At 38.1% G+C, this 72,089-nt stretch overlaps 1 pseudogene; it reads left to right on the forward strand.

Annotated features, from left to right (window-relative positions):
• Positions 1-28,844: 28,844 nt before the first annotated feature.
• On the forward strand, positions 28,845-28,944 carry LOC122124935 (annotated as a pseudogene).
• Positions 28,945-72,089: the final 43,145 nt, after the last annotated feature.

The raw sequence follows: 72,089 nt of genomic DNA on the forward strand, positions 1-72,089 counted from the left end.
TGTTGTTGTTGTTCTTAATGTACTATGTGATTTATTTTTATCCTTTTGTGTTTTCCCCACCTATGTTTTATCCCCTGTAGTCACTGTATTTGATTTTGATACCTGGGGTATTTTAAATATGTTGATCTGAACTGGGGAAGGGGAAGGACAAAAACAAAATAGTGAGACAAAGAACAAAAGGAAAATCTATGCAACAGTGATATTCACAAAACAATAGGTTGGAAATGATCTTGCAAGGTGCGTTGGGAGGGAAGAGGGAGAAAAATGGGTGAAGGGGTAACAAGTTAGAAAAGAAATTAATTCATTACCTTAATTATGTAACTATAACCCCTCTGTACATTACCTTGACAACAAAATTTAAATAAAAAATAAAATATAATATATGAGAGCAGCAATACAGTCAGTGGCACTAGGGGAAATTCTGAACTACACAAAAAAAAATAGAACAGCTGTGGAGAGCAGCAATTTGATTTTAATGTAGGAAGTAATAAACTAGCATACTAGCATACAGATTTTCAGCCTCATGTCAGTCACTAAAAAGGGAAAACAAAATGCATAATCAGCAAACCAATACAGATAAAACAGAAAACTAAACAATTGAGGTGAAGAGATGACATGGATCAACAATAACAAATGACACAATTAGAAAATATTAACAAGATGGTAAGTTTAAAAAACATTACCCATAATTCTATTAAATGTTGTTTACATCACAATTTGTTAGAACTATAATTCAAATCACAGTTTAATAGTATATCATTTTAATAATAGTTTATTTGTTATTGATTACTTCATATTGAATGTTTAATATATAATTTTACTTTCTTCAGGTATAGAAAAGAAAAAAGTGAAACTAATTTTAATAAATTAATATAATAATTCAAAGTGTATCCTACACTCAGCACTCATCTTAACATGAAAAAATAAATTATTGCACATGACTCTTGGTATTAGGTGGAAGGGATCAACATTGTAGTAAAATTCACACCACACATTACAGGAGGGATGACTCCTCTAATCTAGATTAAATTGTGGAAATTTGAATTTTACATGCATGTTTAATTCCTGCCTAGGTGACATCTAAAACATATACAATCATATAAACGAGGAGTATTTCAGATGGTACTTAAATGTTACATTCATTAATCAAATTTTTATTATTTTGTACCAAATAAATATTTAAAGAGAGACTGAATTTCTGAGTAGATGATGGTGTATATGTGCCAGATTATTCATATTGAGGCTTTTATATTTCTGACATTGTTTCTAGAGTCGGATTTAATTTTCCATAAAGGGTTAAGTGCACTATATTGGATATATGAAAGTAAACTGAATGTTTATTCCATTAATCCTTTGCCACTTGTCTAATCCTAATATAATTTATCCATGTGTTTGAAGTAATGAAAATAACAACAGATAAAAGCAAGATAAATCAATCTGTAGTAGACAACTATTTTCACCTTTATTTTCATAGTTGGTCCTCTTTTACACTACAGAATATTCTTGGGAAAATGTGCTCCAGGCTGGCCACAACTGCAGAATATTATGGTTTGATGTATCGTAAGATAAGGAAGGAAGGGGACCTTCCTTCTAAAAGTCTGCTCCATGGGATGTGATCTGCTTCATTGTGCTGAATTGGAAATGAACAATGTTCACTGTCAACCTTGAAAAGTCATCTTGATAGACCATTTCTATAAGTGGTTACAGAGGATTATTGATGGCTTTACAAGGATGCCAGATTGCCTCATTTTGAGACAATTAACAGGAATTTAGTCAGCTGTTTTTTGTATCTTTAGGAGAAAAACCCATTGACTCTAGGTCAGGGGATCACTGCGACCCAGAGAAGCAACTACCTTGAATATTAATCCTAGACCTCTAAAACAAAAAAATACCACACAAAACAAACAAATGGCTGGGAAGATGGCTCAGTGGTAGAGCGCATGCCTTGCATGCCAGAGGCCCTGGGTTCGATTCCTCAGCACCACATAAGTAAAAAGAAAAAAGCCGGAAGTGGCTCTGTAACTCAAGTGGTAGAGGGCTAGCCTTGAGCTGAAGAGCTGAGGTCCAGCGCCCAGGCCCAGAGTTCAGGCCCCATGACCGGACCCAAAAAAAAAAAAAAAAAAAAAAAAAAAAAACTCAAGTAAGCACAGCCAGTCAGTTCTGATCACAGCCTAAATGAAGTCAGGCAAAAACCAGAAACTGAAAGTTATTTAGCTGATAAATAATATATTTTTTATGAGGCAGACTCAAAGGAGACTCCAGAGAGAGTGTCAGAAAGACTGAACAGAGAGACTAAAATTGATCACACAAAGATTAGAAAGTAGAATTCCCTGTAGAACAAATAAATCATAGAAACCCTATGCATGTAAGAACAAGACAGAAAACCAAATTCTAGAAATGCACATTTTCTTAGAGGTCAGCTTAATGAATTATCAATGGAAATCTTTGAATTCTTAAATATTTAACATCATGTGGGAGAAGGCTGAAGAGAATGAATATGTCATCAGTCACATTAAGAAGTAATCAAGCAAAGATTTGTTATAAAAAGAGAAAACAATTATTCCAAAAGTGGGAATCATTTGTTTTGATGTAAAAGTTCTTGATTTAGGTGCTAGCAATTTCCATACAATTGTTCAGTCCCACAGCTGAGTTGATACTGACTGCAGTATTCCTGCATGAAGGAAAAGAGAAAATTTACAAATATCTGATGAAATGAGTTGAAGGTGAAGTGTTCTAATAGTGATATCTAAGATTTAGACAAAAGTGAAGAGGTGGATTTTCTTTTCTAAAAATCCTCCATTTTTAGCCTGGTGCCAATGGCTCACAGCTGTAATCCTAGCTACTCATGAAGCTGACATCTGAGGACTGCAGTTCAAAGACAGCCTGGACAAGAAAGTCCCTGAGACTCTTATCTCCATTTAACCACCAAAAACCAGAAGTGACACTGTGGCTCAAGAGACAGAGTACCCACCTTGAGTTGAAGAGTTCAGGGACAGTGCCCATGCCTAGACTTCAAGCCCCTCAAACAACAACAACAACAACAACAACAAAATCTCCCTTTTCTTGGACTGCCAACATCTTTTCCTAATACTCAACAAAGAAGCCATTTTGTCACCCACTACCTTTAAGTCCTATGCTAGCTACTGCAAATAGAATGATTTGGTATCTTATGTCAAAGGGTTCATATTTGTGGAAACAAATGCCAGCAGTAGTAACTTGTTTTCCAGTCCTTGAACTCTGGACCTGGGCACTGAACATGGTTATACTTGTAGCTTTCATGTGAGCTTGTTTGTTAATTTTTGGATTACTGCCCATGAGGGGAATTACAGGGTCTTAAGGGAGATATATATTTACTCTTTTCAGGAAACTCCATACTGCATTCCAGTGTTTGAACAATTTAATTTCCAACCAACAGTGTAATAGAGTTCCCAACTGGCTGCATCCATGCCAGCATTTGCTATTGTTAACTTTCTTCATAATGACCGTTCTAACTGGGAAGAGGTAAAACGTGTCTTGTTTACTTGTAGATACCATAACTGAATGAATCCATGAAACCTATATTATTCTGTCTGCATTCCTTTCTCGTTTTTCTTAGCAGAATTTTCCTAAGCCTTTCATTTTTCTTAAGACTGGTAAAAAGTTATCCTTTCTAATGGGTGAATAGAATTCCATGGTGTGTGTGTGTGTGTGTGTGTGTGTGTAAGATGACTATAGGCCCATGAGTTCATTTCTAAACCTTCTGTTTCATCCGTAATTTTGTAATTCCATATTAAATTTGAATTGCTTTCTCAAATGCATTGAAGAATATTGTTGGGATTTTGATATGTATTGCATTGTTCATAGTTTGGGGACAGTATTGCAGTTTTCACTATATTAATTCTTCCAACCAGGAGCATTGAAAGACTTTCCATTTACTTGAATCTCCTTCAGTTTCCCTTTTTATATTTTTAAAGTTTTCACAGTAGAGGTTAAATTAATTAATTCCCAGTTTTGTTGTTGTTCTTTTGTTTTGTTTAGATTTGTTTTTATTTTGAGGCTAATACATATGAGGTTGTTTTTTGGATTTCAGCCTAGTTCCCATTGTTGGTAACACAGAAAAACTACTGATTCTTGTGGGCTATATACCGTGCTACTTTGCCGAAGGTTAACATCACTTTTACTATCTTAAGGCAGGAAGCTATAGGGCCATTTCATCTGTAAAAAGGGATAGGTTTACTTCTTCCCTATTTGAATCCTCTTTATGTTTTTCTCTTCCCTATTGCTTTTGCTAGATAGTCCACTACCATATTGAAGAGTAGTAGAGAAAGTGGACATCTTTTTCTCATTCCTGATTTTAATGTCTTCATACTTCCACTGTTACGTAATTGCTAACTACCACTATCATATACATATTCAGTAGTATACTGAGGAACGTTCAATGCATTCCTAGATTCTCATAACTTTTTAATCATAAAGGGGTATTGGAGGTTGTTAAAAGCTATTTCTACTTCCATATAGAAGATAACATGTTTCTTGTCCCGGCTTCCGCTGATGGTTTGTATTATGTTTAGTGACAAGAATATTGAATCCAATTGTATCCTAGGATGAATCCTATTTGATCATACAATATGATTTTTTTGTTATTGGCAGAAATTGGTTGGTGAGAAGGTTTTAAGATGTTCTGTATCAATGCTTATCAAAGAACTGGTTTCATAGTTCTCTTTCTTTGGTGAGTCCCTATGTGATTTGGGGAAGAGTCTAATTCTAGCCTCATAGAATGTGTTTTGATAATTCCATTTCCCTTTCTATTTCATTGAAGAGTTAGTTCTAAGTATTGTAAGTTCTTTGCAGGCCTTAATTTCATGGTAAATTCATTGAGTCCTAGATTTTTCTGCAATGGAAAGTGGTTTATTGACATTTCATTTTCATTACTTCTTATGTGTTACTTCTTGGTTCAGATCAAGTGTAGGAAAGCATGAATTTCCCCAGGATTCTCCAGGTAATTGGCATAGAGTTTTCAAAGTAGTCTCTTATAAACTTCTTAATTTTTTCTTATTTATGTTGTGATGTCTCATTTTTGTCTCTAATTTTCTCTATTTGGGTGAGTTCTCTTCTTTGGGGGGGGGGATTTTATATTATGAAGGTGATATACTGAGGGGTGGGTTACAGTTACATAAGTAATGAGTACATTTTTTTGGGGGGGGGAGTCTGGTCATGGGGCCTGAACTCTGGGCCTGGGCGCTGTCCCTCAGCTCTTCATTTCAAGGCTAGTGCTCTACCATTTGAGCCACAGGGCCACTTCTGGCTTTTTTCTTTTTGCTTATGTGGTGCTAAGGAATCGAACCCAGGGCCTCAGGCATGCAAGGCAAGCAATCTACCACTGAGCCACCTTCCCACCCCCATGAGTACATTTTTAACAGTATTACCCCTTCCACATTTTGTCCTCCTTCCCCCAACCCTGACATCCTACTCCCCCAAAGTTGTGAAGTCCATTTCTAACATATCGCCTGTATATCACTGTTGCTTTGGTTACAAAATAATTTTGCAGGTTTTGGCAAACACACAAATTGCCCACCACCTCCCCTGGTAAACTAGGTTTAAAGTCACTAAGTCATGTAAATGGATAATGCCGCACTCATTATTCTGGACAACATCTTCAGGTTGTTTGATGCTTTAATTTGTTGTTGTTGTTGGTGGTGGTAGGAGGGCCTGATCTCTGGGTCAGGGCACTGTCCCTTATGAGATCTTCAGCTCAAGGCTAGTGCTCTACCACTTGAGCCAAAGAGCCATTTCCAGTTTTTTCTGCTTATGTGGTGCTGAGGAATTAAACCTAGGACCTCATGCATGCAAGAGAAGCACTCTACTACTGAATCTCTTTCCCAGCCCTAATGCTTTAATTCTTTAAATTTTATTTTCTTTTTGTCAGTCATGAGGTTTAATCTCAGGACCTGGGTGTAAACATATCCCTGAGTTCTTCAGCTCAATAGGAGCCCTCTACCACTTGAGCCACAGTGTCACTTCTTGTTTCCAGATAAGCGTCTTTCAGACTTTTCTGTCAGGGTTTGCCTTGAACCATGAATTTTTAAATTATATTTCTTTAACGTGTTTATTGGAATATTACAGTTTATCTGAAATTTAAATTTTTCTGTAAACCTTTGTCTTCAAGTAATCCAATACCATGAAGTATTACATTTAGAATCTATTCTGTAGCACATCCCTTTATTTATTTTATTGTGAAAATACCATACAGAGGGGTAACAATTACATGGACAAGCTAATGAGTACATTTCTCATCAAGCATTGTTGCATCATCCTTTTTTTCCCCTTCCCATCCGTTCTCATCTCCCCCCCCCCCCCCCCCGGCTCTCCAAACACCGCCCTGCCCGTCCCCCACTCTCACTGGCCAAAGTTGAAAGTTATTTTTCTACATAATGACTTGTACGTCTCATCGCTGCAATGCATCCACCAGTATCCCTATTTAAACAATTTGTTTTTTCCCATCCCCTCCACAAATGATAACAACATCAAATACAGTGAAAGCAGGGTTTATACCGTGGGGGAGGGACATTCAAAGCAACAAAAAAATCATCTTATAAATATGTTAGGAACAATCGCAATAAAGAAAAAACTCATTTGAATCCTTATCTTGGGGTTCATTTGGCCTAACATCAACTTGTCTGAACTTTTCTGCTTGTCTCAGACACAGAGTGGTTATTGCAAATAAGGGAAACCATGGGATCTATGTTTCTTTGGGACTGGCTTACTTCACTTAACATAATGTTTTTCCGGGTCTTTCCATTTCCTAACAAATGGGGCAATGTCATTTTTTTCTGATGGAGGCATAGAATTCTACTGTGTATATATACCACATTTACTTGATCCATTCATCTACTGAGGGGCATCTGGGTTGTTTCCATATCTTAGCTATGGTAAATAATGCTGCAATAAACAGAGTTGTGCTGGTTGCTTTAGTGTGGTCCTGTTTGTGATCATTTGGGTAAATGCCCAAAAGTGGGATTGCTGGGTTATAGGGGAGCTCTATGTGGAGTCTTCTGAGGAACCTCCATACTATTTTCCAAAGTGGTTGAACAACTTTACATGCCCACCAAGAGATCACTATAGTAAGGTATCCAAAGGTAAAACACAGCTCATACTTGAGTGAGACTCTAAACATGTGAAGACTATGACAAATGCCTCCATTTAATTATGTATCATGTTTCAACACTTAATAAAATATTAATGAAAAATGAGTTAATGTCCTAAATTATTGTGTATACTTTTATAATGTATGTTCAAAATGTAATAAATATTATGTGTATAATAATAAAACAATAAATTAATGAATCAAATAAAAATAAAATACAAAATCAAAATCAATGGTAATCATAATATGTAATAAACATACATATATAAGTATATATCATATATTACACATGTACAGAAATAGTTTTTCCATTGCAGGGCCTTCATTCAGGCCCTGGGAACTCTAGCCTGAATTTCTTTTCCTCAAGGACAGTGAGATTTGCCTTCACCTATGGTGCAAAAGAGTTACCTGGACAGTGAAATCAAATCCCAGCAATAGCAGACATACTGGCACCAGTTCCAAGACTGAGACTTAATTTTTTAAATGGAAGCAGTTATGTTTATTCAGTTTCATATTGAGCATTAAACAAAAATGCAGTGGCGAATTTTGTACAGCTATTCAGACATCCTTCCTTTACCCCTAAAGTGCTTCTCTGAGAACTATATTGTTTCATTTTTTGTACATTTTTATTGTAAAAATGTTGTACAGAGGGGTTACAGTTACATGAGCAAGGTAATGAGTACATTTCCTATTGAGCATTGTTGCTTCCTCCTTTGTTTTCCCCCTACCATACCTTCTCTACCATCTCCACAACTACTCCCACTGCCCAGGTCAGTGACTTATTTTTTTTTTATTTTTGGCTTGGCACAGGGTTTGAATTCAAGTAGTGACAACACTGCACCTTCCCACACATTGCTACAGATTTACCAAGACCCTGAGTTCAAATCCTAGGCTAGGAAAGTAAACTGGCAGAAATTCCAAACAAGTGAGCTTTATTTTTTTAAATTTAATTAATTAATTTTTATTTGTTTTTTTTTTTTTTGGGCCAACAATGGGGCTTGAACTCATGTCGTGGAAGTCTGCCTTAGCTTCGATCACCCTAGGCTGGGGTGCAGCATCTGGACCCATATCCAATTGGGGGATCCTAGGCCCAGAGGGACTGCAGGAAGAAAAAAAAAAGCTGGAAAGCACAAAAAGTGGTGAGCTGCAGAGGGCTGGAGGGTTTTAGGATTTTTTTCTTTGCAAGGTGACGATCCTGGGTCTTAATTACCTGGTTGCAAAGTGGAGCTGACCTGCCATTGCTGAAAGCTGGCGGGCTATCAGGGAAACCATAGGCCAACCTGTCAACATAGGCTCTTGGTTCAAACCCGGTCCTGACACATAACAATGGTAGAAGAATGCAAGGGACTTGTTCCTATGCATATGAATGCCAATTGAAAGAGTAGTTCATGCACAAGTTGAGTCTAAAATTGGATGCAATAATCCTAGGTTGCTGATTGATCTCAATAGTTTATTAAGCATGAAAAGAATAATATTCCTTTAATGGTGGAATAATAAATACCTAAGTGTTGGTAGGAACGTAGTAGGTGTCATTCAGTCATAGATGGCTCTGGCACTGTTTACCAATGTTTATTTATTTGTATACCACCGTCTGCCTATCTATTTATCGCTGTTTTGGCCAAACCTGGGGCACAAACTAGCGCCTAGTCACCAACTGACAGCTTCATTGGCTAGAGGATGCCATGCTCACACTCACCCATTCATGAATTCGGCCTGCTAGGCCCTGCGTTCAGATCCTAGCAATACAAGGCATGATGGAGAACACATCTACAAATCTAGATGCTATGTGATAAGATGTAAACAATATAATCAATGGTATAGGTGTCATCAGAGTCAATAAAATATATGGTAAATAAATGAATAAAACAAGAAATAAAATAACCACACCAAACATGATATGGACTGAACATCTGTATGGAAATAGGAATCCTTTCTTTAAAAGGTATATAAGGACATGACATTTTTTACTTCTCATTGTTGCAACAGGTCCACCTGAATCCTTAAACGACTTGTTTGTCCCCGGGGAGGGGGGAGGCTATGAAGGGAGGTGAAGGGTAAACAAAGGAGGAGGCTGCAATGCTTGGTAAGAAATGTATGCATTTTCCTCCCCATGTAATTGTAACCCCTCTGTACAGTATGTTTTCAAATAAAATAAAAAAAAAAAAAAAAAAAGGTATATAAGGAGTATGTTTTCCAGGACTGAGGCTTGAATTCAGCCCCCCTAGGAGGAGGGAATGGCAGGAGAGCCTGGGATTCTCGTTTCTGGACCTAGAAAGAGCCATGGAATGCAATTGTTATCATCCTTGAATGAGTAGTTTGTGCATGATGGGAATAGAAAATGATAGGCAAGACTCATGGGGTATCAATTATTTGTAATGAAGAGTTGATGAAGCATGACATTAATCATCACAGTCATGAAATGGAGGCATCAGGAAAGATCCAAAAATCGGAAGTGACACGGTAGATTGGATTCCATCACAGGTCGCCTTCTCTCCTACTCTATACAAATACGTACTTATTTGCATACTAAATTCAGCTTATGAATGGATGACTGTTGTGCTCTCCTTCCCCCTCCCCGGGGACTCAAACTCAGGTCCTGGGAATGGCCTAGCTCCTTGGTGGTTCACAGGCTGCTGTGCTCATATGGACTCATTCGCCAATTGGGCTTGCTAGGCCCCGAGTTCAGATCCCAGCCTGCCAAAATATTCATACTGATGTCAGAAGCCAATCGTTGCACCTGTTTTCCTTTCCTGTTTAAGTCCTGGGTCTCAGCTAGGATGGAGAATGCATGGGCCACCCTGTGGCCATGGGAATAGGGTGTCATCCACGTCAGCCGAGTTATACCTGTCATCATATACTCAAGAAAATACACAATATATCCATGAATAGCATACAAAATAGCAAATAACTACACTAAAGCCACGATGCAGTCCAAACACATATGTGAATATACATCCCATGTTTCAATGATAAGTTGAGGACTATTGTGGCCTCCTAGGGCTCGATCTCAGCTCCTGGGAACAGACCAGCTCCTTAGTGGTTCACAGGCTGGTGTGCTCACGTGGATTCATTGCGCAGTTGGGCCTCCTAGGCCCCGAGTGTGAATCCCAGTACTGCCAAAAATTCACCCTGATGTGAGAAGCCAGTCATTGCACCTGTTTTCCTGTGCTTTGCAAGTTCTGAGTCTCAAGTAGAATGGAGTATGTATAAGCAACTCTATACTCATGGGACTAGGTTGTCATCCAGGTCACCACAGTTATATCTGTCATCTTATACTCAAGAAAATACACAATATATCAATGAATAAGAGACAAAATAAAGAGAATGACTACACCAAATGCAAGATGCTGCCCATCCATGTATGGAAATATAGATCCTTGGTTTAATTATGAATTTATGACTATATTGTCCCCCACCAGGGCTTGATCTCAGGTCTAGGGAATGACCTAGTGCCTTAGTGGCTCACAGGCTGGTGTGCTCACGATGACCCTTTCACCAATTTGGTCTGCTAGGCCTTGACTTCAAATCTTAGCACAGCCAAAAGTTTCATCCTGATGTGAGAATCCAATCGATCTACCTGTTTTCCTTTCCTGTGAAAGTCCTGGGTCTCAGAGAGGATGGAGAATGCTATATAGGCAACTCTATAGCCATAGAAATAGGTTGTCCAGGTCAGCACAGTTATATCTGTCACCATACTCAATAATATACACAATATATCCATGAATAAATAAAAAAATAAAAAAAATCTACACTGAATGCAAGATGCATACGACACCTGTAGGTAAAGAGAGATCCTATGTTTAAAAAAGATGGGTTTATTATTTTGTCCAGTGCTGGGGCTTCAAATTAGGCTCTGGACTGGAACTGACATTCTAGTCTTTAAGAATGGTGAGCTTCCCCTTCCCCCACTGTGCAACAAAGCTACCCAGACTTGAGTTAAAATCCCAGCACTAATAAAAGATTCCTCCTTATGTCAGAAGGCAATCGTTGCACATGTTTTCCTCTCCTGTGAAGTCCTGGGTCTCAACAAGGAAGGAGAATGCATAGGCAACCCTATAACCATAGGAACAGGTTGTTATCCATGTCAGCACAGTTATACCTGTCACCATACTCAATAAAATACACAATACCTCCATGAATTAGTCACAAAATAAGAATTACACTGAATGCAAAATGCTGTCCACACATGTATGTAAATATAGATCCTCTGTTTAAATAATGAATTTATGACTATCGTGGGGCACCCTGAGGATCAATGTCAGATCCTGGGAATGACCTAGCTCCTTAGTTGCTCACAGGCTGGTTTGTTCACCTTGACCTATTCACCAATTGGTCCTGCTGGGCCCTGAGACAGATCCCAGCATTACCAAGTGGATCATGAAGTAAGAAACTGAGTGTGAAAATTATTTTTCTTTTCTCTGAGAGTCCTGGGTGTTAGGCATGATGGAGAACATGTCTACAAATCTAGATGCTATGTGATAGTATATCATCAATGTAATAAATGGAGTGGGTGTCATCGTAGTTAATAAAATCAATGGTAAATAAATGAATAAAAAAATACAAGGAACAACCACACCAAACATGTATGGACTGAACATCTATAGGTAAGTATAAATCCTATCTTTACAATGTATATAAATAGTATGTTTTCCAGGGATGGGGCTTGAATTCGTGCCTAATGAACAGGCCTGACTTTCTTATCTTCAAGTATGGTAAGATTCCGCTTCATCCACAGTGCTGCAGGTGTACCCAGACCCTGAGTTCAAATCGAAAACCATGCAGAATAAACAGTGCAAATTGCAAGCCAGAGAGCTAATTTATTTTTTATTTTATTTTATTTTATGCTCAGCACAGCACTTGAACTCAGGTCGTGGCAACTCTGCCTCATCTTTGTTCACTCAAGGCTGGGATGGAGCCACTGGACCCATAGCTGCTCCTGGGATCCTAAACCCCCAGGCCTTGCAGGGAAAAAATGCACAGAAAAATGCTGTGAGACAGCTTTTTATGTTTTCTTCCTTTGCACGGTGACCTCCTGGGTCTAAATGACACTGTTGCAAAGGGTACTTCACCTTGCATTGCTGAAGGCTGGCAGAATACCGGGAAAACCATAGGCCCATGTGGCAATGTAGGCCCTGATTTTGAATCCCTGTCCTGACACAACCAATGGCAGGAGATACTAAGAGATTTATTCTCATCCATAGGAATAACAATGGAATGTTATCAATGTCACGGTTGAATGAGTTGATTGTGAATGATGCTTCTATAAAATTAGACAGCATAATTTCAGGAGGCTGATTGATTTTATTTAATATTATGAAGCATTAAAAGAATACTATTACAGGAACACAATAATTTCAAGACATAGATTTCATTAATAGTTTAAAGATGAAAATAATAACAATAATTACATGGAGGTATAATAAATATCCAAGAATTGGTACAAATGTAGTCTATATAGGTGAATAATGGACAGACATCTCTGGAATGGTATAAATATATATATTTATTAGTATACTGCCACCTGCGTGTCAATCTGTTCTTATTTTGTCAACCCCTGGGGCTCGATCTTAGGTCGTAGGAACTGCCTGTCAGCTCAATTTGCCCCAGGATGGCATGTGGACACTCACCCATTCATGAATTTGGCCTTGTAGGCCATGAGTTCAGATGCCAGCACTCCCAAACAATGAATCGTGGAGTAAGAATCTGATGGTGACATGTTTTTCTTTACTGTGAATCTTCTGAGTGTCAGGTATGAAGTGGAATACATATGCAGACCTATGTCCTATGTAATCAATGTAATCAATGTTCTATGTGTCATAATAGTCAATAAAATAAACGGTCAATACATGATTAAAACAAAAAATAAAATGAATAACTCCACTGAATGCAATATGGAGTCAACATATGTATATAAATATAAATCATATATGGAAATTATACATGAGTAGGATGTTTTCTAGTGGTGGGGATCAATTTCAGGCCTAAGGAACAGACTTGATTTTCTTGACTTCAAGGAGGAAATCTTCCCCTTCCCACACAGTGCAAGAGAGTTACCCAGACCATGAGTTCCAATCCCAGTTTTGGGAGAAAAAAATGGCTCCTTGATAGTATATAAGGTCCATTTCTTAGGTATTTCATTATGCCTCTATTTTATGAATGTGATTGTTTAAATGCTTAATAAGGTATTAATTAAAATCAATCAGTGTCTTATAATATAATTGTGTATCATTGTATCCTAGAATTATTCAAGAACTGTTCAATCATGACTTACATCACATTCCATTGGTAATCATATGGATAGGAACAAGTTTCTTAGGATCTCCTACCATTTAGAGGTGGCAGGACCAGGATTTGAATAGTGGGCTCCAGCTCCCATCACTTCAACCTGAGGATAGGGAACTCACCAGTCTGTCCACGAACATAAACAAGACCAGTGATTAGGCAGGCCCAGTGGCTCTCAGCAATCCTCCTTGTTACTTACAAGGCTGTGATGGGAGGATCAAAGTTATCCTAAGTAGGAAAGTCCTTGAGACCCCTGTCCAACTTCAGTGCCAACAAAGCCAGAAGAAGAGATATGTAGCTCTTGTGGTAGAGGGCTAGCCTTGAGCAAAAGCAGCTCATGGACTGTGCCCAGATCCTGAGTTCAAGGTTTGGGACTGGCAACAAATAGACACACACAAGAATCTGTGCAGCCATCTGGCTAAAGCAGGTTACCCTCTTGTCCCCAACTGAATTGGACATAGTTCCCTGGGAAAGTGGCTGGGGGAGTTGCTGTCATCTTGACTCTGCCCATGCTGCCTGCATCACATGATTCTGGCCACACCACCATTCTTTCATGTTTCTTTCTGACCAATGGAATACAAGAATGGTGGCCACGCCCACATTCCATGCTGCCTTGTACCCCCTGGGATTCTCTAGGTTGGTTGTCACCACTACCAGCAGTTGAAGAAGGTAGAGATGGCTGAGTAGTGAGCAAGAGTCTTGAAGCTACTTTGGAGTAGGAAATTGATGTGCCCTCCTGCTTCCCAGCCCCCTCCCCTGCTTCCTCCAAGGCACTGCATTTCAAACCTCAGGTGGTGGCAAGCTGCTGGCAGGCTTGCAGCCCTGACCTGGTCCCGGCCCCTAGTCCTCTGCTCTGGACCTGAGTGCCTGCAATGCCCCCTCCATTGCTGCTCACCCCACCAGGAGCATCCACCAACAACTTCTCCCAGCAGCACAGGTGAGTGGCTGCCCAGTGGGCCTGCACCCTGCGACACTCGTACCTGGTGACACCCCCTCCCAGGTCACGGACTTGCACCTCCCTCACACCCCACAGTCCAGCCAGGGTTCTGCCACTAATGCACCCCAAGGGTAGGGGGTGGGTGTCAACCCGGGGATCCCACTCCCATCCCCAGTGACCAATGTCCCAGGAAAAGGGCAGATGCAGTGATGGGTGAAAAGGGAGCACGACATCATCCCTGGCCTGAAGCAGTGGGAGATACAGAGCCATGCATCTGCACCCTTTCTCTCCCTAGTGGGAACTTGGTGGCTTTAGTCAAACGTGGGGAACAGCACCTCCACACCTGCCTTCTCGGGTCTTTTCCTTTTTTCTGGGCATGGGGGTTGTTGGATGCAGACGATAACCCCCCCCTTGCTGTGTGAGCTCTTGTCTTCTGTGCTTGGTCATCCTTTCACCTGAAGAGGGTCCCAGAAAAGCCCAGGAGGGAGGTGAAGGGCGCTGGGGGTCAAAGCAGAAGGTGAATATCTGGGAGGAATAACCCAAACCCCCCCACACACATACACAAGGCCTGTTTCCCTACCCCTCAGCTGTCAACAGTTCTCACAGGTTCATCACCTTTCCCAGCTCTGCCAGCATGTTCTGATGCTTGGTCCATTTGGTCTCCTCGTCCTCCCCAAGAATCCACCAATTAGCCCAGAAGCATGTAGGCCAGAAGGAAGGAGTATGTCGATGTATGTAGCCTCAGGACTCCATCCATTTCACAAACAGTGCCCCACCCCTGGTCAGACACCCCTCTGAGGTCACCATGACCCTCTGCTAGTTCCTTTCCCAGGCTCTGAGGAGACATCTGTCTCAGGACTCCTTCACCCAGCAACCTGGCCTAGGGTTTTGGTGAATGTAGAGTCAAGGCTGGTTGCTCCCAAGGGGAAGGATCTGACCCTGGAGAAACGGAGAGGCAGGGTGGTGTTGCATCATTTGAGTGGTGCTCCCCTTGGATGGGAGCCCCTGGTTGTCTCAAGGGAACCTCCATGCTCCAGCTTGTACATTGTCCCAGATGAGGAATGAACAGAGGCACTGCTCTGAGTCGTGTGTGTGTGTGTGTGTGTGTGTGTGTGTGTGTGTGTGTGTGTGCATTAGAGAAACAGAGACAGAGAAAGAGGGAGAGAGAGAGAGAGAGGGAAAGAGAGAGAGATCATCTTTCTACTTGTACATTCTGACAGTGCTCAGGTGAGTGATCAATTGGCAAATTTCAGGTGCTGCATGGATAAGTCTTTTGTCACCAGTCTGGATTTGTGTGTGTGTAGAAGTGGGTTACAACAAAGATGGTCGAACCTTTTGGTAACTTTTCCTGCTATCTTCGTGAGGGGAGGAGGGGTGCATGGGCTTCACGGCTGAGGTCCAGGGGCCTGGAAGGGTAAGGTGTTTGAAGGGGACTGATCACCTTTAAATTACAAGACCAAGGGATTTGTGTGCTCTGGAGCTCTCTACTCCCTTGGGCCTGGTTGGTGGCAGTGGGAGCTTGGTAGGACCTGGGGGTGCATCTCACAGGGGGTGGTTTCCCAGGGGGACAGAGTGTGTGGCCAGCACTTAGTAAGGATGTGCACCCTGTGAGTATGGAGTGCACCAGCATAAGTCAGACTCCGGGTCTTCTCATCATGATGTCTGATGGTTGAGGCCAACCCTATTTTAAATCTTGACCTGTGATCTTCAGATCTCAGACTCCTGAGTAGCTGGGATTACAGACATGATCCTCTGGCACTGGGCCTCTGATTCTTTTTGGTATATTAGGGTTTGAACTCAAGGCCTTAGGCTTGCCAGTCAGGTATTCCACCATGTGAGCCAAGCCTTTCTGTCTTGGGCATTTCCAAAATAGAGACTAAATATATGGTCATGCTGGGCTGGATCATGGTCCTCTTATCTGTGACAGGCATGCTCCACCAGGCCTGGTCCTCTGTAGTTGGGATAGTAGACATGTAGCACCACGTTCAGTCATCGGTTTAGATGGATTATCTCAAACCCTTAGTGCACAGCAGTCAATTCTTGACCACAGGGTAAGCCCTGGGTTAGGCTTCAACTATTGGACCTCAGTCTCCTCTTGGGACAGTTGTGAGGAAACAAGGGATTTATACAGAGGGATCTCTGGCACAGGGCACAGAGGGAGCAGCCATTAGATACGGTTCTTGGCAATTCTGTGAGCAAATGAAAGGAAGATACCTGGAAAAAGCTCACGTGGGGCTTGTTATTAATCGTGGAACAGGTGAGGGATTATGAAACAAAACATGTCTCTCTTTCATCCTTACCTTATCCCCATGAGAAAGGGGATCTTTCACTGTGTTCAGTTTTGCAGCTGGGGATACTGAGGCAAGGAGAAGCCAGGTGACATACTCATGACCTCCAGTTCACAGGAAGCTCTGCCTGACTTCTCTGCCATACTCCAGTCCACTTCTTGTGGTGAGAAGTCCAATTCTTATCAGTCGTGGGGCTTGAACTCTGGTCCTGGGCACTGTCCCCGAGCTCCTCAGATCAAGGCTAGCACTCTACTACTTAAGTCACAGTGCCGCTTACAGTTTTTTGGTGCTTCTTTGGAGATAAGAGTCTCACAGACGTTCCTGCCCGGGCTGGCTGTGAACCATGATCCTCATATCTCAGCCCCCTGTGTAGTTAGGATTAGAGGTCTGAGCCATGGGCACCCGGCTTAAGTTTAATTCTGACTTTTTTTATCTCTCTCACAGGAACTGGTGGAATGTGTGCTGGAGGAGGTGGCCCAGCATCCCCATGTGGTTGGAACCCAAGGTGGCCCTCTCATTCTGGAGGTAGACTGTGGGTTATGAGCTGTCTTGCTCAGCCTGTTGAACCAGCTCCATGAGGTAAGCCCCTCTGTGCCCTGGCTAGACTATAAAGACTATAACAGTTATTCATTGTCCATCCAGCCTTACTGGACTTAGTATTTTTTGTATGTTATTTTCTAGCACCTGGCCAAAATTATGATACATAGTTATGGAATGAAAATATAATGCCATCTTAAGAAAGTCATTTAGGGCTCTGGGAATGTGACTTCATGGTGTGGTGATTGCCTAGCTTGCCTGAATGCCTGGGTTCAATTCCTCACAGAAAAACACTGAAAGAGGTAGAGTGGTAGCCTTGAGGAAAAAAAACAGCAAGCTCAGGAATAATTCCCTAGTCCTGAGTTTAAGCCCCCTGGACTGTCAGAAACAAAACAAAACAAAATAAAACAGTAAATGCAAAATAAAGAACACATACTTGGAATATATAATTGCTCCTTCCATACTGATACCTGACAATAGTACCTAATTCATGCATTTTGCCTATATTAGGATACTGTGTTGAAAAAAAAAATGTTTTGTTCATTAGATCACTGCAGTTAATGCCAGGAATGTACTTAGATATCAAGGGAAGATGAATTCTGGAAATTAAAAGATTCCAGGCTTTTGAGTGGTCACTGCTAATCACAGAGAAGGCTAGTCTAAGTGAGATTTGGAAATCTTTTTGGTCAGTCATGGCACTAAAAAGGCAGAGACTAATTAACAATTGTGATAGAAGAGAAGGAATAAATCCAGATGGAAGGAATAAATGATAGTAACTAACATATACCAGAAACTGTTCTAGGGAAATATTTTTGGTTATTGAAGAACTAGTTATCAACTAGGCTTATACCTCATTGCCTTTAACATTGTAAATCTCTTAGGCTAGTTTTTAATCTCTGTGTGATAAATGTATCTCCTTCTATGCGTTCTTTCATACCTGATCTCCTTTGCTTTCTAAAAATCTCAGTCTTTCTATATTACTCTATGAATATTGCCTAATACTAAATAACACCTACACAGATGGCAGAGGATGCTAATGTAAGAGTCCCATAGCTCATGAGTCATTAATATAACAACATGGAAAAATAAGGACATATTTATTACTACCCCAATTTTTCTGAAAAGCTGCAATGTCATCATTTGGTTCAAATTTCCATTCTTTGTCTACATAGTGTCATTAAGTACACATAAATGCAAATATGAGCCAGGTGCTGGTAGCTCAAGCCTGTAATCCTAGCTACTCAGAAGGATGAGACCAGAGGATTGTGGTTCAAAGCAAGCCTTGTCAGGAAAGTCCATGAGACCCTTATCTTCAATTAATCACAGGAAACCCAGAATTGGTGCTGTAGCTAAAGTGGTAGAGTGCTCACTTGAGATGAAGAGGTGAGGGACAGCGCCCACAAAAAAAAGTGCAAATATGACTTTCAGTTTCCCCAAAAGGAATGACAAGGTCAATAGTAATCTTTCCAAGCATAAAAAATAATTACAAAATGATTCAGTGCACCCTCTTTCACTGAGTTATTTAAGTTATGGCTTCTTTGCTGGGCATATTCTCTTCTTTTAAAAATTGTCAAATATTAGCTTTATAATAAACTTCATCTAATATTTTTTTCCAAAAGAGAAGTCCATACTGTCGATATCACTTGGCTTTCTTACTATCCTATTTCAAAGCTAATCCAGGCAGGAAAGTCTGTCAAACTATTATCTCTAAATAAACACTAAAAAAGCCGGAAGTTGAGTTTTGGCTCAAGCAGTAGAGTACTAGCTTTGAAGATAGGTGGGCAAGAAAGACAACTGTTAAGGGACAGGGTCCAGCCCCTGGGTTCAAGTCCCAGAACCAGGACAAACTAAACAAACAAGCAAACAAAAACAACCCCCAGATATTTCTTTGGGACTGTCCTTAAAGGAGTACTGCTCTGAGAAGAGGCTGCTTGTGCTGAACATATTCACAAGATCCTGCTTTTTTGGAATCCTTATTGCTATGGAGAACTCAGTACCAGACTAAAGGAATTGATAACTGACTCCTGCCAAAAGAGAATCTTCTCAGGGGTGAAATATCCATACATAAGACACTTTTAAACCTCCATGTCTTCGTTTCTTTGCAGTAGAACAACTTTAAAGCAATGTTATTAGGGGCTGGGAATGTGGTTCAGTGGTACAGTGCTTGCCTTGCATGAATGAGGCCCTGATTTCTCAGTACCACATAAACAGAAAAAGTCAGAAATGGCGCTGTGGTTCAAGTGGTAGAGCACTATCCTTGAGATGAAGATCTGAGGGAGAGCGCCCAGGCCCAGACTTTAGGCCCCACAATTGACAAAAACAAATGCAAACTAACTAAAAAAACAACGTTAATTCCTTTTATTCTATGCTGGCCTTCACATGGCACATTATTATCTTTTGTAATACTCTCAACTAGAAGTTAACAGACAAGTTTATATGAATAAAAAACACACTGGAAAAAGTAAGGGACAGAGTTTCCTTCAAGCCTTGGGATTCTTTTCTTGTACAGTAAAAAGGAAAGCACAAGTTAATTTGAACTTTATCATTTCTCTGTGTTCAATTCCTCTCCTGGGATCAGTTTCCACAAAGTCCAGTAACAATCATTGGTGCTTCTTGAGGTCAAATGAATGTTTTCTGTCTTCATTGAAATAACACAAGGACACTTTTGGACATGAGGTAATAGGTGTTTCAGAGACAACTTAGTAAAAGAGAAAATATAAAATTTATATTGCTTATAAATACTTTATCCATGAGTATATTTAGTTCAAACTTCATAATTGCTCTGCAAATTAAGCCAAATTTTAAATGGGAAGAAGGTCCTCAGATCATTCTTTTTGTGAGTGTATTTTCTGTGCGTTATTTCCCTAGTGCACATGAATTAACAGTAAGAGAAACATTTGCAACAATAGGAGAAAGAGAAGTTCTGTGTTTAAATATAAGTGTTCAATACAATATAGAAGACTACAAATAAGACAACATCGAAACAATAAAGCCAAGTCCAATATGTAGATTTATGGGAGTGTTCCTAGGTGGAATATGAAGTATGAGGCCTTTCCCTTTCTCAATCACGTTTGCTAATCGCACAAATTTTTAAAAGTAGAATGGAAGAATAATTCTGGTTCCAATGAAAGTCAGATATAAGGGCATGGACTTAACTGGAAAAACAAGTCCATCTTGAGAGAGCAGGGATTATACTGGCAATGAACTAGTGGCTAAGATCACATTTCTTTTTCTTTCCTTTACTTGCATTTTGTTGTTGTTGGTCTTGGCACTTGAACTTTGGGCCTGGGCACTGTCCCTCTGCTATTCAGCTCAAGGCTACTGCTCTACCACTTGAGCCACAGTGCCACTTCCAGTTTTCTTGTAGTTAATTGGAGAAAAATGTCTCTGGGACTTTCCTAGCTGGGCTGGCTATGAACCCCAATCCCCAGATCTCTCCACCACGCAGCTTAAGATCACATTTCTAACAGTGTACACTCAGCATATGCAATGTGTATGTTCATCTATCTTTATATGAATTTTTGAGTTAAAAATGTGGGCTACAGCTTAGACTTTTCACTCAAAAAATGTTTGTAGTTTAAAAGTTGATAATTCTGGAGATATAAAACCTAAGAATGTAAAGCAGTCTGGGAAGTTCAGTTTGCATGCAGCCTGGGCAGAACAGTCTTTGCCAAACTACCAGCCAAAGCCTGAATTGGAAGAATGTCTCAGGTGATGGAATACCAGGCATGAGCAAGATTGATGAATAAGAGCTTGAGGCTTTTGCATACATACATACAAACATACACATACACACAGAGGCACTTATATGTGCACACAAAAATACACAAATGAAACAACTCTTAGAATATGTAGAAAAGTTTAAAAATAGCAATAGAAAATATGTCTTTAGTAAGAATTAAGAGATGAATTTTAGTATTAGAAAGTCCTCATGAACTTTCTTCAAAAAAGTTTGAGACTATTACATAGGTAGGGACGAGAGCTAGTAAGAGAGTCAATTAATCATTATTAAAGGGATCGAATGAATCAGAGATCCCAGCAGGTGCATCTGAAAATGATCATATCCTGTGTCAAATGTTAGAAGATCTTCTAAAATAGTACATAAACACTCTGAGCAGTCTGTCTAGTGGATAATATCATTGGAGAAGTTCAGAAAGGCTAGTCTATGTCTAGATTAAATAAACCAACAAACATGGCAGGGCAATGTGATACAAACCTGGAATTCTAGCACTCAGACTAAGGCAGGAGATTAGATAGTGGAATTAAATAGTGATACATTTCCTGGACCAGGTAGTATAATTTTGTCTAATAAAACAAACCAAACAACAAGAAAGGAATACACAATTAGAAGTTTGGGCTAATTTTGTTATTATGTTTTGAGAAGTCAAGTTTCCTATTGAAATGCAACTCGTATATAATCTTCAGTTTTGTTTTAAATGCACTCTTCATTACAGAACATTCCTAGATTCAAAATGGCTCATGATTCCCACCCAAAATTTGAAAAAGTAAGTAAGCATCATTCTGTTGGATTCCAAAGAAGTGAGGAAGGATTACAAAATCTTAAGCCTAGAGAAATTGCAAAGTTCATCTAAAGCAGGACTTTGTAGATCTTGCTAAATTAGAATTTAGAGTTAACATAAATATTTTAGTTTTGCTTGTAATTTCATATTTTATAGGATACTACAAAATTCTTTTTGAGTAGAGGGTTTAATTGACAAATTCACAAATGATTCTGGCATTCCATTTGCCTAGAATATGCTTTCAAGAGAGTTATAATTAGATCTTAGTTAATAGAAAATTCCAACCATTCATGTATAAAATGATAATGTAAATAATCTAGACAGAGTTGCCAACAAATCGATATTAACTTATAAATATAGAAAAACTGCAATTTTTGAGGGTTTTGTATAACATTGTATGAAGAGAATAATTGTGTGACTTCTTCTTTCTTCTACCTATATGTAACAGAGGAAGCAATTTCCTTAATTACGTGCCTCTGTATACAATGAGAAAAATGCTACATTTGGGGTTATTGGTTTGTCCTAGGGCTTGAAATCTGGGCCTGGAAACTGTCTCTGAGCCTGTTTATGCTCAAGGCTCGTGCGCTACCACTTCAATCTGAGTGCCACTTGTGTCTGACTTTTTCTGAGTTTATTGGATATTTGAACCATAATCTTCTGACCTTAGCATCCTAAATATCTGTGATAGTTTAAAAAAGTATAAATATAAATAACATTTGCAAGTGTTCTGATCTCAAGAATCTCACTGGGGGAAAATGGTGCAACCCAGTTAATTGTAGTATTCTTTCCAGAACAAGGAGAGAATCACATTATCAGAGGTGTAGTATTTTTTTTCACAATAGAGATAAGCTATTTATGATGTGAATTAAGGGAATATTAAGGTGCACTTTACAAGTTGGAAATTATTGGACTAGGATGACTTTATGGCATAAATCTTTGGATTGATAGTTCATAGAAATTATAGCTTACTCTGATAAAATTTGCTTACTCTTGAAGAATTAATTACAGATGCTTCATAATTTTATCCTCTACCAGAATGTGGCTATTTTTCTGTTGACTTCTCAATCTGTAACACTCCATTGGAAACTGCATCTATTGCAAAATTACTTAACATGCAAACAGGTACTGTTTTGAATCACTCAGGTATGGAATGTTCAGAATTTGAAAATGAGTAGTTATTAGTCATAGGAATTTTGAGGAACACATATATTCTGTCCTCTTAACAACTCATTTACTTTTAAAAGTTATAGGTTTCCATAGAATTAAACTATATTCGGTTTTAGTATGAGAAAGTACTAAATTTTTCCTTTTTTCAAAATATTGTCAAGTTTATTGTGAAAATAGTGTCTAGTTGGATAACATTCAAGTTGATGACTCTCTGATAAAAAAAGTAGTAATCAATTCAAATTAGATGCCAAATAGTATTGATTTTTAAAAAGTTACTACATAAAATATTTACTATAACAATACAGTGAAATTATTTTTTATGTAGCTTATTTTTTAATTTAATTTTATTGTCAAATTGGTGAACAATGGGTTACAGTAATTGTAAGGTAGTGAAAACATAACTTTTCAAACTTTTTATCCCCTCTTTCATTTTTCTTATAGTTTTCTTTCACCTCAATACTCCTCACAAGTTTTAATGTACATTTCCAACATATTGTCTTGTGAGTATTGTTATTGCATTGGCTTGCCCTTTGTCCTTTGTCTTGCCATTTTGTTATTCCTCTTCCCTTCCCTAATTAAGGTAAGTGTATACACAATACACAGGGCACAAAATCAAATACAGCCGATGCCAAGACATAGGTGGAAAACCCAAAGAAAATAGAAATCATATAGTACATTATAAACAACTGCAAAAAAATCTCTGTTTCCATACCTTGGAGTTCATTTTGCTCAGCATCAGCTTATATGTTCATATATACACATAAAGCCACTGGAAAATAATAGTTGCATGGACACTATATCATGTAAACAACATGTTACTGTTTTTGATGGAAAAGGTTGAATTAGGATTGGGGAAAAAGTGATTCTGATAAAGGAATTTCAAAAGAGTTTAAAAATTATGACAGGTATATTTTAATTGTTCAAATTTTTAACAAATTAGCCTATTAAGAAAATTGCCTGGGAAAATAGGCTTTCATGCCAAGAAAGCTATGGAGACCTAGTTAAGAGGGAGCAATGTGGGTAAAGATAGCTCATTTTCACACTAAACAAACTTTAGAAACCTTACTGTAAATCCTGTAGGTTCCCTTGAGAATTGTCCTTACCCAGGAAATATACTCTCACTGTGTGAAATTCAAAGTTCTTAAGAAAACTAAGACATCAAATTTTGTGAATTGACCTTTAATTACCAAAATTATTCTTTGAAAAAGATAATTTGGGTCAAAATATTTAGGGAGAAAGGGCCCTTCAAAATGAAAGAAGGTATTGGGTTCACACTTTTCTGTTTGTAACACTTTCCACAATGTCTTTGCACGTGAAGCACTGAAACACAGAAAAAAATCTGATTGGTTACGCCAATGATTACACATTTCTAAGTAGCTCACAAAAAATAATATCCTTATTAACATGAGGTAGTGAAGACTTCTCTTATTACATAAGCCAAAAAGTTTGGGATTAGAAAAAAATTGAGAAAATTGAAAGGGTAAGAAAACAATGTTCTTAGAAGCCCTATATAAGCATACTGACTTCAGCAGTGGAGGGAGGCCAAAAATTTTGATATAGATTGTCTTAATATTTTTGCTACCTAAAGTGATTTTACAGAGCCTATTTGGCTCACTACAATGTAGAACAGTTTGAATGAGGACAGGAAAATAAATTCTACGTCCAAATGAGGCAACTTAAAAGAGTTTTAAAAGAGAAACCATGAAGATGTAGCGGGGTGGGGTGGGGAGGAGATCTTATAGTCTTCCAGCTTCACTGGACTTGAAGTCAAGAAGCTGTGCTTAATTGGAAATCAGGGAAGAGCTAGGAGGAGGACATAGAATTAGGACATAGAAGCATTGTCCTTTGTAATAGACACTGTTACCCAAGGTATGGATGATTTAACTCTATTCTGTTCCATACATCTTGCTGAGCAAATGCAAGACCAAGAAAAAATAATCTATTGAAATAATTTTGCAAAGAATAACTTCACTGATCCTGATATGGTATCTAAGGAGAGTCTTAAGAGAGAACATAAAAGTGGAGTATACTTCGGTTTCCTCTAAGCATCTTGTTAGTAAAATATATCTTTGAGGTTAGAAGTGATTGAACCAAAAAGTAGTGGAGTACTTATTTTTGTGGAACTTTAGACACAAGAGGACTTTCAAGGTAAAAAAAAAAGTATAGCTAAATATTTGTGATCACAGCTTCTTGGATCGGTTTTTTGGAGACAAAGTTTTACATTAGAGTTTGTCCTCATTAACATAAATGTTGGATTTTCGTGGCAACCAAATGCAAGGGTGAAGCTTAATGGACTCCCTTGGACAAGTAAACAGCATGGTAGAAAAAAAATGGCAAATAATATTTAGGAAATTAGTTTGGCTAATTACTTGCCAGAACAAAGAATGAAAGATATAATTCAAAATCACTTGACTTAAAAATATGAAGAAAGAGTAGTGAAGAGAGATGAGAGAAAACATACAGGACTCTTCTGTCTCCAGTGGAGTAATGGATTCTTGATCTTGTTTCTTCCATTCTATCTTCACAAGCCATCAAGTGTGGCTGAGGACTGGAGTATCCATTTCAGACAAAGAGAACTCACAGAAGAAAATATTTGCAGCAGATGTAGGTGATTCACAACCTTAGACAATCTACTTAAATCTGTTCAAAATTCTCTGCTACCCCAAACTGCCCTCTTTGAACAGCTTTGTTTGCTATTCCCCAGACTACCCTTCATGAACTATTTAAAATTTTGAGAGGTCATATACTCCTCTCTAGAGATTGCTGTTTGGTTGTGATTTTTGTGTGTTTTTGTTTTTTGTTGTGTTTTTTAATTAAATTTCAAAAGGTTGTGCAAGTGTATTACAATAAATATGTCCATCTAATTGTCCAATGCTCCTTGATCAGAGTGACTCCTTCTATCATTCTCAACCAACCCTTCTCCAAGATGTATTTCAGATTTATCACTTCCTTTATCACATGTGTACATTGAGTATTCTAACTGTACTTGCCCCTTGTTCCATTTTTCATTCATTCTGTCTTTACTATTATTCCTCTCTGGTTTCAAATTCCTGATAGTCATTCTGTTAAACTGTTAATATTCTGAAAGTTTTATATACTATCCATGGAGTTTCAATCCTGCGTACACTTGAACTGATGTCAGCTTATATTTCCATAATTCATTAATCTGCAATAAAAATTTGCAAGACTGGAGACGTGAAGCACCTAGACATGATTTTATTCTCATCCATTTGGAAGATTAATCTTTAGTCAACAAGAAAGTTTAAAAATGGCTTAGAATATATTCCTAACTACCAAATTTTATAAATGGCTTTGAAAAAGGTTTATGATTATTTTATTTTACATGGGATAATATTTTCTACTACCTATAAGTTTTGGAAAAAGAAGAAGACTACGATTTACTACTATACAAGAATATGGTAGAAATAGAAGACAGATTTTGTTTGTCACATCTCTGATGAGTACCCATATTCATGACTTTAAGTCATATTTCTTCTTACTATGTTAGACTGATAGGTAAAACATAAAACAACATATGATAAAGCAACTATTTGTGACTTTTTAAAATGTACCTTAGGGGCTGGGAAGGTGGCTCAGTGGTAGAGTGCTTTCCTTGCATGCATGAGGCCCTGGGTTCGATTCCTCAGCACCACATAAGCAGAAAAAGCCAGAAGTGGCGCTGTGGCTCAAGTGGTAGAGTGCTAGCCTTGAGCTGAAGAGCTGAGGGACAGCGCCCAGGCCCAGAGTTCAGGCCCCATGACTGGCAAAAAAAAAAAAAATGTACCTTAGTAAGTGATTAAACTTACTTTATTAGCTAGTGTTTGGGTTTGAATTATGGGAGGTTTTTCTATTTGACACATTTCTGTAAGGCACCTACTGAACAACACAAATGGTGAGTGGTACTATTTCTACACTTTAATGAATGGTTGAACCTGTTTGGCATTAGTGCTGGGTAAATAAAACAACTCTATTGTAACTTGCACCCTAAACTTGAAAAATTTGTAATGTCAATATTGTCTACTTGTCAAATGTTATTTTGGTGAATGTGATTTTTAAAAGATAATTTGAAAAGGAATCTGTTTTCAGGAGATTAAGTGTAGGTTATCATTGGTTTGAGAATGATAACATTTTTATTCTACAGAAACAAGTTTTACTGAAGTACCAGTATTTTGAAGCATTAACGATCTCCTCAGTTAATGTTTTTGTGAATTATATTTGACCTGTAAGTCAAGTTTTCCTAGCCTTGGTAGACCAATTATGGATCTATCGTTCTAGGAACTATTTTTTTTGCCTACTTATGCTGGACTGAAATCTTTGAGTAATCATTAGAAGAGGGGTATTAAAAATAATTTTGTGACATTTGTGATCTTGATCACTCATATGGGCTGGTCATTTGTAAACTAAAGTTTGAATTACTGTACTTTCTCTCAGATTTTGTGATCTCATCTTTCATTTTAAGTTGCATTGCATTACACAATTGCTTACCACTAATTCTGGTGTCATAAGGAATTGAGATGGATTTTCAATTACTTTCTGTTGGCATGTTTCATGAGCCTAGGTGAGAAATCTTCCCCTTGTTATCAGATGAAGAGGATAACTAAGACCTGGGATCCTAGGACCCGTGGGTCCTGCAGAAGAATAATACCTTTTAGATATCGTATCAGCAAAATTTGGGTACAATCAGCAGAAATGCTTCAGAAATATAGAGAAAAACATTTTGCAACCAGTGAGTTAAAACAATAAACAGAGCAGCAGAGTAAAATCCCTTATAGATTAGAGGAAAACAATTGTTTTTTTTTACAATGTGAATTCAGAAGACCAAGAATAATTAGAACATATCACAAGTTTATACCAAAGACATTGCATTGATACTTTTTATATTCTAATTTACATTCTAAACCTTATTATTTATATTCCAATCTATTTATTGTAATAAATATCTATTTATTTGTCAAATTATCAATTAATTCTAGTAAGTTCCACTATGTGAAATAAAATATCAACACGTATAAATATAAAATATATAACTATAAAATATAATAAAAAAGGCACATGTTTTGCAATGTTCTGTTGTGGTTACGGTATCAAAGGCAACTGTCTTTTAAAATATTATTCCATTATTTCTACCTCAGTGTTTGGTAGAGTTGGACCTAAAGCTTTACCATTTGGAGATTTACAGCCTAGAGACAAGAGGAAACACTGTGATTAAAACATTACCAATTTAAGGCCTAATATCGAGGAGAAACATCTAGACTTCTCTTGTAACTATGAAAATATTTGATGAAAGAAAGGCAGTAGTGTAAATTCCTGCCTGGACGGATGGTAGACTGGCCAGGACATTTGGTAATCATGCATGTGAAATTTTTTTCACCTTCTTGGCTTTAGCTACTATTGAAATGTTAGGTATAAAAAACAATTATATTTTGATAAAATACCTTCTAGCCTAAAAGGTTCTGCCTTAACTGTTTATCTCTCTATGATCCCTTTTAACTAATATTAGTTTTGTTCCAATAAGAAAATCTATGCTGTCAGGGTAAGATATTCTGATTGGTCTGTTGGTACAGGGAAGAAGAGTAAAGGGTCAGGTAGACATTTGTACCAGTAAGACATCATTTAGGAATTTTTAAGCTGCAGAAGTTTAGAAGTAGCTCGTAAGCAAGGCTTACTTTGAATCCATTAACTCCACAAAGCTAACTCAGTTTATAAATAAGTACTTGAAAAACAATCACCTTTGGACCTAGCTATAAAGGCTTCAAAGTATGATCAAATTTAAAATGAAAAAGACTTAAAATAGTCATTGACAAAAAAATTGCAAATGTGAGCAATCAACCAAACAATATAAGCTTTTCCCAATATACACAGAATTTTAGAGAAGTAAGATCAGTAACATTTTTAGGAACAATAAGGTTTCCTAGTTACAAACAGTCAACCAAGGATATATGCCTGTATAAAGATTGCATCAATAACTACTTAAATTTACAGGATACTACATGCTTCAGCAGGACGTTTACCCAAATTACTACAATATAGAGATTATCATGGCATTTGCACAAGGATGATATGAGAATTTGTGAATTTTTCCATATTTTTCATTCTTGAGATGCAAGAAATGAAAAAAACAGTTATTAAAAAATTGATTACAAAAATACAAGTCGTTATGTCGAAAAATGAACTTTACAACTTTGTGCGGGTGGAGGGGTAGCAGGGAGGATTGAGTGGGGGAGCAGGGGAAGGATGGGAATGGATGGGAAGGGTAAATACAGGAGGAGGCTACAATGCTTGATGAGAAATGTACTCATTATCTTGCCCATGTAATTGTAACCCCTCTGTACAGTATTTTCACAATAAAAAATTAAAAAAGGCAAATGTAACAATATATGTAATTCGTTGAACTGAAAGTTAGCTTGACATCAGTGCGTTAAATCCTCACCTTAGAATGGCCTTTCCATAGCATAATCTTTACAAAACATTTGAAATTGGATAACATTGTCATTTTATCCCAAAGAAATAAAATACTATAAGGACCTAGGAAAAAAAAGGAATCTTAAACTTTTTCTATATGGAATGCTATCTGAAATAACACATTTATTAACGAACCTATATATTATAAAACAATGTATAATTCAAAGTATTATATCTAGGAGAGAATTAAATAGATTATGGACATTATACAAACAAAATACAGAGTATTTTAAAATATACTTTTTTCATACAAGCACCAGAAATATTTTTAGTTTCTGTACTACTCATTTCAACAGATAAGTTAAAGTGATTTCTGATTTAAAAATCACAAACCCTGCAGAAATCATTATAGATGTATACAAACAACTCTTGAATACATTTTGACATCAAAGTCAGGCAATTCATTGAAGAATACTATGGAATCCATGAATTTTTAAAGTAAGATATTGCTGTTGCTTTGTATTGTGAAAATATTTTGTACAGACACAAAGATGGATTGGCATTTTTGAAATTTAAGAATCTTAACCAAACCATTATGAGTTAGGAGAACAATTTTTACAGCCTTCCACAATTTAAAAGAGGTAGTGATACATATTTATCCTTTTGGCAATATTAAATGCAGTTTCTTCCAAGTTGTTCTTCAGACCTGGTTTGATGTAATGCTTCAATAGAAGGCGATCCAGCATATCTTTGCTATTTCTATTCCAAGCAGTAAGATGCAAGGGAGTCAAGAGGACTTTAGTTTGGGCATTGGTATCTGCCTCAATGTGAACTAAAAAAGCAGCCACTCTGGTATTATTCAACATATAAGCACTGTGCAGGGGTGTCTAGCCATTCACAGTAATTGCATGAATATCTGCCTTGAGCCACCAACTCATGGACAATGTCTAAGTGCCCACTGGAGGCTTCCCGATGAAGAGAGGTATCTGCACTGTAGTAAGCCGATTATTTTCAGCAGCCCAAACAAAAATTTGTTTTAATACTTCTCCATTTTTTTTTGCAAATGATACCATTCCTCACTTTTTCATCTTGTTCCTTGTCTTCATCAGAATTGCCTAACCAGAGACAGTGAGTACCAGTGGGAATGGGGTGCACAGGTATTCCCTAATAGTTCACGTTGGTTGAACTGGACAGAAAAATCCAGTGAATTTTCTACATCTGTTATTTCACCATGATTTTCTTTCTCTTTTTCCAATTTTACTATTGGAAATTATTCTAACTGGAGAGTAGGGAATTGATAGAGAGCAGAGGAAAGGTTTTCCTCCATATTCAAAGGTACAGACTGAAAATGGTACCAGTGGTGTCTTCATGTGCAGCTCATTATAGGAATGAGAAAATATGAAATAATGCCTCCTATGTAAATGATTTGGGAAATGGCAGAGCAGAAAGTGAAATGATGCAACCAAAAATATAAAAGCAAAATAAATTAGGATAATTATGGAGCAGTCACATTATCTATGAGAACCATGAAAGGGAGAGAGGAAGAGAGAGACAGATGTGCAATGACCATGCCTCTGATCAATTTATAGAGCAAACAATTTTATTTTTTAAAAGAGATGGAAATAGAATTTATGCATTTACTTGAATTTAGTAAATACATTTTTATTAGCCTACATAAAGAGACATAGCTTTGACCAAATTACAGACAAAAATCTAAATCCTTGATAATTCTAGTAACAGATCTGACTGAAATCAATTGAATCACACTTTTCCTGTAGAGTAAAGAATAGGTCCAGGCTAGGAAAGCAGCTAGAGAAGACAGGCCGATTGTATCTGTGACAAAACTTTGTGGAAAATGGTATCAAGGATTAATTACTGGTGATCCACTTGCACTGGAAGTGTGAATCTGAACTATTGCTTGCTGATTCTGAACTATTGCTTTAATAATTATAAGTTCCAAGAAGAAAAGGTGAGATTTAATTGATAGCAAAGGATTAGTAATTCACTTTGACTTCTCATTAAGCACCTTCAATCATCAAAATCACATGAATACAATAGACAGGCCTACTTTTTTAGATGAAAACAAGTATCTTTAAAAACAAGGTAATTAAGTATTCCTACAAAGGACTTCTATTTTACTACTTAATTATATAGTTTTTTCTAATGTTGGGTAACAAATAATGGATCTATTAGAAAGCTCTTACAGCTCATATGTTCAATAGTGAGTTCTCTTATATTATACCATGGTATTTTTGTTTATGGTTTTAAGAAGAAATTTACTAGCTTAAATTTCTGACAAGACAATATCGTCACTGTACAACTTGCTTCTGTACTCTAAGTTTTAAATTACTATCTAATATGTGTATTAGATAGCTATAGAGGAAAAACTAGAAGCCACACTCGTGGCTCATGTGTTTATCCTAGCTAATCAGAAAGATGAAATCTGAGGATTGTGGTTTGAAACCAAACCAAACAAAAAAAAGTCCATTAAATTCTGATTTGAAAGTAGCCAGCAAAAGCTAGAAATGGAGCTGTGGGACAAGCAGTAAAATTCTAGGCTTGAGAAAACTACAACAAAAAATCAACAAATTCTGGGACAGAGCCAGGCCATGAGTTCAAGCCTAGTATTAGCACCAAACAAATTAATTAATTAATTAATTAAAATAAATTAAGTGGTCACATGTGGCAAGGCAAGTAAAATGTAACACCCATGGTGACTGGATTGTGTATTATTTTGTAATAAGGCAAATTAACGTTTGTCCTAATCACTAAAACTTTATTTGTACTTTTTTGTACTAAACCCTGAATTTAGCATGCAAGTATATGTGTGTACATGTGCACACATGTGTGTATGTGTATATGTATGCGTGTGCTGTTGCAATGTTGCTTGCCAATGTGGACAAGGTGAGGCTCAAAAGAGCTAACTGTGTTGCAATGTTTTTATTTATCAGTGTTCTGTCATGTCATTTCTGTGGAGCCACCCTTCTGTACATTTTATTTGTCAAATAATAACATCATCATAATCAAAGCATATACAAAATTAAGTTAGATAAAAGAGACCACTTTCAGCTCTTATTATATGTTAGGTAAGAAGATACAGATATAATTAAGTAGTAAGTTATTGCTGTAAGATGACTGTCAGTACAAAATATGTATTTGACCTCTTAAATTGGTTATACTTTTAAGATATACTCATGGAGTGAGTTTCACTGACTTGACCAAACAGGTATTACACTCTGGTTATTCACAAGATGAATAAACTCTTTCCGGATTTCTGTTGAAAATAACTTTCTTTGTAACATCATATCTATTCTCACTAAGATAATCAACCCTGTATTTATTAGGTTTGAATATCCCATCATATTGACTGAAAACCAGTATTGTGGATATGCTTGCTAGATATACCTTTCAAAACAAACAAACAAAAAGCATGTGTCACCTCCAGATTGTGGATGAATTTGAAGTTGTTTTGTACATGCAATGGGATCTTCACTAAAGGCTCTTTCGTGGAAGTAACTATCACAACTTTAACAAATAAGGCTTTTCGAATATCTTTTCCAATATAAATAACAACCCCGAGAGCGTCTTGCAATTTCTGAAAAGCCTTTGAATATTTTTAGTATTATTTCAGTTCATTGACTATAGAGCTATAGACATTTCTGAAATAAATATTAAGATATGAAGATGTAAGTGGGTATATAGGCTTTTTATGCAATAGAATATTATGAAATATTATGAAATAGAATAAAAGGATATAAGTGAATTTGGTAAGCTAATTATTAGTATAACTTTGTTTTCTAGTAACAGTTTTTTTTTCTTATTTTTGGGTCCGGTCGTGGGGCCTTGAACTCTGGGCCTGGGCACTGTCCCTCCTCTCTTCAGCTCAAGGCTAGTGCTCTACCACTTGAGCCACAGCGCCACTTCCGGCTTTTTCCTTTTTGCTTATGTGGTGCTGAGGAATCGAACCCAGGGCCTCATGCATGCAAGGCAAGCACTCTACCACTGAGCCACCTTCCCAGCCCCAGTAACAGTTTTTTGAATGTAGATGATGCAGTTAAATTATTTCCTTTGTGGCTCTGTACTTCAGTTAGTTTTATAATCTTGATAATTATAAGAGTGAATTTGTAGAAAAATAAAGGTATTTGAAAATGAAGGATTAATCTTGTGTTTTCTGTCCTACTCCCAAGAAAATGAGTTATTTTCAATTGTTAATATTTTATCATTGAATCTTCAATATCACAAGAAATTTTGAAAAACATGCAGTAGTATTGATGTCTTTTTAAACCAATTGTATTCACAAGTTGGAGAGTCTTTAATTCATGCTTAGGTCTTGGTGTCCATGATTTTTAACCTCTCGTTCCTAACATTAATGATAGGTAAGACTGCATTTTTGGGTATATGAAAGGTAAATATTCATCTGGGGTCAAAGGTGATTTTTATATCAGTCTTGCTTTAATAACATTTTAAAGTAAAACACTTCTCTCAAAATGTTGGGTATAAAAAGCAATCAAAATACCTCTAATGGTAAACAACTTATGTGAGCTACAATGTGGAAATGATTGGTCTATAAGACCTGCAATCTGTTTCCATCAGGAATTGGGGAGATTATTCTTTCAGTATGACTGCGATGCAGTGTTGTTATGGGATAGAATATAATTTCTACAATTTTGAGCTAGAAATCAAGAATGTTATAGTTTAGCAGTTCCTTTCACCAGGGAGGTATGAATTGAGTATGAACTTGCATATTGCAGTTACCTATTTCATTTTTTTTTTTTTGGTTGGTCTTGGCACTTGAACTCTGGGCTTGAGTACTGTCCCTGCACTCTTCCGCTCAAGTCAAGCACTGTACCGCTTGAGCTACAGTGCCACTTCTGGTTTATTAGCAGTTTATTATAGATAAGAATCTCTCGGACTTTCCTGACTGGGCTGTCTTTGAACCGCGTTCCTCAGATCTCAGCCTCCTGAGTAGCTACGATTACAGGTCTAGCCACCGACATCCCGCTTAGTTTCCTATTTTCTAAGAAAGATAAAGTGACATATTATTAAAGTGTGGACAATAATTCTGGGAAATTTTCCTAGAATTAGTGGACTAAGTACTGGTATTTTAGTCACAAAATAGAATGAAGTTATTTGATATGGTGGGAATGGGCCGCAGGCTAAGATTTACCATTTGTGAAATGTTGTACTAGTAATTCCAACTCTGAAGACTTCAATATCATCATCTGAGAATTAGAAATAGAAGTCGTTCTACTTTATGGGATTATTGTGAGGATTAAATTAGATACCATAGGTAACGTACTTGGAAAAACAATCAGCATTTGATCCTTTCTACCTGTTATTTTATCATGTGATGAATTCTAACATTTTTACTGTGATTTTTATATTGTTTCTCTTTAGGATATGCAATGTGATGTATTGACATTCATTTTGTTGGTCACTTTTCTGTCATTTTGAGGAAAATAACTGCAAAGAAAATTTCTGAGAAGGAAACTATTATTTTGACTCATGATTTAAGAGAACACAGTTTAAGGTTCAGATGTCTCCACTGTTTTTTTTGGGGGGGGGGTCCGGTCGTGGGGCCTGAACACTGGGCCTGGGTGATGTCCCTCAGCTGTTCCGCTCAAGGCTAGCTCTCTACCACTTGAAACACAGCGCCACTTCTGGCTTTTTATTTTTGCTTATGTGGTGCTGAGGAATCGAACCCAGGGCCTCAGGCCTGCAAGGCAAGTTCTCTACCACTGAGCCACCTTCCCAGCCCCGTCTCCATTGTTTTTAATTATATTTTTATTAAATAGTTGTATGAAGGAATTTCCATTCAACAAATCAGTTTATAAGTACAATGGATCTTTACGTAACTTTCCAATACCCTTCCAAACCTCACCCCACTTTCATTGCTTCTAGTTTCTGCATTGAATGTTATACCTTCCCTCTCTTCATCCATAACTCTCTTTATTCCTTCCCTTTGACTTCCGCTCATATCTTCCAAATGATAGTTTCTTGGTATTCACTTTGTTGGAATAAAAGTTCAATTTTATAAGAAATTACACTTTTAAATACTCGTCTGCAAAGAGCATGCTTTGGTTAATACTGTTGTGTAAACTTGCATAAAGTCCTATGTTCCAAATATGCGACAGAACATGGGTCCTTCGTGTGTCTGGCTCTGACTTAGTTTACTTAACATATTTTTAGATCTATCTATTTCTTTGCAAATTACGTAACAGTCTTCATAATGGATGGGTGCAATCCAATTGTGTATATGTGCCCCACGTTCTCCAACCATCCCTCCACCATAAGACATCTGGGCTGTTTTCATAACTTGGCTAAGGTAAATAGTGCAGCAGTCAACATGGTTGTGGAAGTGATTTTCTGTATCTTTTGGAAGAATTCATCACTATCTTTCTGGGAGCAATCCTCTAGACAATTTTCCAGAATAAGCACATCCCTCCTTACATCTCCATCACAACGTTTTGCAAGACCTCAAAAACACACTACCCCCTACAGGTCTCAATAAGCTAAAACCACACTGGGCCCATATTCTTTCAATACATTTTTTTTCATGATTATACACATAATTTACTGAGAACCTTCTACGTACTTTTCTAATGTGGGAATGAGGGACATGACAATAGAGTAAAAGTAAGAAAATTTCAATTTAATTAGCTATTATAATATTTAAAAACATTTTCAGCTCTAACTCATAGCCTCACTTACTATTATTTTAATCTTTATTTGAGTACTTCATCAATCCCCTAAATTATAACAGGTGCGTTAAATACAAAAGCAAAAATTGTGGTTTGATTTTGATACTCATGTGTGAGGATGCACAATATGGGCAAATAGATAGATTGGAATTAATACCCATTATCCATTATGTTAAATTAAGATGGTTTTCCCAAACTGATTCTCGCAATTCATATTCCATTAAACAACAAGAAACTTGTGACAATTCCCTTTGTTTTGCTCCTTAATAACTTTTGTTTCCATTTTATTTTACAACAAAGGTTGATATTTCATAAATCTACTGTAGATACAAAGATACGATAAAATATTTCTGTCTGTATGCATTGATATATATGTACACACATCTATTACACAGGTTGTAATGATAATTTATAACTTCTGTAACTACATGATTTACTAAACTATTTAAAAAATAGACAGCTTATGTCTGGAATCCTGGTTACTCAGGAGGATGAGACCTGACGATCATGGTTTGAAGCCATTTTGGCAAGAAAGTCCATGAGCCTCTTATCTCCAAACAACAAACAGAAAATCAGAATTGGAACTGTGGCTCAAAGTAATAGAGTGGTAGCCTTGAGAGATAAAGCTCAGGGCATCACACAGGCTCTTAGTTCAAGAACTACAATCTAGCCAAAAATCTAATTTACACCTGTGTAAGTAGAATATTTCCATCACCCAAGGGCATATCCATACTCATTTGCAAGATAACTCTGTTATGTCTGGAGTTCCACACAACATTATAGCTTAAGTAGAAGGGATCACAACATGGGTTCACTCTATCTCTCTCATGGTTTTTTTTCTCCACTGAAATACTCAAATCTTACAATCATTCCAATTATTTAAAGTTATAGCTTTTTCTTCATTACCCATAATAGAGTTTGCATTGAGTGTCTTGTGTCTCCTAAATGGGTGTTCTTAACACTTTGTTATGCCCCAGCCCTAAATTACCCTGATTATTTTTCAGATAGAATCTGGCTTCCTCCTTGTGTATGATCTTGGGCTCATTCCACTTTATGTTATTCTTCCTGGAATTTAGAATAACAGGTGCATGGCATGGCTTTGTGTACAGATCTTTCTGTCCAGTCTGGGCTTTAACCACTGTCCTCACAACAGTAGACTCCCATGTAGTCAGGATTCTCAAAAGCTTATCATAGCTGATTTTTAAAAAAAATCATTGCATTTCCTGCAGGTTTTTAAGTACTGAATTAATTTGTGTTTTCTTCAGTTGTTTTGTTTCATTTGAATGTATGTGTTGAGTTGTTCCAAACTTTCCTTTTGTTTCTTTCACTCGCGTTCTTACCTAAGTGCTGAGAAACCAATTCTTCTTTCTCAAAATAGTCAAGGCGAACATTATTTATTCCAAAGCAATTTCAGTAATATTTAAATACTTTCATACATATGAATGTTATACGAATGCTAAGTGCTGAGAATGGTCTTTTTATTTTCACAGCAGTCTTTGTCATACACAGACAGATCATGAAATATACGAAGATAATAAAACTACACATGCTTGCCAGGAGGAGAAAATCCTATTATTAATTGTTTGACAAAGCCCTTCTCGTGAAAGAAATACGCTGTTTGATGCAGAATTTCACAAAATCATATAGCTAGGAAGAACCTAAACAATCATCTAATACTACAGAGTTGAGGGAGATGAATTGCCCTCCTGAATAATTTACTTTTGGGTCATATAAAAGCAGGCTTGCAAAAAGAGAATAGACTTTAGAGAAACATGATCAGTTGTATGTAAATAGCTGCTTAGCTGATTTTGTTAATTTGTGAACCAATACATGGCAATAGGGTACAACAAGGTAAAAAAAATTAAAGAAGGTAGCATTGAAATACTCATTGGTGTGTTTGTGTGTTCACGCACACGTGTGTATGCACACGCATATTTGCAGGAGCTCATGCATGTATTCATCATTCCTGAAGCTTGGTAGTGCCTGGGCACTATCCCTAAGCTTCTGTGCCCAAGGATAGTGGTCTACCACTTGAGCTCCACTTCTGATTTTTTGGAAATAATCACATGTATTTTCATGATTGGACTGGCTTTGAACAGTGGTCTTCAGATCTCAGCCTCCTGAGTAGCTAGCTAAGCTGATTCAGCCTCTGAGTAGCTAGTTAAAGTTCTGACTGTCCTTTATGCTTCACTGCTCTTTTATTCTTTTCCTGAGGTAATCACAAGCCTAACTCATATATATGTCGAGTTTTTAAAAAATACTGCTACTGCTTGGCACCAGGGGCTCCCATCTTTACTCTTAACTACTTAGGAGGCTTGAGAACAGAACCCAAGCCAAAAGTTTAGTGGACTTCCTTCTCACTCTATAGCTGGGTGCACTGGATCATTTCCACGATCCTGCACTATCTAGAGGCAAAGATTGGAAGGACTGCAGAATCCAGGCCAGCCAAGGTAGGCAGCTAGACAAGTTGGTGTGCAACTCTGATGCCATTGATGATGGGAAGGCTAAAAGGACAGATCAGGTGCATGTTCTTGTGGAAAGGGAACCCCTATCCTATAATTAACCACTGATGTGACGCCAGCCTAGCAAGAACAATACTCCAAGTTGAAATCCCCACAGTTACCCACAACCAAAATAGGTAAATACATTAACATCCCACAACTTAGTACAATCTGTTCTTTGTTTTAATATCATCTTTATCTGATTATCATATGATGTGACAGAATAGTTTCTTCATTATCTTAAGATATATTTTAAAAGACCTAGAGAATTCTTTCTCACTTATTAAGTGCAAACGAATGGCAATTCATCTCATTTGTTACATATTTGACTACCACTATAAATTCATCTTATGATTTTTATTAATAGTAATATATTCTGCTTTATTACTTTACTTGTAACATTTATAAACTTTTTGCTTCTCTGCTGAAGTTTAAGTATTTAAATAGTATCATCAAATTATATTCCTTGGGTTCCTAGGACAGTTTTTTACAAAGTTTTTAACCAATGGCTTCTAAGAATTCTTAATTAATATATTATTTAGTTTATTTTTAATTTCAATTTAATTTTATTGTAAAGGTAATGTACAAAGTGGTTACAGTAACATAAGTAAGGTAATGAGTACATTTTTTAATGGAAGGAACATTCTTATCCCCTCCATCAATTTTCTTGTACACTCAAAAAAAGAAATACTGATACTTTAGCTGGTGCTATTGATCAATGGGTACTTTTGCTTTCTTTGTTCATGCATTTTTTATTATAAAATTGATATACAGAGGGTTTACAGTTTCTTCAGTCAACTAAAAAATGCAATTCATTTCATTTTCTAAATTTCAAATTTTGAACTTAATTATTTTCTTTTGTTTCTTTAGAGTAATTCTTTTTTCAGAGTCGAAGGATTCGTTAATTCAATTTTGCATGAGTTTTACAATGTAAATTATTTAGACACATATATTTTGCTTTTAAAATATTTAACATGAATATTTAAAAATTATTTTCTTAATTTTTATATGGTTGGTGAATTTAAATAATTTTAATTTCTTATAGTTTTAAACATATTTGTCCTTACTGTGTTTCCAAGAAGTACATACTTTATTAAGAAGGCTTCATTACCTGGTCACTTTTTGGAAATATTTGTACTTGAATTAAAAAAATGTTTGAGCAGGGAATGGTGATTTGTGACTTCCATTTTCTAGCTATGGTGGGAAATATAAGCAGGGTTTGTGATTCGGGAGAGGCTTTGAAATGATGAGACCTTTATTATAAAAGTATCCAGAGTGAAATGATTAGAAATATAGCCATCTCTAGCGAGACATAGAGCATCTGGTTATCATATTCTAAATCTTGAGTTAAAATACCAGTAACATCAATCTTTTGTCAAAATAAAAGTATACATGTTTCAAAATGTTTATTATTTAAAACTTGTTTGCAAAGGTTCTCGTGTCTTCTATTTCTTAATTTTCAATTTAGTTGATCTATAAGAATCCAAGTATATTGTGAGTATTTTATTTCTAGTAAACTTTTAAATAGTATGAGCAATAATATGATTTCATATTAACATATTTTTACTATTTGTGATAATTACCTCTGTTTAATATGATAATATCAATATTCCAAATGTGTGTATGTTGTGTGTGTGTGTGTGTGTGTGTGTGTGTCTGTTAATGTGGATTTTTGTGTGTGTGTGCTTTGGGTGTACTTTGTAATGTTTGGGCGATCACACCATTGCTTCACACATGCTATGCCAATGTTTTACCATTGGGCTATAGTGTTTTAAATTATGACTTTTAAATTTTCATTTCCTATTACTTCAAAATTATATGTGATAAAATATGATCCATCTTCTATCCACGTTAGCAATTTTTATTGTTATTTTATTGTTATTTACAATATTTCTACTGCCTTTCCACTTCCAAACTCTTGTGTTTGTTATTGATAAAGGTTTATTTTGCTTCTTTTCTCTCTTCATTCTTTTTCCCTTTAGAATTTACCTACCCTTTCTTTTATTTCTTTGGAAATTAATTATCATCTTCCTATTACAATTTCTTTACATTGTAACAGGATTATACAATGCTTTATTTTCTATTTTTCCCATGTTCTCTGTTTCTCAGTCAAAACTATTAGGTGGAATAAAACGAAACTTGATTCAGGACACCTTATATTCCTCTTTCTCTTCTCTGAAGTCTTTCTGTTTTTTGAAACACAGTACCAATGACATACAGCTCCTATGTGGTCCATCATTCTATCCCCTCTCACTCTCTTCTGCTGTGCATCGTTATCTAAATCTTAACTCATTCCTAAATTAATTTTAGAAAACAAATATAGTCTTAGAGCAAACTAGCCTTGGAATAGATTTCTTAATTTTTTGAAAGTACAAAAGAATTGATAATCCTTTGCATTGGAAATCATTTTAAAATGTTTATCACTTATTATAATTCATATACCAAGCAAGAATAATTTTATATAATCATTACAAATATCATTTTATTACTACTATAGACTATAATTGAAGTCCAATCCCAATCTATTACCCAAATCTCATTATTCTTAATTCCTAATCCTCACCTAAATATCTTAAACAATCTAAATAGTCTTGTCTTTAACATAGACATAAATATTCTATACTTTTACTTAACATCTTCCAGGGGCATGTATTCATGTTTCTAAGAAATGTTCACAGCAGTTAAAATTTGCTTTTGTGAAATTAATGTGATACATTTTGTTGTTGTTGTTGTTTGCAAGACTTTGGCATTGTCCCCAATGTTTTTATGCTCAAAGACAGCACTCCACAACTGGAAGCACAGAGCTAATTCCTGTTTTTAGTGATTAAATGGAGATAAGACTCTAACAAGTACTTTTCTGTCTGGGCTAGTTTCGAACACAATTCTACGATCTCAGCACCCAGAATAGCTCGAATTATAAGCGTGTCACTGGCACTTGGTTTGATGTATTTTTTAAATTTTAAATATGTTTTAAGATGTATCTTTCACTATAATGTACATCATTCTACACAGAAATTTAAATATATGTACATATTTCTGATGACAAATAATCTCTAAAAATCTATATCTCTCTGCACATAACGTATATATAGATATATATGTATATGTATTTCTGAAGACAAACTCCCTCTAAAATTTTTATGCTACTATTTTGACCTTTTACATTTCAAAGATATACAGTCTTTTTCTAAAAGTTCCTGAGAATAAAATAACTAATACTTGATTTGAAAGTAGAGTTTATTACTTTAAAGGAAATTTTAGATATACACATGATATTGTAGTAACATTTAGAGTATATCACTTGAAAAAAGTTCTGTTCAAACTCTTAAATATTTGTGTGCAGTGACAGAGAGAGAAGTTAATTCATACTGGTTAGGAATTTGTAATGCTTCAAAAATCTATTCCATAATTTGTTAAAAGCACATAGTCAAGCTACCTGATATGGTTTAGTTTTTTTTAGTTTCTTTATTTGTTCAAAATTTTAATATGGATGCATGCACAGTGGTAACATTAAAATTATTAATCTAAAGACAAATAATAGCAACGTCATAGACACATACCAGACTTTCAATAATTAGCACTTATGATGCTAATAATAATTTTGGTGAGGATGATGACCACAGTGTAGCCTGATGATGACTTATTTTTACTTCTGCATGAAAAAAAATTGTGATTTTAAACCAACAAACTGAATTTGACTCTTTTCTTATTTGTAAGGTAAGATGGAAAATGTAAGGACTCTTCACTTTTCTTTTTTCTTGCTCTAGAATTCAACAAATTCATTCTTCAATATTTCTGGTAGATTATATCCATTTACAGATGAGAAATGTAATGCCAACAGTCAATGTAGTGAGTAATTAATGATACTAGAATTTGTGTCTGAGATATTCACTCTGTGTGCTTACATGGAACAGTAATTTGGTGACGGAGAGGAACAATATGAAAAGTCTATGGGGAAAAAGCATACTATGTAAGCAGTTGTTTTAGGACAAAGTGACCAATGATGAGTATTTGAAACAGGCCAGTTTCAGTTGCATAAAAAGGAGTACATAGAAATTATATTAGTGACAGAAACAGAAAATCTTGATCATTCATCTTATCTAACAGACGGAAGTAGAAGGATAAGAAGAAATCTAAAGTGCTTCCACGTCTCTGGATGGCAACCATGTTAGTAATATTCTTGGTGATAAGGACTACAGGTGGAAATGATGGATTTAGAGGAAAAAACTCTCTGATAGTTCTAAAATTTATGTTAAACAGATGCATAGATAAGTCTTTTTAGACATCATTAAAATATCCACGACCAAAAACAGATTTAGAGAGGTAAACAAGGGAACAAATTGTCAGGAAGATACTGAAGGAAATAGGCTATTTGGATTTGAAAACTAAAAGGACATAGACAAGTTCAATAAGAACAGTGTTTTTGTGAAAGTCATATTAATAAAATTTTGAGATATGAATGTGAAGCCATAAAATTCTGGATCCATGAATTCAACAGATTCTGTTGATTTAAAATATTGAGAACAAATTCTTTTATCCTGACCTTAGAAGAATTATACAGATATAACTGTCATGATCTTTACTTAGAGGAATTCTGTGAATATTTTTGAAGAGTTTGTTTAGCCAGGTGATTATAGATTGATCTACAGCACAGATAAGACTAATTTGTCTACAGTTTCAATGAGTGACCCATGTATCCATTCAGTTTGGGATTTTATTGAAATATCTTTAGATATGTTTGGATATTATATCAGCCTATTCATTATAAATGTAGGACAAGTAACACTGATGTTACTGATGTTACTGAACAGTCCTCGAATTGATTCTTCTTTAGAATAGAAAATGCCTGATTGACACATCATAACTGACATATATTCTATTTAAATCTAGTTCTTGTTAGGGATATCTCCATGCTGAAATAACCCTGTCAATCAACATGCCACAAATTCTTATATGTAGGAAGTACTCTTATAAACTTTAAATGTTTATTGAATGGGAGAGTTCAGACATTACCCTCACCACTAGGATTAAATGCCTAAAAAGATAAGACATTTTTCTTTAATGCCTTTCTTTCATTTTCTCATCCATATTTGCAATAGGGAAGGATTCTGATGTAACAATAATAAAATGGTGACTTGTATTAACACAGTATCTAAGATCTAGTGTTAATTCGGATACTTACTAATAAGCTCCGGGTTTTGTGGATATTCATATTTCTCCTGGGTAAACCAATGAGCTCCAAGAAAATGTCCCTAAGGAGCCTTTCAATTCTAATATCACTGTTTGTCTCAAAATGCTTTAAATTCTACGCCCTCTAATGTGAGCATAGGGTTATAATGTGGAACTATTCTCCTCAGAGAGTGAGTACTACCCTATTGCTTAACATGTACAAAGTACCTTCATACATAGACTGGGCATGTGCAAACAAGAAGTGGTAGTTGAACAATGTTCTTAGCAGTTTTTACAGATGAAATGGAAATAGAGCAACCATGAACTCAAAAGGAATGTGCAAAAAAAGACAAAGGCACAAAGTAGAATGTGACAAGGAAATGTTGAAGTATAATTTCAAATAATCTGCTCATGTGTGAGGGTGTGTTCAAAGCACAACTTCAGAAAATGTAGTTGGATATCTTGGGAGAAAAAACTACTTTAAACTATTCTGGGATAATTGTACAATTAGAAGCCCCTTAGTCTACCTCTAATCAGCCACAACATCATCAACTTAGGTACTATTTTCCAAGTGCAAAGTGAGAAAAAGAAGGCTCATCACAGTTAGTGTTCAGGTTGAAGTAATGGCAATCACATACCTTTTCTTATGTCTTCATTTATTTAGGAGTATTAAAGTAGGAAAAAGCCAAGTAAACATTTTGCATGTACCTAAATTAAGTGCGACATATTATATTGGTCTCTTTTTAACTTGGAAGTAATAGATTATGTCTTTTATACTCTAATTTGGGACAATGATCTGCTGTCAGTTATTTTCTTCTCTTCCCCTTCTTTTGCCCTTCCACTTACATAATTATTATTTAAAGAGACATACCTGAGCTTGCATTTCTAAATTCTTCAAAATTATCTCAACTACTTCATACTTCTGGCAACCTCTTATGTCTTTCTCAAGGGAATATTTTATCACTACCATTTTTATTCTATATGATATTGGATATCTTCCTGTCTAATTCAGTGCAAGATATAGATAGACTCATTCAGATATCTCAACACCTGCCACCATAAAATCCTGACTTATAAATCATGATTTTAGAATGTCTGGGGAAGTGGCATCTGTCATTTTTGAATGACCCTAAGTGATACTTACATGCAATCATGTTTTAAACCAATATGCCACTCAGTTGATGAACGAATTGACAAAATGTGATACACACACATACACACACACACACACACACACACACACACGCACGCACGCACACACACACACACACAGTGGAATTCTATGCTTCTAAGTCATAAGGAAATGGAAAGACTTGGAAATATCCTACTAAGTAAAATAAGCAAGACATAAAGAGATTCCATGGTTTCTCTCATTTGTAATAAGTAGGAAATGTCTAGGATAGTCCTAGCAGATGAGCCGAATGTCTCAATACTTATGTATATATGACCATATAAGATAATGCTGAGCAAAATAAACTCCTAGATATGGAAACAGAGGTTTTTCTTCGTGGTTGTTGTTTTTGATGTACAATGTGATTTCTTTTTCTTTGTGTTTACCCCTATGGTTTATCCCCTACTATATTTGATTTTGGGATCCTGTGTATTGTATATACATATATCTTAATTTGGCAAGAGAAGAGGAACAACAAAATGGCGAGACAAAGGGCAAAAGACAAACCAGTACAATAGCAATACTCACAAGACTTGTTGGAAATTTACATTACAACTTGTAAGGGGTATTGGGGTGAAGGAAAATATGAGAAAAATGAGGGAGGAGGTAAAAAGTTCGACATGCTATATATTTACTATCTTACAATTACTGCAACCACTTCTATATATCACCTTGACAATAAAATTAAATTAAAAAATAAGCTACATAAAATATAATTTCACTATATTGGTATAGTAAATATTATACTATGTGGATTACCTTTTTAAAAAATGAACGCTATTTGTCTTATAATTTGTATTAATTACCCCTTTCTTTATCAGATGGTCATCAACTTGAATGTTATCAAACTATACAAATTTTTCAGAATATACTTGCCATTATTTTGGAAAAAACACATTATTTTAGTATTGTCATACTAAAACAGAAAACAGTTCAATTCTATGGAAACTCCTAACTTTTAAAACTGACTAATTGTTAAGAGGACAGAATATATGTATTTTTCAACATTCCTGTAACTACTAACTACTCATTTTCAAATTCTGAACATGCCGAACCAGAGACATTCAAAACAGTACCTGTTTGCATTTTATTCTGCAATTGATGCAGTTTCCAGTGTGGGGGGTACATATTTAAAAGTCAACGGAAAAAATAGCCACATTCTGGTAAAAGATAAAACTATGAAGTATCTATAATAAATTCCTTAAGTGTAAACATATGTTCATCAGAGTAAGCTATTATTTCTATGACCATCAATCCTAAGTTTTTATGCTGTAAATTCATCCTAGCCCAACAGTTTCCAACTTGTAAGGTGGCCCTTAAAATTCCCTAAATTCACATCAGGACTAGCTTATCATTATTGTGAAAAAATACTACACTTCTTCTAATGTGATGCTCTTCCTATTGGGGAAAGAACACTACACTAAACTTTGCTGCATCATTTTCCCCCCACTGGTATTCTTGAGATCAAAACACTTGCAAATATTATTTATAGCTATATTTTTATCTATCACAGATATTCAGGAGATCTGAATACCTGAATATGAAGATCTGAAGCTTATGGTTCAAAGCCCACACAGGCAGGAAGGTTCCTTAGATTCTTATCTCCAATAAACTGCTCACGAAAAGCCAGACACAAGTGGCACTGTTGTTCAAGTGGAAGAGCAGTAGCCTTGAGCAAAAACAGGCTCAGGGATAGTACCCAGGCCCAGAATTTAAGCCCGAGGATAAATCAAACAACAAAACCAAAATAAAAACAAACCCCAAACCTAGCATTTTTCTCATCGTATACAGAGGTATGTAATTAAGAAAATTTCTTCCTGTGTTATATATAGGTAGAAGAAAAAGGATGTCACACAATTACTCTATTCATACCATGGTGCACCAAAGTCTCAAAAAATTCCTCTTTTTCTAAATTTATAAATTAATGTCATAAATTTGTTGGCAACTTTGTCTAGATTATTCTCATTATCATGTTACACAGGAACTGTTGCAATTATCTATTAACTAAGTTCTAATTATAGCTCACTTGAAAGAATATTTTAGGCAAATAGAATGCCAGAATCATTTGTGAATTTGTGAATTAAATCTTCTATCGTATAGAATATGAAATTCAATATGAAATAGAATACGAAATTACAAAAAAATTACAAACAAAAATATTTATTTTAAATCTAAATTCTAATTTAGACAGGTCTACAAAGTCCTACATTAGATGAACTTCGCTATTTCCCCAGGCTTAAGCTTTTGTAATCCTTCATCATTTCTTTGGAATCCAACAGAATGATGCTTACTTTTTCAATTTTTTTTTCAATTTTATTTTATTTTATTTGAGAACATACTGTACAGAGGGGTTACAATTACATGGGCAGGATAATGCATACATTTCTTACCAAGCATTGCAGCCTCCTCCTTTGTTTACCCTTCACCTCCCTTCCAAGCCTCCCCCCTCCCCCCCACCCAACCATACCCCCCTCCCCCCTCCCACACCGACATTGTAAAGCTGGTTTTGACATGACATTTTGTACTTCTCATTGTTGCAACAGGTCCACCTGAATCCTTAAACGACTTGTTTGTCCCCGTCTCCTCCACATGTTATACTGACATCAAATATAGTGAAAGCGGGGGAGGGACATACAAAGCAACAAAGAAATAATCTTATAAATGCGTTAGAAACACATGCATGAAAGAAACAAAAACATTAAAATACATATTTGAGGGTTCGTTTTCCTAACATCACATTCTCTGACTTTTTCCGCTTGACTCATACCTATACTAGATATTGCAAATAAGGGAAACCATGGGACCTATGTTTCTTTGGGCCTGGCTTACTTCACTTAATATAATTTTTTCCAAGCCTTTCCATTTCCTAACAAATGGGGAAATGTCATTCTTTCTGATGGAGGCATAGAATTCCATTGTGTATATATACCACATTTTCTTGATCCATTAATCTACTGAGGGGCATCTGGGTTGGTTCCATATCTTAGCTATGGTAAATAATGCTGCAATAAACATAGTTGTGCTGGTAGCTTTAGTGTGGTCTTTTTTGTAAACATTAGGGTAAATGCCCAAAAGTGGGATTGCTGGGTCATAGGGGAGTTCTTTGTGAAGTCTTTTGAGGAACCTCCATACTGCTTTCCAAAGTGGTTGAACAAGTTTACATTCCCACCAACAATGAATCTTGAGCTCTTTAGCATCTAGGAATGTTCTGTAATGATGACAGCATTTAAAACACAACTGAGGATTACATATGAGTTGCATTTCAATAGGAAACTTGACTTCTTAAAACATAATGACAAAATTAGCCAAAACTTGCAACTTTGTATTCCTTTCTTGTTTTTTTTTATTCCTTTCTGGTTTTGTTTTATTGAGACAAAATTATATTACCTAGTCCAGGGAAGGTACCACTATGTAATTCCACTCTCTAATCTCCTGTCTTAGTCTGAGTGCTAGAATTCCAGGCTTGTATCTCATTGTCCTACCATACTTTGTTGATTTATTTAATCTTGATATAGACTAGCATTTCTGAACTTCTCCGATAATATTTTTCAAAAGACTGATGGCTCAGAATGTTTATGTACTATTTTCGAAGATCTTCTAACATTTGACACAGGATATGAACGTTTTCAGATGCACCTGCAGGGGTCTCTGATTCATTCCTCCATGGATCCAACCCCTTCAATAACGATTACTTGACTTTCTTACTATCTCTGGTCCCTAACTATGTAATATTCTCAAGCGTTTTGGGGGGAAATTTCACTTGAGGACTTTCTGAAATTAAAAAATTATCAATTGATTCTAGTCTTAGGACATTTTTTTAATTATTTTCTAACATTTCTACACATTCTGAGAGTTGTTTCATATGTGTGTTTGCACATATAAGTGCCTCTGTGTGTATGTGCATGTTTGTAGGTATATATATATATATATATATATATATATATATATGATAACCTCAAGCTCTTATTCAGCAATCTTGCTTATAACTAGTATTCCATCACATGAGCCATTCTTCCAGTGCAGCTTTTGGCTGGTAATTATAAATAGTGTCTCAAAGACTGTTCTCCCAGGCTGGATGCAAGCTGAACTTCCCAGACTCCTTGACATTCTTAGGTTCTATTTTTCCAGGAGTATCAACTTTTAAACTAGAAACATTTTCGTGAGTGCAAAAACTGTAGTCCAGATTTTTAACTCGAGTTCATATAAAGATAGAGAAACATACACATTACATATACTGAGTGTACACTGTTAGAAATGTGATGTTAAGAGGGATGCTGGTGGCTCATGCATATAATGCTAGCTACTCACGAGGCTGAGATCTGAGGATTGCAGTTCAAATCCAGCATGCGTAGGAAAGTTTCTGAGGCCCTTATCTCCAATTAACCAGCAGAAAACTGGAAATAGCACTGTGTCTCAAGAGGTAGAGCGCTAGCTTTGGACTGAAGAGTGGAGGCCCAGACTTCAAGCCCCACAACCATCCAAAAAAAAGAAAGAAAGAAAAAGAAAGAAAAAATGGAAAAAGAAATGTGATCTTAGCCACCAGTTCATTGCTAGTATAATTCCTGCTTTCTCAACATGGTCTTTTTTTCCCAATTAAGTCCATGCTCTTATATCTGACTTACTTGGAACCAGAATTATTCTTCCATTCTACTTTTTACAAATTTGCATGATTAGCTACCATGATTTAGAGTTAGTAGATGAAAGAGAGTGGCCTTATCCTTCATGTTTCATTAATAGTAATGGTTTCTCTATATCATTCCCGTAGATCTAAATACTGGCTTTGGCTTTATTGTTTCTAAGTTGTGTTTTGCAGAGTCTTCTATAGTGTATTGGACCATTATATTTAAACACAGAACTTCTCTTTCTCCTATTATTCTCATTGTATCTCCTACTGTTAACTTACGTACACTAGGGAACTAATGAACAACACACACACTTACTAAAAAATGTTTCTGAGAATCTTCTTCCCAGTTAAAATTGGTCTTAATTTACAGAGCATAGGAAATTTCAACTTAATGTACTCCAGGATAATTTCTTTCATGTTTTTTATTTTGAAAATGATGTACAGAGGGGTTAGAGTTACATAAGTAAGTTAATAAGTGCATTATCTAATGAGCATTGTTACATCTTCTTTGTTTTTCCCCGTCATCTTTTTTCTCTCCACCATCCAAACTCCTCCCTCCCATCCCCAAGTTTTAAAGTTCGTTTTCAACATAGTGTCTTGTTCATCTCGTTGTTACAATGGGTCATACTGTTTCCTTGTTTCAGCATTTAGAAAAATGTATATGTAAGGTGCAGGTTAACGACATCAAATACAGTGAAAACAGGGGTTACACCATGGAGGAAGAAAATAGAAGAGAAACAAAAAATCACATAGTACATTTAGTATATTAAAAACAATAACAAAAAAGAAAAAAACAAGTTGTGTTCCTATCTTGAGGTTCATTTTACTTAACATCATCTTATATGGCCATATGTACATGGATAATGTTTTATAAACCATGACAATTCCATATTTTCTCGTTACTAAGTTGTCTCTGAAACACGTGTTACCTCATGTCCAAAGATGTACTTGTGTTATTTCAATGAAGCCAGAAAACATTCATTTTACCGGGAGTAGCACGATAGATTGTTCCTGGAAGTAAGTGGAAGGAACTGTTATGGGAAGTGGATACTGATTCCAAGAGAGGAATTGAACATAGGGAAATGACCAAGTTCAAGTTAATTTGTGCTGTCCTTTTTACTGTACAAGAAAATAATCAAAGGCTTGAAGGAAACTCTGTCCCTGACTTGTTCCAGTGTGTTCTTTACTCATATAAAACTTTTCTGTAAACTTCTAATTGAGAGTATTACAAAAGGAAACAATCTGCCATTTGAAGGCCAGCATAGAAAAAGAAAATAACTTTGTTTTAAAGTATTCTACTTCAAAAAAACAAAGACATGAGATTTTAAAATGTCTTATGCATGGATATTTAACTCCTGAGATGATTCTCTTGTTGCAAAAGTCAGTTATCCATTCCTTTAATCTGGTCCTGAGTTGACCATAGCAATGAGGATTCCAAAAAGCAGGTTCCAGTGAATATGATAAGCAAAAAGAGCCTCTTCTCAAACCAGTGCTGTAAGGATGGTCCCAAAGAAATATGTGGGTTTTTTGTTTGCTTCTTCATTTGTTTAGTTTTTTATTTTATTTTATTTTTTTTTTAATTTAATTTTATTTGTGAACATACTGTACAGAGGGGTTACAATTACATGGGCAGGATAATGCGTACATTTCTTACCAAGCATTGCAGCCTCCTCCTTTGGTTTACCCTTCACATCCCTTCCCAGCCTCCCCCCTCCCCCCCAATCCCAATCCTCCTGAATACTGGAATTGGCCCTGTGACTCAAGTGGCAAGCTGAAGAGCTGGGGGACAGCATCCAGGCCCAGATTTCAAGCCCCATGACCAACACCTGGCCTTCTTGGACCTCAATCTGTGACTCTAGGCAGAGTACGTTTCAGTGGGCCCCTGAGGATCTCCCAATGTCTTGGTGTTCTACAAGTCTTGAGTGCAGCCTCTTTTGAGGCCTTTTCCTATAGAGCAGGCCACAGTATCAGAGAAGAATCCAGCCCTGGGGTACGGAGGTCATTGGTCGGGTCATCAGAATGGCATCTGTCATGGGTGCAGTGTGCATCTGACCAGGCAATCGACGCCTCAGATCATAGTTCTGGGCCAGGAGGGGCAAGGACTGCAAAATGGCACAGCAGGTAACACCCACTCATACAAGTATCACAACAGTGTTAATCATCAGGCACACCTTGAGCAGATGTTGAGTTGGGCTCATGATAGAATTGTAGGCTCAAGAATCTAAAGCCGGCTGGCTGCTGCTTGTAGCAGTCACTATCTCTGGAGTCCCAGGGCTCAGAGCTCTGCTTTCCTCACCAGTGCGTGGGGGTATATGAAGGTCTGCAATCATGGGCCAACTACAAAGGAGCATCCATAGTGTCCTTCCCTAGGTCCTGTGGCCCCATGCACGGATGAAGGGGCAGGTTCCATGGTACTAACTGCCATGGCCCAGAACCCTCAGCCCAAGAAGGACTTAGGGAGAAAGTACTTGATCCGCCTTGAGAGTTTACTATGTCTATGCCTCAGGATTGCCCCCAGTTCTAGCTCAGCTCATCATTACTACCTTCCTCTTTGTGTGTGTGTGTGTGTGTGTGTGTGTGTGTGTGTGTGTGTGTGTGTGTGTGTGTGTGTGTGTATGTGTGTGTGTGTGTAAAGAATACTGCTGGTGGAATATCAATACCAAATTTCAAACTCTACTATAAAGCCATAGTAATCAAAACAGCTTGGTACTGGCATAAGAACAGATCTCAGGACCAATGGAATAGAATTGAAAACCCAGAAATAAACCTATAGACCTATAGCCAACTAATCTTCGATAAGGGAGCGAAAATAATAGAATGGAAGAAAGACAGCCTCTTCAGTAAATGGTGCTGGAAAAATAGGTTAACTACTTGTAGAAAACTAAAACTAGATCCTTATATATCACCCTGCACCAGAATCAACTCCAAATGGATCAAAGACCTCGGAGTCAAAGCAGACACTCTGAAAACATTACAGGATGGAATAGGAGAAAACCTAGGCCTCCTTGGCTCAGGCCAAAATTTTCTTAATAGAGACCCAGAAACACAACAAATCAAAGAAAGGTTGGACAAATGGGATTGCATGAAGTTGCAGAGCTTCTCCATGGCAAAGGACATAGCTAGCAAGATCAATAGAAAGCCCACAGATTGGGAGAAAATCTTCACTAGCCATACAGCGGACAAGGGTCTCATATCTAAAATATAGTTGGCATCCACATTCTTTGGCAAGACCAGCCCCAGGGCTCTGCCCCATAGCTCGCCTGCCAGTGGGGTGCTTGGGGCGGTTTCTGCCATGGGGCTCTCTAGCAGGAGCGCCTTGGGCGGCACCCGAACTAGGGCCCCATCCCATCAGTTTGCCCATCAATATCTGCACCTTGAGCAGGACTCGCCCTTTAGGTTTCCCTCCATCCCCTGGATTCAGGGCAGAACAGATGCAGGGGCCTGACTGGGCCCACCCACTTCCTTCTGCTTCCACCTGCATCACAGGGACAGACTCGAGACAAGGCCCTGCCCTTTCAGGCTTGCTGGCATCTGTTTCCTGAGCCTGGTCCCGCTCCATTTTTCCTGCTGCTGCTCAGATCCCAGGCAAGATCCACAAACCAGTGCTTTGTTCCCAGTAGGCCTTTTGCAGCCCTGGTACCCCAGGCAAGACTCTCAGGCTGAGGCCCCAGCAACTCTTCCTCCGCCCCGCATCAGCCCATGGGAGCAGGACAGCTCCAGAAGTCATTTCCTGGAAAGCAGAGAATGGCCCTGGCCTGGAAGGGATGAGGTTGGAGCAAGCTCCAAGACTGGGAACTGACTCTTAATGGCCAATGGAGCCTTTGCCATTCTGAGAGGGCCGGGCTGCCCAGGAGGGGTGGGATAAGTGGAAGGGGCATGAAACTTAGGAAAGGAGCAGGCCAGGAATGGAGGAGGTAGGGCTGATGGGGGAAATGGAGGAGCAAGGATGGAGCAGATGGGGATGGGTTCTCAGTGTTGTACCTGCTGGGCTCCTAGGCCCCTATGGTTAGGAGAAGCAGGAGAGGGACTGGCGGGGCAGGAGAGGCAGGAGCAGTCAGTGGGAAAGGGCTGGCCAAGCGGGGAAGAGGAAGGCAGGATTTCTGGGCTTCCTCAATGAGAACCAACCCGGGCTGCCAGGGAGAGGCAGCAAATGGGGAGCAGGCCAACCCAGCAGTGTGGGTGGACTTAGTAGGCGGAGCCCTCAGAGACCAGTAGGGGAGAAGGGGTGGGCCTCCATCTGGGAAATCTTGAAGTTGGCCTTCAGGGAAGGGAGAAAGTAGGAAGGGAGAATTCGGGGCTGCTGCCATCTGCCTGCGGAAGGGAGGGGGGCTAGGCCTCCTTTGGGCTTTGCTACAACACATCTGACCATCCAGTGGGGCCACGGGGCACCAGCACCTCCTCCCAGACTAATATCCTGGGATGAGGGAATGTAGGAGATAGGAAAGGCTGCCCTCAACCTGTGGGTCCCCTCTGGCTCCTGAGGCCTCTCTAATTCAGACCCACTGTGGCTGACATGGCCCAGGAGCCAACAGAGAGCCTTGGCTCTGTGTGTGGCTGTGGCATTGAGAGGTCATTTCCCAGGGAAATGGGTGAGCATGGGGGAGGGAACTCAAGACACATGCGGGAGCAGTGGAGGAGAGAGCCTCCCACAGGAATGCAGGCCAGCTTCTGGATTTCCCACACAGATCAGACTTGGTTGCATAGGGCTGGACAGCCAAGAGTGATCCAAGAAGGAGATGGGGATAGGAGTGGGGTGAGGGGGTGGGGAATCAGCTGGTGACTTCTCCAGGTGGGGTGAGAAAAGGCATCTCCAGAGGAAAGGGGTTGGGGGAGGCCGTGTGCACCTGCAGAGCCCACAGCAGAAACAGTCCAGGAAGGAAGAGGGGGAAACATGAGCCAGGTGCTTGGGCCTACCCCTGCCCCACCAGGGAGCCCATCTCTCCCAATGAGTTGTCTCCCTGGAGTTGGGGGAGGGGTGGTATTGCGCCTTTGGCTCCCTAGGTGGGGCAGGGGGCAGGAGCATGTCCCACAAACCTTATCCAGACATGGAGAGGTCCTTCCTGCACAAGGAAGGTGGAGAGGGAAAGCACAGTTCAGAATCAAGTCCAAGAAGGAGCAATGGAGGATGCACGGTGTACAGGGAGCACCCTCTGGCTCAGCAGTGGGTGGAGCAGTGAAGGGCTGGCAGGGGGGAGGGGGAGAGTGGGTGGTCGGTTCAGATGCGGCATCTGGTACTCTGTGTATGTGGGGGGGGGTTCTCCTAAAATCTATTCCCAACAGATGGAAAGACTCGCACGCAGGAAGTGAAGAAGCCTGGAGAGACCTTGGTGGTCATGAGTGGCCAGGGATAGAACAAGGTAGGAGGGATGAGGAGGGAAGATGGCCCCCTTTGGGGTGGTGCAGGACCTATTCAGCAACTTGGGTTTCCAGGGGCATTCGGGTGCAGATCTGATCTGTTTGTGTGTGTGGGGGGAACTTTGGCACATGTGGTGGGCAGGGCTTCTAAAAGCTATTTCTGCTGGGAGGGTGGGTGGGAGGGGTTTCTAAGAGCAGCAAGATTTAAGAAGCAAAAATAAAGACATTAGGCCATGAAAAATATGTAAAATTGGAAAGGGTGTGGAGGATTTGACAGAAGAATGCTGGGGTGAAGAGGGGCTGCATGTGGTCGAAATTAAGGAGATGTGGCTCCACCTGCTCAGTTAATCGGCAGCTCTGGCCCCATACAGCCCAGGGATGGGGGTCTCATCCAGAAGGACACTTCCAGTACACAGATCGGGGGAGAAAAAGGGGGGAAGGAGGTTGAGTCAGATACCTTCTAAGAAGTCACCCAGACTTCCATTTTCCATTGGTCTCTGTAGGCTCCAAGGTAGAAGGTGGCTCCGAGGCTTTGCATAGAATCAGGGTCAGTATGTGAAGATCCAAGTTCAGAACCCCTTGCAGAGACCAGGGACTCGGGAGGGAGCTGGACTCGGAGCCGCAGGTCTCGAGCAGAAGAGTGCCTGCCAAGTGGGAGAAAGACATGCCGGATTATACAGGCCTGTGGAACCAGAGTCTGGGCTCTGGTGTACACACACACACACACACACACACACACACACACACACACACACACACACACACACGGGCCTTGACTAGAATACCTATCTATAGGTAATGGTGAGAGAAAGATATCCTATACAGCGAATATACACATAAGGTGTCTTCAACCTAAGCCAACATGGCTTAGGGCCAGTGCAGACAGCATAGCCAATTAGATGTAGGTGGGAGTTCATCAGTAGCATTTTTTTAAATTGCAAAAATTTGGACAGGGAACAAATATACATATTTTTCAACCATCATATTCCACATCCTTCTTCTTCCTTCCTAGGAAACACACCCAATCAACAAAAAGGCTTAGATATTGCTCTTGACCTTGAAAGTGGAAGCAGAATATTTTGGATGTCTGAGCTGTTAATAGTGTTTTCAATAATAATGTCACATGCAACAGCCTTATGAGTCCTGCAGGTCAACACTGTACTTCCTTAGTGATGTGATACGAATGTAAACCTTACTGGACTTAGTATTGTTTTCCACTTCCTTTTCTACCACCTGGCCCAAATTATAATACAAAGTAATGGAAAGAAAAAGTAATGCCATCTTAAGAAAGTCATTTAGGGTTCTGAGAATTTGGCTTCATGCTACAGTGATTGCTTAGCATGCATGAAACCCTAGGCTCAATTCCTCAGTACCACATGAACAGAAAAAGAAACACTGGAAGTGGTGCTGTGCCTCAAGTGGTAGAGTGCTAGCCTTGAGCAAAAAAAAAAACAAACCCAAGAGCTCGGGAACATTTCCTTGGCCCTGAGTTCAAGCCCCAGGACTGGCAAAAATGTCACTTAGCTAGTAAATGCCAAATAGAGAATCCATACTTGGAATATGTAATTGCTCCTTCCAACTATTACCTAACAGTAGTCCTTAATTCATGTGTTGTTTTTTTTTTTAACCTATATTAGGATACTGTGTTTTAAAAAAAACCCTTTTGTTAACAGATCACAGCAATTAGTGCCAGGAATGTGCTTAGATATCAGGTGAAGATTAATCCTGGAAATTCAAAGATTCCATGCTTTTGAGTGGTCACTTCTAATCACAATGAGAAGGGTAGTCTAAGTGAGATTTGAAAACCTTTTTTGGTCAGTTATGGCACCAAAAAGGCAGAGGCTAATTAATAGTTTTAACAGAAGTGAAGGAATAGCCCCAGCTCGAAGAAATAAATGATAATAATAACTAAATTATACCAGAAACTGTTCTAGGGAACTATTTTGGGTTATTGAAGAACTAGTTATCAACTAGGTTCATTCCACATTGCCTTTAGCATTCTAAATCACTTAGGCTAGTTCTTAATCTCTGTGTGATAAGTTGTATCTCCTTTTATGTTGTTCTTTCATTCCTGATATCCTTTGCTTTCTAAAAATCTCAGTCTTTCTCTATTTCTCTATGAATATTTCCTAATATTAAATAACACCTACACAGATGGCAGAGGATGCTATTTTAGAATGCCACTCAAAAAATATTGGATTTATGTCTTCCATTCTAGCACCATGGTATGATTAAGGGTATTGAATGATTTTTAATTAATACTTTTATAAGTATTCAACAGTAATATTTCATTAAATGGAGGCATAATTTAATAACTAATAATTGGTAATAATATATATAATTTAATTACCTCACAGTCCCTCTCTTTGTATATATATATATATATACATATATATGTATATCAATCTACACATGTCTCTATCTATATCTATCTATCTATCTATTTATCTGTCTATGTATCTAAATATCAAGCACTCCTGTGGCTTGATCACAGGTCCTCAGAACTTCCTGGCAGCTCAGTTTGCCAGAGGCTGGTCTGCTAAGACTGTGACCCCATTTATGGATTGGGCATTCTAGGCTGTGAGCTGAAATCCCAGCATGGCCAAAAATTATTCATGGAATAAGAAGCCAATATTAGCACATTGTTTTCCTTTTCTGTGAAAGTCCATGGTCTCAGTATGATGTATAATCCATATCTACATATATCCTGTGTGATATGATGTAATAAAAGAAATGTTATATGTGTAATAATGCTAAATAAATAAGGGTAATAAATGTTATATTTCTGCAAAATTTTGGTCAATCAACTTCAACAATTCATCCAAAAAATCATATACCACGATCAAACAAGATTCATTTCAGAGATACACAGCTGGTTCAATATATGCAAATCAATTAATATAATTCATCAAATCAACAGGAGCAATGATAAGAACCACATGGTTATCTCAATAGATGCACAAAAAGCAATTGTCAAGATCTAACACCCCTTTATGATGAAGGTGTTGGAAAAATTAGGAATCCATGGAACATTCCTCAATACAATAAAGGCAATATATGACAAACCTACAGCCAGCATTATTGTTAATGGTGAAAAACTAATGCCATTTCCTCTTAACTCAGGAACGAGACAAAGAGGTCCACTCTCTCCACTTCTTTTGAATCTAGTATTAGAATACCTAGCTACAGGGATAAGACAAGATGTAAATATAAATAGGATCCAAATAGGGAAAGAAGAAGTAAAGCTCTCCCTCTTTGCACATGACATGATCTTGTATTTAAAGAATCCCACAGACTCCACTCCCAAATTACTCAAGCTGATTCAAAACTTTGGCAAAGTAACAAGATATAAAATTAACCCTCAAAAATCATTGACTTTTCTGTATGTCAACAATGAGAAAAGTGTGGCTGAAATTAGGAAATCAACTCCATTCGTAATAGCCCCACAAAAAAGTAAAATATCTAGGAATTAACCAAAAAAGTGAAGGAGCTCTATGATGAAAACTTTAAAAAGTTGAAAAAGGAAATCAAAACAGAATTTAGAAAGTGGCAAAAACTCCCATGCTCCTGGATTGGAAAGATCAACATCATGAAAATGGCAATACTTCCCAAGGCTGTCTATCAATGAGATACCTATCAATATTCCAACCTCAGTCTTCAAGGAAATAGAAGACACACTCCAAAAATTTATATGGAACAACAAACGATCCCAAATAGCAAAAATGATCCTCAACAGAAAGAACAGTGCTGGAGGAATAGAAATACCAAATTTCAAACTCTACTACAAAACCACAGTAATCAAAACAGCTTGATACTGGCACAAGAACAGACGTCAGGACCAATGCAATAGAATTTAAAACGCAGAAATGAACTTACAGACCAATAGCCATCTAATCTTTGATGAGGGAGCTAAAAAAATAGAATGGAAAAAAGACAGCTTCTGCAGTAAATGGTGGTGGCAAAACTGGTTAACTACTCTTAGAAAAATAAGCTAGATCCTTATATATCACCGTGCACCAGAATCAACTACAAAAAGATCAAAAACCTCAGAGTCAAAGCAGACACTCTGAAAACATTATAGGGTGTAATAGGAGAAACCCTAGGTCTCCTTGGCACAGGCCGAAATTTTCTTAATAAAGAGCCTGAAAAGCAACAAATCAAAGAAAGGTTGGACAAATGGGATGGCATGAAATTGCAGAGCTTCTGCATGGCAAAGGACATAGCTAGTAAGATCAATCAAAGCCCACGGATTGGGAGAAAATCTTCACTAGTCATACAATGGACAAGCATCTCATATCTAAAGTATACCTAGAACTCAAAAAATTAAATCCTCCAAAAACAAATCTTCAAAGAAACAACTGCCCAATAAATAAGTGGGCTAAAGACTTTAAGAGAAACTTCTCTGAAGAGGAAAGAAGGATGACCAATAGACACTTGAAGAAATGTTCAACCTCCTAGCCATTAAAGAAATGCAAATCAAAACAACATTAGATACCACCTCACCCCAGTTAGAAAGGCTATAATCAAGAACTATAATAACAACAGGTGCTGGAGCGGATGTGGACAGAAAGGAACCTTACTGCATTGTTCGTGGGAGTGTATACTTCTTCAACGACTTTGGAAAGGAGTATGCAGGTTCCTTGAAAGATTCCACATAGAGCTCCCCTATGACCCAGCAATTTCACTTTTGGGCATTTAACCAAATGTTCACAAACAAGACCACACTAAAGCTACCAGCACAACTATGTTTATTGCAGCATTATTTACCATAGCTAAGATATGGTACCAGCTCAGATGCCCCTCAGTAGATGAATGGATCAAGAAAATGTGGTATATATACACAATGGAATTCTATGCTTTCATCAGAAAGAATGACATTGCCCCATTTGTTAGGAAATGGAAAGACTTGAAAAAATTATATTAAGTGAAGTAATCCATGCCCAAAGAAACATAGGTCCCATGGTTTCCCTCATTTGCAATATCTAGTATATGTCTGAGTCAAGCAGAAAAGGTCAAATAAATTGATTTCCGGGAAATGAACCCTAAGATATGTATTCAAATGTGTTTTTTCTTTCATGTGATTGTTTCTAACACATTTATAAGATTATTTCTTTGTTGCTTTCTATGTACCTCCCCACCTTATAACCCCTGCTTTCACTGTATTTGATGTCGGTATAATTTGTGGAGGGGAAGGGAAAAAACAAATCGTTTAAATAGGGATACAGGTGGACCCATTGCAACAATGAAATGTACAAGTCGTTATGTCAAAATATGATCTTTACAATTGTGGGGGGGGTGCTTGGAACGATGATTGTGTGTGGGGGTGAGGGGCGGGGAGAGAATGGGAAAAGATAGGAAGGGGAAACAAAAAGGAAGAGGCTACGATGCTTGATAAGAAATTTACTCATTATCTTGCCCATGTAATTGTAACCCCTCTGTATAGTATTTTCACAATGTAAATAAAAGAAAAAAAAAGTACCAATTAAATTAATAGTTAGTGTATGATTATATAAAACTACATTGACTAATTTTCAATTAATACTTTATTATTTATTCAATCATATTACTTAAAAAAGGAAGGAATAATTTAAATGCCAATAATTTGTAATAATATTTTATATGCAATTTCCTAGTATACATATATCTCTCTCTTGCTATATATATATATATATATATATATATATATATATATATATATATATATATGCATCTATTTATCTATCTATCAATCTACATATTTATGTGTTCATACACTTGTCAGTCATCGGGCTCATTTGTAGATTGCTTGCCTACTACGTACAAAGCCCTGAGTTCGATTCCTCACTCCCTTGTGCACAGAAAAATCTAGAAGTTGTGCTGTCGCTTAAGCAGTGGAGCACTCGCTTTCAGCAGAAAAGCTTCAGGACTGTGTCTAGACCCTTTCTCAAGACCCAGGACTGGCACCAAAAAAAAAATAAAATAGAATGTTCTGACTGCAACAATATAAGGATAGTACTGCAAATATACCTCATCACAGAACAAGCATGGAGTCTGGTGCTTGCAGCTGCCATCTTACCTGACTTAGCCAGAGGTAAACCACTGCAACCCAGCTCCACGGAACCAGAAGTTGCTGGTTCACTCACCACTGTCATCCAAGATACTCGGAGGCTGATCTGTGAAACTCTGAGCTGTGGTTCACAGTAGTAGAGCTCTAGCCTTGAGCAAAAGACCTTAGAACAGTACCCCCAAATTTTCAGTGCATTCCCCATGGCTCTTTGCAACAGAGAATTATGATCTAGGTGTCTGTAGCTGAGGTCTGTCACCCTGCCTACTCAAGAAACTGAGATGTGAGGATCTGGGTTCTAAACTATCCCACACACAAAAGTTCCCATGAGACTATTATCTCCTATTCACCACTTAGAAACTTGAAATGGAAGCTGGGCACCAGTGACTAACGCCTGTCATCCTAACTACTCAGGAGCCTGAGAGCTGAGGATCATGGTCCAAAGCCAGCCTGGGCAGGAAATTCCTTGAGATGGACAATTCTCTCTAGTGACCCACCAAAAACCTGAAGGGGTGCTGTAGCTCAAGTGGTAGAGCGCTTGGTTTTAGCTGAAAAGCTCTAGGATAGACAGCACCCAGGCCTAGACTTCAACTCTTCCAACTTACAAGAAAAGAAAAGAAACAAACAAACCAAAAGAGGAGTGGTTACAGTGCTTTGCATGTATTAATCCCTGGAATTGAATCCTCAGTACCACATCACTAGAAAAAAGCCTGAAGTGGCCCTGTGGCTCAAGTGGTAGAGTGCTACCCTTGTACAGGAGAAACTCAGGAACCATGCTCAGGTCCTGAGGTCAAGTTCCAGGACAAGTGTATGCACACACACACACACACACACACACACACACACATACACACACAGATACCAGAAGTGAAGCTGTGACACCAAATGGTGGTAAAGCACTGAGCTTCTGTTCTGAGCTCATGGTCAGCACACAGGTCCTGTGTTCAACCCCAAAAGCTAGCCATCCAGGGCTCAACTAGGATAGGTCAAAGGTTTCAAAATCTGATGCACTTCACCAGCCCTAGATGATAGGAAACTTTGGGATTTTGCACAAGTGCTTAGATTTAGCAAGCCTCTGGAATCCTAAGGAGGCACCATTGCCAATTAGGAATCTTTTCATTAGGTTCAGCTCCCTTATTGTCTGCCAGAAGGACCCATGAATTAATTGGAGCAGGTTATTTCAATACTGGAACATAATCTAACAAAGACAGGATAAGTGCAGGGAACTTGGCCTGCCACAGGAGGTGGCACAAATGAAAGAAAGCTTCCTGGGGAGAGAGATAGCTTAAAGTACAAAGAAGCCTTTTTCTCTTGGCCTTCAAATTTTGCCTATACTCATCCTCACTAATTGGCTCAGATGGAGTTGTTTGTTACACAGCTGTACAGGAGGGGGGCCTTTTTGTCTGTCTGTCCAGACCATGAGGCAGACTTCCTCCAGCAGCCTGGAGTGCACAGAAACCCTCAGGCTACACTGGGAACAGTGAGGGGAGCCCCGGAACATGCACTGTTTTGAAAGCACTCTCTGTGCTATGAAATCATTCTATTCAAAGCAAATTTCCTAGCTGAGTGCCTTTCAACATAGCTACTCTGGATCTTTACCAATAGAAATACATGCATACATACATGGGGAGACATGGATTTACTACTTTTTCTTTTTTGGCAGGTCCGGGGCTTGTACTGTGAGCCTAGTCACTCTCCCAGAGCTCCTTTTGTTCAAGGGTGGTGCTCTGCCCTTGAGTTTCAGTCCCACTCATGGGTGTTTATATTCCTGTGATCCCTTAGAAATAAGAGTGTCCTGAACTTTCCTGTCCCGACTGATTTCAAGCTGCCATTCTCTACCTCTCAGCCTCCTGAAGAGCTAGGATTACAAGCATGAGCCTCTGAGACCTGGCTTTCTTTTATTCTTGTTGTTCTTTGTTTTATCATGACAATCTGAAATCTTCACAGTGTCATACTAATGGTTTGCATTTCGAAGTGAGCTACCCAGGCCTGGAGTTCAAATGCCAGGACTGATACCTACAAATGGAGGGAGATCTTCAGAAAATCATTCCTATTCATGGGAATGCTTAATGGACTGTCATAAAAGTAACAATTAAATTCACAGTTGTTCATGATTCTCCTAAAGAATGCCACACAAAAAGTATTGGATTATGTCTTTCATTCTAGCACCATGGTATGATTCTCCTAATTAAAGAATACTGACTACTTTTACATTAATGCTTTAATAAGTATTAAACCATGATACTTCATTAAATGGAGGCTTAATTTAATAACTAATAATTCTCAATATATATTATTCAATATCCTCATATTGTCTGTCTCTCATATATATATATATAGAGAGAGAGAGAGAGAGAGAGAGCAAACTACACATCTATCTATCTATCTATCTATCTATCTATCTATCTATCTATCTATCTATCTATCATCTAAATCTAGGCCACTACTATGGCTTGATCACACGTCCTCAGAACTGGCTGGCAGCTCAATTTGCCAAAGGCTTTGTCTACAACTGACACTTTCATGAATTGGGCATTGTGGGTTGTGAGTTCATATCCCAGCATGGCCAAAAGTTTATAGGTGGAGTAATAAGCGAATTTTGACATATTTTTTTTTCCTTCTCTGTAAAAGTCCTGGGTCTCAGTATGATGTAAAATCCATGTGCAAATATATCCATGTGATAAGATATAATAAATGAAATAAATATTATTTATGTAATAATAATAAAATAAAGAATAAATAGATAAGGATAATAAATGTCATATGGGGTAAACCCATGTATGTAAAAAGATTTCATACATGAATATTATTTTTTCCAGTCTGTGGCTTGAATTTGGTCCTGGAAATTGGTCTGAATTTCTTGTTTTCAATGACGGTGAGCTTCCTGTCCCCCAGAGTGCCACAGAGATACCCAGACCCTGAGTTCAAATCCCAGGCCTGCAAAAAAATGGTGCAAATTCCAAACCAGTGCCTTATTTTTTTTGGCCAGGCCCGGGGCTTGAACTCAGCTAGTAGCAACTCTGCCTCAGTTTTGATCATCCTAGGCTGGGGTGCAATCTCTGGACCCACAACCCATCTTGAGATCCCAGGACCCAAGTTTAAATCTCGGGACTGGCAAAAAAAAAAAAAAAAAAAGTGAAGGGCTGGGAAGGTGACTCAATAGTAGAGTGCTTGCCTTGCATGCATAAGGCCTTGGGTTGGATTCCTCACCACCATATAAGCAGAAAAAAGCCAGAAGTGGTGCTATGGCTCAAGTGGTAGAACGATAGCCTTGAACTGAAGATTTTAGGTACAGCACCCAGACCCAGACTTCTGGCCCCACAACAGACCAAAAACAAAAAAAAGGACGGGGAAAAAAGGAGAAGTATAGAACTGGGAATTTCCGGAAGGCGGTTTTACATTGTTTTTTTCCTTTGCATTGTGACCATCCTGGGTCTAAATGACAGGACCCGAAAAGTGTACATGACCTTGCACTGTTGAAGTTTGGTGGGCTATCAGGGAAGCCACAGCCTAAACCAGCAACCTAGGTCCGGGGTTCGGATCCCGGGACTGCTACCTACAAATGGCAGGAGATCCTAAGAAACACATTCCAATAGACATCCATATGAATGGAATGTTGTAAAAGTAACAATTACATTAGTATTTAGTGTATGATTATATTAAAATTATACACAATAATCATAGTACATTGACTAATTTTCAATAAATATTTCATTATGTATTTAACCATGATACTTAAATAAAGGAAGAAATAATTTATCGATAATTGATAGTAATATAGTATATATAATTTAATAATATGCAGACATCTCCCTCTTGTTTTATGTATATATATGTATATATAAAACAATCTACATATCTAAGTCTACACTTGTCACTCCTGGGGTTCAGTGATAGAGTGCTCGCCTAGTATGTATGAAGCTCTGGGTTCGTTTCCACACTATCACATGCACAGAAAAGCCAGAAGTGATGCTGTCACTCCAGCACCAAAAAATCAAGTTAGAACGTTCTGACTGTAACTATAGAAGGCTAGGACTTCAAATACCTCATAAAAGAGCAAGCCGAGGGTCTGAAGCTCATGGCTGCCATCTAACCTGACAGCCAAAGGTCAATCGCTGCAAACCAACTCTATTTAGCCAGACGTTGCTGGCTCACCCCTAGCTGCTTGGGGGATGAGATCTGACACTGGTGAGTTGAAAACTCAGCCCTGGCAGGAAGTCTGTGAGACTCTGAGCTGTGGCTCAAAGTGGTAGAGCTCTAGCCTTGAGGAAAAGGTCTTAGGACAGTACCCCCAACCTATGAGTGACATCCCCAAAGCTGACGACCCTCCCCCCCATTAACCACCCATCTATATTGTTAGATGTGAACTTGTGTGGTTTGTGACGTGTTTCTGAAAGAATGGTGATACTGATGAAAGCACCCGAATTCTAATGACAGCTTGTGGGATATAGCTATGTGATGAGCCCTTCCTGGGATGCTGGGTGCTGAGTTCTTCATGGGTTGCTGTATGCCGAGTCCTTCACAGGGTGCTATGCTATGAGCCCTTCACGGGGTGTATTCTTTCATCTGGTCCTTGTTAGAGCTCCACAAGTAAGATGATTGTGCTGATGAGAAAGTTGAAGCTCAGATATGTCCCCAAGGCAGGGCCAAATTTATGTATGTACTGAACTCTACTGACTTGTCTCCTGCAGACAATTGTTTTGGTTTAGTTTTCTCCATCATGAACATTCAACTTAGAGCCTAGGCACTGACTTTCCTCTTGGGCTCATGGCTGGTGCTCTACCTGTGAGCTAAGGACACCTTTGAGGCAAAGTGTTTCTTTAGCTGAAGTCTGTCATCCTGCCTTCTCAGGAAGCTGAGGTTCTGAGTTCCAAACAACCCCAGACACAAAAGGTCCCACAAGAATATTATCTCCTATTCACCACTTAGAAACTTGAAGTGGAAGCTGGGCATTGGTGACTCATGCCTGTCATCCTAGCTACTCAGGATCCTGAGAGCTGAGAATCACAGTCCAAAGCCAGCCTGGGCAGGAGATTCCTTGAGATGCTTATCTCCAGTGAACCACCAGAAAGCCTGAAGGGGCACTGTAGCTCAAGTGGTAGAGTGTTAGACTTGAGCACCCAGTCCCAGACTTCAACTCCTCCAACTACAAGGAGAGAAAGAAAGAAATCTGAAGTGGAGTGCTGGGAATGTGTCTTAGGGGTGGAGTGCTTTGCATGTATGAAACCCTGGGTTTGAATCCTCAGTACTACATCCCTAGAAAAAAAAAAGCCTGAAGTGGTTCTGCGGCTCAAGTGGTAATGCACTATCCTTATACAGGAGAAACTCAGGTACAGAGCTGAGGTACTGAGTTCAAGCTCCAGGACTGGTGTTTGCACACACACACACACACACACACACACACACACACACACACACACACACACAAAGATACCGTAAGTGAAGCTGTGACACTAAATGGTAAAGAAAAGAGCTTCTGCTCTGAGCTATGGTCAGCACTCTGGCCCTGTGTTCAACCCCAAAATATAAACACCCAGAGCCCAACTAAGAGAGGGCAAAGATTTCAAAACCTGATTAGTTTCACCAGCACTAGATGACAGGAAGCATTGTGATTTTTCATAAGTGCTTAGATTTAGCAAGCATCCGGAAAACTAGGGAGGCACCTATGCCAATTAGGAATCTTTTCATTAGGTTCAGCTCACTTGTTTTCTGCCAGAAGGACCCTTGAATTAATTGTAGCAGTTTGTTTCAACACTGGAACATAGTCTAACAAAGACAGGATGAGTGCAGGGAACTTGGACTGCCCCGAGAGGCAGCACAAATGAAGGATTCCTGTCAAAACAAAGCACTAGGGAGAGAGATAGCTTGGGGTACAAATAGGCCTTTTCCTCCTGGCCTTCAGAGTCTGCCCTCATCCTCATTCATTGCTCATCCTCAGTAATTGCTCTGGATGAATAGTTTGTTACACAGCTGTTCAAGAGTGAGGCCTTTTGTCTGCCTGTTCCAACAATGAGTCAGACTTCCTCCAGCAGCCTGGGGTGCACAGAAGCCCTCAGGCTACACTGGGAACAGTGAGGGGAGCCCCAGAACATGTCTTGAAAGCACTCTCTGTGCTGTGAAATCATTCCATTCAAACCTTTCTTCACAGCAACTCTAGATGGTCACTGATAGAAATACATGCATACATACACAGACACATAGAGTTACTGGCTTTATTTTTGTGGCAGGTCCTGAGGCTTGAACTGTGACCCCAGGCACTGTCCCTGAGTTCCTTTTTCTCAAGGAAGCACCGTATTGTGTCTTAACCCATGATTACCCTAGGCTGGTTTGCAGCATTTACAGATGATCCAGTCATCCTAGGACCCCAGTTAAACTCCCAGCACTGGCAAAAATACATCAAACCAACAAATATGGATGAGGAAAAAACCAGCAACTATTACACAACCGTTTTACCTTTGTTTCCTTTGCACTGTGACAACCATGGGTCTCAATGACTCAGCTTGAAAATTGTATGTGACCTTGCATGGCCAAAGGCTCACAGATTGTTGGTAAAACCTAAGCCCCACCCAGATACCTATGCCATGAGTTCTATCCTCGGACTGCCACCTACACACAGCTGAAGATCCTAGGAAACTCATTCCTATCTATAGGAACATTAATAGAATATTTGACATGTACAAATTTAATTACTATTTATCTAGTCTTTCTAGTATAATATTGTACGCATAAATATATATCATAGATTAATTCAATTAATAACTTCTACCGTGATTAATTAATGGAGGCATAATTTTAGACCAAATAATTGGTAGTAATAGAATATATAATTGGTAGTAATAGGATATATAAAAATAAGATGTAGACATCACTTTATATAGAGTTATACACTAGATTCTACATAAATGTCTGTCTCTCTCTGTATACATTTATTTATAGATGCATATTCATATGTAAATACACACACACTGCAATCTACATATCTATCTTTTTATATATTGGCCACTCCTAGAGCTTCATCTCAGGTCCTGAAATTTGCCTGAAAACTTCATTTGCATCAGACCGGTGTGCTAACATTGACCCATTCATGAAGTTGACCTGCTAGGTTCTGAGTTCAAATCACAGAACTGCCAAAAACTTAATCCTAGTGGAAGAAGCCAATTGTCCCACTTGTTTTCCTTATGGGTGTCAAAATTCCTGGGTCTCAGGAATGATGTATAATACATAGGCAAATTTATGTCCTATGTAATAGGATGTAAAAAATGTTATATGTGTAATCATACTCACTAAAATACATAAGAAATACATAAAAATAAAATGAAATGAATAACTACACTAACTGCAATATAAGTAAACATGTGTATGCAAATATAAATCATGTATTTAAAATGTATATGAATATTATTTTTTTGAGTGCTAAGACTTGAATTCAGGCCCTGGGAACAGGCCTGACTTTCTTGTCTTCCAGCATGGTGAGCTTCCCCTTCCCCGACAATGCTGCAGATTTTCCCAGAGTCTGAATTCAAATCCCAGGCCTGGCAGAAAAAATGGCATGAATTCCAAGCCAAGGAGCCTCATAATTTTATAAATATTTTTAATGAATTTATTTATTTATTTTTATTTTGTCAAGCACAGAGCTTGAACTCAGGTTGGGGCAACTCTGCCTCAGCTTTGATCGCTCTAGGCTGGGGTGCAACCACTGGACCCACAGCTGAACCTGGGTTCCTGGGCCCCAAAGATTTACAGGAAAAAGATAAATAAAATGACACAGATAAAAATCTGGCAACTTGCTAATGGCTGTTTTACATTTGTTTTTTTTTGCAAGGTGACCATCTTAGGTCTGAATGACATTGATGAAAAGTTCTGTAACCTGACATTGCTGAAGGATGGTGGGCTACCAGGCAAGCCATAGGTCAACACAGCAACATAGGCCCTGTGGTCGAGGCCCGGTCCTGACCCCTACCAACGGTGGGAGATCCTAAGAGTCTCATTCCTATTCATAGGAATACTGATGGAAGATTATGAATGTCAAGATTAAATTAGTTGTTCCTGAATGATACTACTATAAAAGTAGTGATTTTAGGAGGCTGATTGATTTTAATGAATATTTTGAAACATTAAAAGAATACTATTAATTACATGGATGCAATAGTTTTGTGACAGTGGTTGATTAAATTAATAATTCATTAAGAATGAACACAATAATACTAATTACATGGGGGCATAATAAATACCCAAGAATTGTTAAAAATGTAGTCTATATAACTGAAGAATATATAAACATCTCTGGTACTCTATAAAGATCTATATTTATTTGTGTACTACCATCCGCATGTCAAGCTGTCTTATTTTGTCAACCCCTGGGGCTGGATCTCAGGTGCTGGTAACTGCTTGTCAGCTCCATATGGCCCAGGTTGCCAGCACTCACAAAAATTGAATCGTGGAGTAAGAAGCACTGGTGACACATGTTTTCCTTTTCTGTGAGCATCTGGGTGTCAGGTATGAAGTTTCATACATAGGCAAATCTATATCCCATGTAATAAATGTAATAAATATTCCATGTGTAATACCAGTCAATAAAATAAATGGTAAATAAATGAGTAAAACAACAAATAAAATGCATAACTTCACTAAGCACAATCTGGGGTTAACATATGGGGCTCAGTCTCATCGGCTGGGAACTGCCTAGCAGCTGAATTGGCTAGAGGCTGCTGTGCTGACAGTCACTCATTCATGAGCTGAGCCTTCTAGGCCCTGAGTTTAGATCCCAGCCCTGCCAAAAATGCAATCTTGGAGTAAGAAGTCAAGAGTGACACATATTTTCCTTTTCTATGAAATTGCTCCGTGTCAGGTAGGATGTATAATTCGTATGCAAATCTATATACTATGTAATAGGATGTCATAAAGGTAAAAATGTCATAGGTGGAAAAATGGTCACTACAATAAATGAAAAACAGATTGAATTAGTAGCGAATCATTCTGGGATAATATTAGACAAAATAATTATAGGACGTGGATTAAGTTTAATTAATATATTATTAAGCATTAACAGAATGAAAAGTAAATGGAGACATAGTTAAATACCTAATAATTGCTAGTAACACATGATGCATAAATTAATTATAAATAGAGGTCTCATTCTATAAAATATGTAATTATATGTATGGATGTATGTACATATATGATAAACAATAACAGTAAATTGAGTAATAATTAATGTTTTATTAATTGTTCAACTGGGATATATAATTAAATGGAGACATCATTTTATACCTAACATTGGTAGTACTATTAACTATAATTTAATAATATGCATAAATCTCTCTCTATTTTTTTTGGGTCCAGTCGTGGGCCTGAAGTCTGGGCCTGGGCTCTGTCCCTCAGCTCTTCAGCTCAAGGCTAGCACTCTACCACTTGAGCCACAGCACCACTTCAGGCTTTTTTTTTCTGCTTATGTGGTGCTGAGGAATTGAACTCAGGTCCTCATGCTTGCAAGGGAAGCGCTCTATCACTGAGCCACCTTCCCAGCCCACATCTTTCTTTTTGTATATATAATATTTATATACAGCAATCTCTATTTATACCTCATGCACTCCTGGGACTCGGTGGTTGAGTGCTCGCCTAGTAAGCAGGAAGCCCTGGCTTCCATTCCTCAGTACCATATAAAAAGAAAAACCAGAAGTTCTGCTTTCTTTCAATCAATTGTGTACTAGCCTGGAGCACAAACGCTTGGGGAGAGTGGCTAAGCCCTTACTAAAGGCCCAGGACTGCCGCCAAAAAAGGTAGACTGTTCTAACTGCAGCTATAGAAGGTCAAGACTTCAAATACTTCATCACAGAGCAAGCTAGGAGTCTGGTGCTGACAGCTGCCACCTAACCTGACTTATCCAGATGTAAATCACTGCAACCCAGCTCCAACGAACCAGATGCTGCTGGCTTACCTCAGTCATTCTAGCAGCTCACGGGCTTTAAAACCCAGCCCTAGCAGGAAGTCTGTGAGACTCTTCCAAGTGGTAGAGCTGTAGCCTTGAGCAAATGTTATTAGAACAGTATCCCTACATATCAGTTCAAGCCCCATGGGTAACCTCCCCTGAAAAAAAACACTCCACTAAACCATTAGATGTGAACTTGTGTGGTTTGTGAAATGTTCCTCAAAGAATGGTGATACTGAAGAAAACACGTTGATTCTAATGATAGCTTGTGGAATACAGCTATGTGCTGAGTCCTTCACAGGTTGCAGTGTGCTGAGTCCTGAATTGGGTTCTGGGTGCTGTGTCTTTCACATATGCTGTGTATTGAGTCCTTCAAACAGTGTCATGTGCTATGTCCTTCACAGGGTGCATTCTTTCATCTGGTCCTTGTAAGAGCTCCACAACTGAGATACTTACACAGATAAGAATATTGAGGCTCAGATATATCTCCATGGAAGGAACAAAATTAAATATAACTGAAGACTAGTGAGTTGTCTCCTGCAGACCATTGTTTTGTTTGTTTGTTTTTTCAATCATGAACCTTGATCTCAGAACCTAGATTTTGACCCTTACCTCTTGGGCTCAAGGCTAGCACTCCACCAGGTGGAGCCAAGGATCCCCTTGCAGCAGACTACCATGGCCTAGGGGTCGATAGATGAGGTTTGTCATCCTGCCTTCTCAGCAAGCTGAGATCTGAGGATCTGAGTTCTAAATTATCCCAGACACAAAAAGTCCCATGAGACTATTATCTCCAATTCACCACTAAGAAACATTAAGTGGAAGCTTGATGCTTGCAGCTCATGACTATCATCCTAGGTTCTCAGGAGGATGAGAACTAAGGATCATTGTTCAAAGCTAGCCTGGGCAGGAATGTCTTTGAGACACTTAGCTCCAATGGACCACCAGAAAACCTGAAGTGGTGCTGCGGCTCAAGTGATAGAGCACAAGACTTGAGCTGAAAAGCTCAGGGACAGCACCCAGTCCCAGACTTCAACTCCTACAACCAACAACATCAAAAAAAAAAACTCAAAACCAGAAACAATCTAACAAACCTGAAGTACAGGGCTGGGAATGTGCCTTAGGGGTAGAGTGCTTTGCATATATGAAACCCTGGGCTTGATTACTCAGGACAACATCACTAGAAAAAGCATGAAGTGGTTCTGTGGCTCAAGTGAGAGAAGGCTATCCTTGTACAAGAGAAATTAGGTACAGTGCTGAGTTCAAGCTCCATGACTGTATGCACGCACACACATGGACATACACACACAGACACACAGACGCACACAGACACACACACACACA

The sequence above is a fragment of the Dipodomys spectabilis genome, unplaced genomic scaffold (genome assembly GCF_019054845.1).
Source record: "Dipodomys spectabilis isolate Male_0828 unplaced genomic scaffold, ASM1905484v1 ptg000254l, whole genome shotgun sequence".
Lineage (NCBI taxonomy): Eukaryota > Metazoa > Chordata > Mammalia > Rodentia > Heteromyidae > Dipodomys > Dipodomys spectabilis.